This window comes from Rattus rattus, chromosome 4 (assembly GCF_011064425.1).
Source record: "Rattus rattus isolate New Zealand chromosome 4, Rrattus_CSIRO_v1, whole genome shotgun sequence".
NCBI classification, from domain to species: Eukaryota; Metazoa; Chordata; class Mammalia; order Rodentia; family Muridae; genus Rattus; species Rattus rattus.
In genome coordinates this window covers 76780444-76852532 of record NC_046157.1, presented here as the reverse complement: position 1 = coordinate 76852532, position 72089 = coordinate 76780444, and the positions used below count along the sequence as shown (strand labels likewise).

General features: G+C 39.7%; 2 protein-coding genes across 3 annotated transcripts; one reads left to right on the top strand and one right to left on the bottom strand.

Annotated features, from left to right (window-relative positions):
* The first annotated feature begins 22461 nt into the window (after nt 1-22461).
* Chmp2b (charged multivesicular body protein 2B) lies at nt 22462-47165 on the top strand. The gene is made up of 6 exons (XM_032900526.1): nt 22462-22860; nt 36477-36568; nt 39934-40128; nt 41535-41637; nt 46396-46502; nt 46679-47165. The coding sequence occupies exons 1-6, from the start codon at nt 22827-22829 to the stop codon at nt 46787-46789; spliced, it is 642 nt and encodes a 213-aa protein (XP_032756417.1). The 5' UTR covers nt 22462-22826; the 3' UTR covers nt 46790-47165.
* A 3783-nt stretch (nt 47166-50948) lies between these two features.
* Pou1f1 (POU class 1 homeobox 1) lies at nt 50949-68935 on the bottom strand. Of its 2 annotated transcripts, none has more exons than XM_032899408.1 (6): nt 68474-68935; nt 65793-65864; nt 56450-56674; nt 54331-54495; nt 53358-53418; nt 50949-52530 (listed from the first exon to the last, which is right to left on the bottom strand). In XM_032899408.1, the coding sequence occupies exons 1-6, from the start codon at nt 68613-68615 to the stop codon at nt 52320-52322; spliced, it is 876 nt and encodes a 291-aa protein (XP_032755299.1). In that variant the 5' UTR covers nt 68616-68935; the 3' UTR covers nt 50949-52319. The 2 variants fall into 2 exon arrangements, with proteins under 2 accessions (XP_032755299.1, XP_032755298.1); XM_032899407.1 differs by having other exon boundaries at nt 50952-52530; nt 65793-65942.
* Nucleotides 68936-72089: the final 3154 nt, after the last annotated feature.

Below are 72089 nucleotides of genomic sequence, written 5' to 3'. Positions count from 1 at the left end.
AACTTACTTTGCATAGGTCTGGAGACGGAAGTTCAAGATGGGGTGTCAGCCATGTCACCCCAGCCATGTCACGAAGGCTCTTTACAGCCTCACTTTCCCTCATGTGACCACTTCTCTGTTAGTAAACAGAGTGTGCTCTCTACTGTCTCCCCTAACAGTACTGATCCCATAATGAGGGTCATGCCCTGACCACCCTACCTATCTCCAAAAAGGTCCTGCAGATGGAGCCAGAACGTAGAGAGTAGAAGACAAAGGATAGCAAGGATGAACGAGAGAAGCCAGCGACAGTGATGGTGAGGCATTGTATAAGCTAAGGTTTTGGTGATTCATTAAGTAGTACACTAGAATTTGCACATTTAAAAGACATTATTATTTGTGTTGTTGTTTTATGTATATGAATGTGTGGTGGTTTGAATATGCTTGGTTCAGGGAATGGCACTATTAGGAGGTGTGGCCTTGTTGGAAGAAGTGTGTCACTATGGGAATGGGCAATGAGACCTTCTTCCTAACCACGTGGGAGCCAGTCTTCTAGCAGCCTTCATATGAAGCTGTAGAACTCTCAGCTTCTCCCACACCATGCCTGCCTGCTGCCATGTTCCTGCCTTGATAATAATGGACTGAACCTCTGAACCTGTAAACCTGTCCCAATTAAATAGTGACCTTATGGGAGATCCCTTGGTCTTGTTGACTGTTCTCATCAGTAAAACCCTAATGAAGGCAGGGTGTTTTGCCTGCACACATATCTGTGAATGTATGGTGCCTGCATATGTCAAAAGACTGTAGCAGATCCCCTGGAACATGATTTAAAGTTGATTGTTAGCAGCCATATGCATGCTAGAAATGGGATCTAGATCCTCTGGAAAAGCAGCCAATGCACTTAACTACTGAGCCATCTCTCCATTCTGGATGTGTACCTTTTTATGTATCATACAGTGTTATGGAAATGCACAGAAAGTTGTTTTGAATTACATAAAAGTCATACACACATACACTGCTCTTGTAATAAAAGTGTATAAGGCAGCCTCACCCCTCAAACAAGTCAAAGTCTAAAGAAAAGTCTGAGCAGTAAACAGATTGTGCAATGCAATGTGATAAAGTCATAGTATACATGAGCAGAGTCCTCTATGAACATAGACAAGGAAGTAATTAACTGTGTCTGAAGAAATAAGGATTGACTTATGACAAGCAGATTACGAACTACGTTAAAAAGAATGAAAAGGTATGTCCTCCTTAAAGATGGACTAGGTCCAGAAAGGACATACAATTTACAAAATTATTTTTTAAAAATAGCTCTATGTTTCTTTGTTTTGACCAAAAAAAAAAGAAAGAAAAAGAAAAAGAAAAAAAGAAAAAAAAGGTGATCTGGGATCCCACTAAATAAGAAAGTTCTTGCCATATTACCCAGAACTTTTGCTTCTATGGTTACAGACTTTTGTTTCTATGGTTAAGGAACACATAGATATATGTCCAGACTCCAATACTTGGTGCCTTTGTTACTGTTGGGTTTGTACTTTGTTTATAACCCATATGACAGCTAAAGATAAAGAAAAAGAAGACGTGAATAAGCTGCCATGTGACTCCAAGGTAGAGTAGATCTTCCTAAACTTTGTCCACTCTCAGTCCCATACAACTAGACCCAAGAATGTAGCTGTATAAAACAAGTATGAAAATGAAACTTTTACTGATGATAAATCATAAAATAATTTCATTAGAACGACACTTTGGTACCTTCTATTTAAAAACTTGTGTACCAAATATGGATGACCTTATTGCTTTTTGCTTTAATCTTGTCTCTTCCTTTTCTTACTTCACTCATGACCCAACTTCTTGAAAGAATACTTACTTCTGTTAATATCCTGAGTTTTACTTACTCCTTTTTGATAGTATATTCAGTATGGGAAACCTGCTATGCACACTTATGTACTATATAATATAGACGGCTATGTATTTGAACAGATATGTCACTTTTTGGTCTAAATTTCTTAGTCTTTAAAATGTGGGTATCATATAATAAATGCTGCAAAGTTACAAAATGCTTACCAATGCATTAGTGCTCCTAAATAATGCCTACCATGATTCTTATTCCAATGTATAATATTCTTACTGTTTTTATCATTGTTTTTCAATCCACTATAATCCTTTTCTGCTCAGAACTTCCTTCCAATACTCCTTCTCGTCACCCTTATTAAGATGGCCAGTACCCTAACTGTCAAATCCAGCAAGCTACATATAAAGATCAGACCTATTTTAATAGTAGTGTTTGATCATGCAAGATGCTTTTGCCACTGGTAAAACTTCTCTATTTTTCACCACATATCTCTCATATCTCCTTTCTGTTTCCTCTTGAATCTTTGTTCCTCTGTATCCTTTGTTGACTTCTTCCTAGGTTCCATCAAGGCTCCCACTTGATTCCAGGTTTTCAGAAAAATCTAGCATGTTTCTTAAAAAACCTTACTTCAACAAAGCTAATGACCCATGCTCCATGCCTTCCCTGAGCCCCAGACTATATTTCTATTGCATACCTGGAGGGATTCACAGGTGTCTCATATGCATATCAAAGATAAAACGTCTATAGAATGACTCATTTGTATTCTTCCCAAATAATCTTTTTCCTACCAATTTTACCCTAATCATCTCTATCTATAATAGTCTGAAATTCTAATTTTAACCTACCCTTACTTAACTCAAATATCCAATTCATCTCTTATTTATTAGCAGTTCATTTTCCAAAATGACTTTTAAAACAGTGAAGTTACCACAATGTGAGAGTACTTTATGTTGTTCGAATTGTACATTTGCCAAAAACTTGTATGTTTGTTTTTCCATAATTAAAAATGTGCTTCAAATGCTTGGAAAAACCCCGTAGTTATTGTTACTACAACAACTACCTTTTCGTTGCAAACAAGATTCTTGGGATCTGGCTGCACCTGATCACTCTGCTTTCCTCTGCTTCTCTCTCTTCTGGAACTCTGGGTTTCACTGTTTGCTGCCCGTGCCAGGTCATGTCATTGCCACATTGTATGCATTTTTCTCTATGACCAAACTCTGCTCTTTAACTGCTGAACTCATATCCATGGTTCAATCCCAAATCTCTCTCAGTTTCAAACATTATGAGATTTGTACAACATATTATTTTTCACACTCCTTGTGTTTGGAATCTATTTCATTCACTCAATATAAGGCCTGATATTGATCATCAATTTGACTTTTTCGAATTTTTAAGGGCAAATCTGTTGGCATATCAGTAAGGTGGTTTTCAGTTATATTAATAGAGGTGGCAAGATAACCCTAAAAATGAGCAATGCCAGACAATGGGCTGGTGTTTGGGACTGAGTGAAAAGAAGAAACCCAGCCAAGGGCAAGCATTTATCCTTTTCAGATTCCTGAAAGGAGATGTGGTCAGCTGCCTCATAGTCATCTTGCCATGAATTCCCTGCATGATGGTGCATGGTGCCTTGAAGTGTGAATCAAAATAAACCCTTCCTTCTTTAAATGCTCGTGTGCGCTATTCTCTTACAGCCACAAGAAAAGTAACTAATGTGCCCAAAAACACTCTTTCCTTACCCATCAGTTTTCTTTGTGCTACTGTGTCTTGTGTTTGGTGTCAAATTGTTTCTTCTGCACTCATTATTTTCTCCACATTCCTTAAATAGTTGAAATTGAATTTTGGAACAATTTTAGGCTTATAAAAAGTTTCAAAATTGTTATAAATAATTCCTTCCCACCCTCATTCAAATTTCTTCTAAACCCTGACTCCCATTCTGTAGGTTTTAATGTCTAACACTTCTTCTGTCTTATCAGATTGTTATTTGATCAAGTATTATATCAAGCGATGGTGTTCTTTTTAACAATGTCTCATCTCATGCTTGCCCTTCCTTGAGTGGTCTTAAAAAATGACTTGGTCAAAAGTTCTGTGGTTAATTGTGTCTGCTTACATAGGCAGCAACAACACCTGCACAGACTTTGAAAGCTATTTTTATAAATAACCCGTGGATAGTCACGACATGAAAGAAAAATTCCGAATATAGGGCATTTTACTAAGGAAAACAGCTTCAAGATCTAATTGAGGGAATATATAGTAACTGCATTGTCAGCTTAGCCATTATCTGTGTGTGTATGTGTATACACATGTTCTCATATGTTTGTGTGTATGCACATGCACTCATACAAGTAAAGAGTAATATTTTAGAGAGTTCATGTAAAATTTTCAGCCTAACAGCTGTGTTTATCCACAGTAGCCATGAACAAACTTACAGTTGCCATTCTTCATCAATGCTCATGGTCATCATCTTTTTATTGTGTAATTTTTGACAGAATAATTGGTAAGTAGTCAAATGATTTCATGATTTATAAGCATAATCTATTTGTTGAGCTGATAGGTCTTGTTTTTCTCAGTTGAATTGTACGAAATGTAAAAATGATGTGGGGAAACATATCAACAAGGCTTCCAATTGTTTTAAAGATAATCTTGTATTATAATTCATCTAATTATTGCAATTTATCATTGCTCTTAAATCTCACTAGTCTCTACTGAGCTAGATCATAATATCCATTTCCTATAGCATCTCTTAGTTTATGATACCCATGTTTTAACCGGCAGCTCAGTAGTAAACACATGACTATCTTATATGTGTATTGTTATCACTGGAGTTTTGTTTGTTGTTTGCATAAATTATGGACTCATTCTTGATTCCTCCTCTGATGAGTATTTTGTTTATTAATATCAAATTCATCCCCCACTGTTGTTTCTACGGCCTTTTGAGTACAAAATAACTTACTGTTTCAATGCTGAGCCCCAAGTAATCTTTGTGATGACATTTTCAGCAGTGCACATAACTCGTGACAATATGAATGCAAAGGCGGGAATAGCAATTACATCAAGATTTAGGAAGTGGTGTTTGTGCACTGCCATCAACTAATGAAATGTTAGAAAGAACTGCAGCACATAGATAGCAAAATGTTATTACTTCCTCAGGAATGCAACATCATGACCATTCTACACTGATGTTTCACCTCTTTACTTCCTTTCCTGTGGGTGACTCTATTCACAAAATTCACAGAATTAAAGAGGTACAACTAAGCAACACAACTGTTAGCCTATCTAGGATTTTTAAAATATAAAACTGGATGTTCAGTCATGAAAGCATGGTTTCCTTTGTTTGCCTCTCCAAGGCAAAGATAGTTCTTTTCCTTTCAAAGGATGTACTTAATTTTCTTGCTTTTTTAAAAAATTTGTATTGGTTATTTTGTTTATTTACATTTCAAATGTTATCCCCCTTCCCAGTTTCCCCTCCATAAACTGCCCATCCTACCTTTCTCCCCTTGCCTCCAGGAGTTGCTCCCCCACCAACACACCCACTCTCTCCCCACCACCCTAGTATTCTCCTACTCTGGGGCATCAAGCCTTCATAGGACCAAGGGCCTCTCCTCTCATTGATGTCCAACAAGGCCATCTCTGGTACATATGCAGCTAGAGTCATGGGTCCCTCCATATGTATTCTTTGGTTGGTGTTTCAGTCCCTGGGAGCTCTGGGGGGGTTCTATTTTGTTGATATTGTTGTTCTTCCTATGGGTTGCAAACCCCTTCAGCTCCTTCAGTCCTTTCTCTAACTCCTCCATTTGGGGTCCCCATGCTCAGTCTGGTGCCTGACTGCAAGCATTCTCATCTGTATCTGTAAGACTCTGTCAGAACCTCTCAGGAGACATCCATATCAGGCTCCTGTCAGCAAGCACTTCTGGGCATCCACAATAGTGTTTGGGTTTGGTGGCTGCATATGGGATGGATCTCCAGGTAGAGCAGTCTCTAGATGGCCTTTCCTTCGGTCTTTGCTCCACTCTTTGTCCCTATATGTCCTTTAGACAGGAAAAATTCTGAGTTAAAATTTTTGAGAAGGGTGGGTGGCCCCATCCTTCAACTGGGGTCCATGCCTAACCTCTGGATATGGTCTCTACAGGTTCTGTCTCCCCTTTGTTGGGTATTTCAGCTAATGTCTTCACCGTTGGGTCCTGGGAGCTGCTTGTTTTCTGTTGGCTGTTGGTTACCCCCAGTTCCCCTTGACTGACGTGTGTGTGTGTGTGTGTGTGTGTGTGTGTGTGTGTGTATACAATTGTATAGGGAAGCTTCAAATTAGTTTGATAAATGGTGTTGCTATTATCTCTCAGTGCTACATCACTACAGAGAGGTTTCATGTAGCTATAAATGTGTCTATTTTAATACAGTTCCTGCTTCTTTTTAATCAAGGGAGAAGGGTTGAATAGAATGAAAAGAAGAAGGGAGAAGTAGGAAAGGAAGGAAGAAGAAGAGAAACAAGGGAATTAGAAGAGAGAGAGAGAGAGAGAGAGAGAGAGAGAGAGAGAGAGAGAGAGAGAGAGAGAGAGAGAGAGAGAGAGAAGCACATTCAAAGCTAACAGGAATTGGACTAGATTGAACCCTAAATAAAGCCTCCTTTCCACTGTAAACTCTGAATGTTGGCATCCTCTAATTAAAGGAGTATCTCTGGGGCTACGCACCCTAAAGCTGTGAGATGTGATTAGAAAGGTCGGATTTCAAATGTCTCCTATTCTAGCTCCTTTCAGTTCCTTGTCAGTTTAGAGGTGTATTCTGCCTCTTGCTGCCTGCGGATCCTTCCGAGCCTCACCCACTTGCTCTTGAACTCAACATCATCTGACCTTTTGCCCCTACACGAATGAAACTGCGTTTCTGAATGTCACAAATGATAATCACAGAATAAAATGGCTTTCCCTGCTTTGTACTTTTCACCCACTGTGCATGGTTTTAACAGTTTTGACTACCCATCCTTGAAATTCTCTTTCCTCCTGACTTTCTTACCATTAAATGAATGCATTTAAACCAACAGCTTAGGTTGTTGGTTTTATCTTTCCTATAAGGAGATCAAACTTTATGAAAGGAAGAAGCTAAAGGGTATCATTTTATTTTTGAGTGGTCATTTCAGGAGCAAAAGCATTGTGGGGGTATGAAGAATAACTTCGATCTCTGCATTTTCAAACTCCAATTTTCTTCATGAAATGAAAAGGGTTAAGACAAAAAGATGTGTATAAGGCAGTAGCTGGTAAGAAATATTTATTCTAGCATAAAAGGAAGAAAGTGAGTGTGTATCTTTCTTTGCTTTTTTAAGTCAGGTGGTTACTAGTCTCTAGTAAAAACTATGTTGGAGTCACCAACTTCGTTGATTTTTTTTTTTTTTGGTTCACCATGATGTTTTTGTCATATCTATCAATAATCAAAAGTACCTATGGTCCATGTGTACTCTGAACTCTCTGCTCCAAATAAGCAATATCCATGAGTACACATTGGACAAATGAATTGGATTTCCTTGGAAACTGGATTTATAAGGACACAAGGCTTCTTGTGCTAGCTAACAAATGTAAATACCAAGAGATAGAAGAGATCCCCTGAGCTCTTTATTCTCCACTCTTCAGGTAAAGTGTGTGCTTCATTCAGTCCTTCAGTTAAAGGTGTCGGTCACCATTAAATATCACGTAAACATGAGGCGAAGATCTGCCATAGCCGAGCCCTCCAGAAGTCTAGCCAACCACAATGCAGAAGTCCTAACCAATCACGTTACAGCATCAGGGCTTTCTCCTTTGTTGCCCCTCAGAGATCCAGGAATATAGATACGTTAGTCACCCGAACATGTAGTAATGTAAATATTGTGAGAAAATATTTCCGTCTGCAGGTTTAAAGAATCCTCATCTTCTAAACACAGGTAGTATACAATTAATTGACATTTTATCTGAAATTCATTGGAATTTCAAACCATATGTGATGTGTCTTTTAACCCTTTGTTTTTCCTACTGTCTTGTGTCTGAGAGTATTTATACATTCTGAGTTACTTTTTTATTACATATTCTTTATAACCCACCTGTGAGTTAGCAAAATATGATTATTCATAATGTACAGATGGTGAGACTAAGGTATAATGCCATCTAAAAGCTAATGGCAGAGCTGAAAACAGATTTACGATTCCCCAAACCTTACATGGAGCAGTGTTTTCTGATATCTCTGCCCTCTCCTTAATGTGTGTAAGCAAAACTGCTTGAATATAATTTCAATCTCAACTCAAAATGCCAGGTACTTTTTCAGGGTAGTTCGAAGTCTTTGACATTAATGGAAATACATGGTGAGTTTTATAACATTAAATAATTACTATCAGTAGTAGTTCCCACCTTAGTATGATGTTTCAGGTTTTCAAGATTGGATGCAGACAAAATGTAAGTTAATTTTATACCATCTGTGTTTAGAAGTAATTGTTATTGCCTATGTCTACATTCATTTTATTCTTTCTTTGTTTGATCTTTTTCATTTTGGTCATGCTTATTAAAACAAACAGTTATCTGTGGAAGAATAAAGTACCATCGGAAATGGGTAGGCTGAAGCATCTCATTCTGTGTGCTGTGTTTGGAAACTTCCCAGCTTAGTCAACCAGAGTAAATGGCATTTTGTGCTAAGAAAGACGATAATTCAAATTAAACTTACAAATGGCATGGCAGATGCAAAAAATGTATTTGGATTGATACACTCTCATTGATGCTCACAGAACAGTGTGTACTTCCCTGTTCATAAGAAGGTGTTGTCTTTACAAACTGGCTACAGAAGGAACCATACTGACCTAATCAGGAATGCATATTCCTCATTATTCCTCATTCAGGGCCAACCCTGGGGTAGTTAGATAGTCAAACACAAAGGACAAATCGCAGGCAACTTTCCACAATGCAGAAATCATTATAAGTTATTGCTGTATATAATCTATAGAATATGCAAAGTTACGATTTCCCTAAAGAGTTTTCAAAGTTTAGTTTAAAATCCATGTCACTCTGGCATTTTGTTTTCCTGTTGGTTAATGAAGCGCAGGGACTAACAGAATTCATATGATTCCCATCTGTCATCGCCACAGCAGTGATGAAGCCCAAAATGAAATTCTACCCTTCATTCAATTCCTGTAGTTTCATATTAGTTAGGTGATCAAGCAAAACCAGGGGGACTCTTCTGGTTTCAGATGGGGAAACTAGGGTCAAGTGACTTGCCCTGAATCATACAGCGAAACACTAGGAGAACAGGCAATAGAAACAGAGCCCTGGACTGCCCAGGTACTATGAGGACCTCTGAGGCATTCACCTTCCAGGCAATTGCCTTCTCTCCTATCTTACTGCTTGACCCCCACCCTCCCTTTTAAATCACTCTTGCTTAGTTTTTTCTTTTCAGGCAGAATCCCCCTACACCTTTCTTCCTTCTTTTATTCCTATTAGACACTCATGCAGAGGTTCTATTCTCCACTCCACGGTCCTCATAATTATCTACAAGGAAACCAGAATACAGATTTAAAGCACTCATTAGCATGCTGATTGGAAATTACTCTCAAAGATTCAGAAGGCTGGCAGGGACCCCCCAGAGATCATCTGATGCTGCCCCTGACTTCAAGCATGTCTCACCTAGGCAGTTTTACACAGATGGAATACTGTGTTTATGACCCCCGATGAAACAGTTCCTGACACCCCTGGATAACACAACCCAGGGTTTAGTTACACAAGCTTTTCTACACAATGGATCAGGCACAAGACACAGAAAAAGAGCACCGCCCCTTTTAAAGTCAGATACAGCTACATGGCTAAAGTCAACCTCACTGTGTGTTTCAGTTGTACAGTTCGTTTGCTGCCAAGAGTTTAGAGCCTTAGAAAACACCTTTCTAGTTGTTAAGCATTCTTTTGAATAAAATAACACTTGCAATTTTTTATTTTGAAACCATGTATTAGACTATACAAAACCTTCTCAAACTTTTCATTGATAAATTTTGTTTACCTTTTATTTATCTATTTTCTCCTTCAACGAGGGATATGTCCAATAGAAATATAAGTACTTTCTGCCAATCTCTATCATACGATGTGAATAAGATTACCTCACACAGAGTTTTAGGAGGTATGACAATTAAGGCATGTGAGAATATGTGTTATATAGAAAATGAGAGTGACATCGCAGATAGAACTAAGTTTGTTGGTAGGTATGTGTTAAAATAAGGAGGTTAATCCTTAAGGATATTTCTCATGCCCAGCAATGCATGGTGAGGACAAAATGAACTCAGTGGCATTTCGGAGGGTTCATTATCTCATAGTGCTTTGTCTGGACACTACTTTCCTCCTTTCTTTCCCTTTTATTTTGTCCTGTAGACCTTTTGCATATATATATATATATGTATATATATGTATATATATATATGTATATATATATGTGTGTGTGTATGTGTGAATGTATATATACATATATAAGGTCTTCTGATGTTTTGTTTTTATAGGATTTCTATGTGTGTAAATGTATGTATCTCTACACCTATGTGTCTTGTGTCTTGTGGGTTTGTTGTTGTTATTTGTTTGGTTGGTTTTATTTACCCCCTTTTGGCTATTTTTTTCTGGTAGTTTGCTTTATCTTATTTTGGTACGTTTTTATTTTATATGATTAAATTATTATTTTGGTTTCTTGTTTGGATTGTAATGAGGAGGGGGAAGTAGTGTGGATTTGGATGGGTAGGGAGGGGAAAGGATCTGGGCGGAGTTGGGATGAGGAGAGCATAATCAGAATACACTGTATGAAATAAAAAATCTACTTCCAATTAAAACAAAATATCCAAACCATCTGAGTCTTCCTGGTGCCGTCTATACAGTGCTTACATATAGAAGCAGAGACGTGTCCTAGTCTGAGAGACATCGGAAGGTGCTTCCCTGCTGAATTTGAAGTTAGAGACCTGAGGAGCCAAAGAGCGCAGGTAACTTTGTAACTGGCCTGACAGAAGTGAAGGTGTTTTAAAGAAGCACTTGTTTCTCTGAATCTATCGATTTCTAATAAAACCATAGACCACAGAGAAATGGGTCACGTGGAGACAATCGCAGGGAGGGAAGAAAACACCTCAGCCAGAGGGACACCTTTCTCTAGGGGGATATATTTCAGAATTTCAATGACCTGTCAGACTTCCTTAAGAAGGAGACTGAAGTCCCGTGACTGGAACCACACACTGATGGACACTGCCTAGATCTGCATATCCTTGGCTCTCTATTCAAACTTTAGGGCCCCAAAGACCAACTTGGGTTCTCTATATCTTTTTCTCCCTCTCCCTCATAAATTTTACTTTGCAGTTCTAGCTTGTCTCTTTCTGATTGAGGAAGGATGGCCAGACTTGATTGTGGTCCCAGGTTATGGGCACCAAGTTTGATGACTGCTTCTCAATGTTGGACAATTTAAGTAATGATTTACACCAGAACTTGTACATGGAGCATCCCCTAATGGAACCTTGATTTTTAACTCAAGGTGCCCCATTTTATACATCTGACCTCTGCTCCTACAAAATAATTAGATCTGGATTCATTAAGTCACACGTTTTGTGGAAATTTTGGAGAGTGGTAATAGGAGATTATTGTGTTCGTGACAGAAAATCTGTCTCAAGCAGCTTTAAGTGATAGGAGTTCCCAGTTTCAGAGGCCACATGGCTCTGGGCCTATGATGTAATAAAACCATCAGGGTAGGCTAGCATGATGGGAACAGCCTCTTTTCTCACAGGATCAGTCAGTGCTGAGACAACGAAGGACCCAGGACATGATGTAAACTCCCGTTGTTGCCCCGTGTCATGGAGAATCCGCAGCTTTGGATCTGTAGTACTGGCCCCTTCATACACTCCAGCAGCTCATAGATGGGGTGGATGTTAGGATGGGCCAAGTCAAAGCCCTGAGTCTGGACTTGATGGTAGATGATCTGGTCAGCCTGCTACCTCTCCTGCATCCATACCACCAGGGCAGGTTCTGGGTTGTTCACTTAATGCCACAGAGGGCAAGGAGCAGAAACAGCTTTCCAGTTCTCATGTCCTTAGAGCTGGCTTACAGGTGCCCATGCCAGCAGCAAAGTCAGCTCTACTGTGCTGTCCAGGCCAAATGAAGGCCCCACTCTCCTGAGTGTTGTAGCTGGTGAGGGGCAGGGATGGTTCACTAGCTCTGTGGCCTCTGGGTCAGCACTCCTGCTTGCCATAAGTGGTAAGGGGCAGGGTGTGGGGAAGAAAGCTTGTCTACCATGAGGGGGCATAGAGGAATGAGAGAAGCCCTCTTCCCCGCACCGTGCCCCTCACCACTAGGGTCAGCTGTACTGTGTTGTCCAGGCGAGGAGGTGCAGGGCCAGCTCTCCTAATGCTACAGAAGATTATGTACACAGACAACTAACCTCTCTCTCTCTCTCTCTCTCTCTCTCTCTCTCTCTCTCTCTCTCTCTCTCTCTCTCTCTCTCTGTAGGTGGCCAGGGTCAGGGAAGGGGAGGGTTGTGTCTTTCCCTCACCCACGGCAACAGACAAAAGGCAGGACCAGCTCTCATACACTCACCCCCTTTGGGTCAGCTTCCTTGCAACTCCTGCTATGAGGGCTAACTCTACTGTGCTTCCTTAGGGAAGGAGAGGGATCCCCTCTCCCAAATGTTTCAGGTGGTGAGGGGCAGGGCCAGCACTGCTGCACAGATCTCAGACATCAACATGACTCCAGACTGCAGCCCAGACCAGGGATGTCTCTCTCTGTACTTTGATGGTTGACAGACCCCGTTGCTGCAGGGCCAGGGACACAGAGGTGGCAGCACAGGTCAGGACCTCACCATGACATTATGTGGCATCTCTAGCTACTCACATCAGGCTGTTTCCCACTACCCTCCCATCTCCAGTTCCACCTCTCTTCATCGTGCATGAATTCTGCTTTTCTTTCTCTTCCATATCTCCACCACGCACTTGCTCACCTTAGTCGCACCCTGGGTCCCTGAGTGTCTGAGGCTGCTCAAGAGAGCTATGACCCACTCCTGCCATATGGCTCTAGCCAAGTGTCATGGGCTTCCTCCCTGTGGCTACCAAGGATGACCTCAGGGTGCTCTGCCCAACCAAGCCCTGTGTCGCTGGACTGGGGGTCATCTCAGGCTTGATCCCTGAAATGGGATCACAGGATCACATCGCATAGGACCTCTAGGTGCCAGGCTGAGGAGCAGGGAGGACCCTTTTCAAAGGTCGACTCAGATAGAAAAAATTCAACATATTACCATAAAATTCCTAACAAATTGAATGATCAGGTCGTTATTAACAAGCAAAAAAACTTAACATTTGAATACAGAAATAATGCCCAGATGTTCATTTTTGTAGTGTGAAAATGGCAAATCTGCTTTCCAAAGTTACTTGAAATATTTACATTGAGCACCTTTGAACTTTCATTTTCTTGTACATAAAAGAAGGAAACTTAAGGGAAAACATTTTAGATATTGAGATATATTTAAATATACAATAAATTGATTATATTCTCAGTTTTGGAAAGATACCCAAATAAAACCTATATCGATAAATTCATTTATATGATTACTTTGTAATTAAATTCTGGATGTACCTCCCAATGATTTAATTGGCCTTTAACCTCTTTTTGAACAGAATTCTTGTCTACTTTATTTTCAGGTCCCTCTGAATGCATAACTAGTATAACACAGTTCATAATATAGGTCTTCCATATAGACCTATATGTTAAGATTTGTTACAGGACTCAATAAAACAATGGAGAGAGAAATCATTTATGTGTAGTTTTGGTAAAAAAATAAAAACATCATGTTATTTGTGTATGGAATGCAGTGCCTTTGGTTTAATAAACTATTCAGCGTGCTAAACACAGAGACTGTCTCTTAATTCCTACCCATTGAAAACAGAAAGTGAGCTGGCAATTACACTTTTATTTTATTGGAGAACCAGCCCCATTACCTCCACGTTTATGTGCATTTCTATTTCATGCAGTTGCCATTCTGAATTCTAGAGCCCTCGCTGAACTGAAGAGCAACCTATACATATGCTGTTGTGCCAGGGGGCACGAATTCTGTTTTGATTTACTCATGTGCAACTCCTATTAACACCAGGAAATTCGGGGCAAAGTTTAGTGTATTTTTCAGGAAGGATCATGTTGTTACACAGACCAAGTAACACATGAATTCTTTTAGACTATAAAACCAATGATGTGCAGCCACACACATTTAGGGCGTTCATTTAGCTTCTCATTGACTAAGCGTCTCAGTAGCCTGACTCATTTTTTATGGTATATACTCCTTTTAGAGCAAGGGTGCAATGAGAGAAAAGTGAGGTAGATTTCTGGAACTATTGAAAGCACGGATACAGAACGTATGAGATGCAATCATGTAAATTTAACAATGCTAAGCGGTAGGAAAAGACAGCACACGTCATTTCACTTGAAACATGTGAGAACAGTAGATTGTTTAAGATTACCTTATTTATGCATTGTTCTAACTTCTTGCTGTGTATTTGGAGAAGCAGAGAAGAAGCCATACTAAGAAGAGGTGGGTAAGTAAAATAAAGCACAGTGTAGTTTGGGGGTTTTTTTTCTTTCTTCTTCCCTTTCTCCTTTCCTCCCTCCCTCTGCCTGTCCCTCCTCCTCTCTTCTCTCTCTCTCTCTCTCTCTCTCTCTCTCTCTCTCTCTCTCTCTCTCTCTCTCTCCCCCCTTACTGAAAACAGGCTTTGTATTCCTCTGTAACAGGTTAACAAGGAACACAAGAAAGAGTCATTCTTTTCATCTTAAGAATTTGGGGTTGGGGATTTGGCTCAGGGGTAGAGCGTTTGCCTAGCAAGCGCAAGGCCCTGGGTTCGGTCCCCAGCTCCGAAAAAAAAGAGAAAAAAAAAAAAAGAATTAATAGGGCCTTGGGGATGTCTTATTAGGTAAAGGTGCTTGTTCTTGTTGCTAAGTCTGAGGATGTGAGTTCAATCTACGGGACCCATAGAGGGAGAGAAATGCATCCCCAAATTGTCCTTTGATTTCCACATGGTCTCTGTGGCAGGCATACACATGAGCACACACACACACACACACACACACACAAAATACGTAAGTGGATCAGTAAATAAATAAGTACATAAATAAATAAATGTAAAAATTAAAATTCATGACTTTCTGACCTAAAATAATTTTAAATGTTCTCTAAGTGGCAATATAATTATTACTTTTGCTTATGGATATTTTGTACTGTAACAATGCTAAATGTATAATGTGAGGTAGTTAGTAGAGTTTAAAAATAGATTTCATTATGTCAAAATTCAAATCTAAATGAAATTGAAAAAAAGATGGGATGTCCACACTAAATTGTTACATAAAATTAAGTAAAAATTATTTATTTAACTGAACCAATATTTCTAGGCTTGAGCCACTTATACAACTAGATAATACCAATTGCATCTCAGTTATAAGGAGACAGAGTTAAATATGTAATGTAGAAATTTGTAACATGTCATTCTGAAACTAAAATATTAAAACATTAGAAAATGTATAAATGCCATTGCATTGTGAAATGCTAACAGGTGTGTGTGTGTGTGTGTGTGTGTGTGTGTGTGTGTGTGTGTGTGTGTCACTTAGAAATTCCTGGGTCAGATAAGACTTTTCCCAAGAAAATTAAAATCCAGGACTAAAAAGAAAAGACAATTGTTACAAAAATAACAGAGTCAAGAACAATAGATTCTTTTATTATTTACAAAAAACTTTGGGGAGGAAGTAGCCGACAGCAGTCTGGTGGTTTGAATGAGAATTCTACCGTATTGGCTCACATATTTGAGCTCTTGTTTCCTGTTTGGGGTGTGGAGCCTTGTTAGAGGATATGTGTATGTCATGGAGAAAGACTTGGAGTTTAAAAACTCATCAATTCCAGTTTGCTGTCGTTGCTTCATTCTTGTGGTTTGAAAAAACCCACCTTGTGCAGAAAAAACAGGGTTGCAAATGATTTTGACCCATAATTGTTCCTGTCTGAAAGAACTGCAGGTACAAAAATGGAGAAGAGCCTGAGGGAAAGGAGGTCCAGCAACAGCCCCAAATTGGGATCCAGCTCAAGGGGAGGTCCCAAGTCCTGACGCTATTACGGAGGATATGGGGTGCTCACAAAAAGGGACCTATCATGTCTGCCCTCTCGAAAGACTCAACAAGCAGCTGAGAGAGTCAGATGCAGCAACGGACAGAAGCTGCTGACCCCCGTGGTTGAATTAGGGAAAAGCTGGAAGAAGCTGAGGAGAGAGACCCTGTAGGAGGACCAGCAGTCACAACCTGAACTCCCAAGATCTCTCAGACACCGAGCTACCAACCGGGCAGCACACACCAGCTGATATGAGGTCCCCAGCACAGATACAGCAGAGGACAGATGGGTCCAAACTCAGTCAGAGGAGATGCACCTAACCCTCGAGGGACTGGAGGACCCAGGGAGTAGGGAGGTCTGGTGGGGTGAGGTGGGGACATCCTCATAGAGATGGTGGGTGGAGGCAGGAGGAAGGAGGTATGGGATGTGGAACAATCAGAGGGTGGACTGGGAGGGGGACAAAATCTGGAATGTAAAAAAGGATTAAATACATCAATAACAAAAAGAAAAAAGAAAGTGTGACTTCTCAGCTTCCTGCTCTGCCATCACAGACTCTTATCCCTCCGAATCAAAGTGAAATTAAACTATTTCTTCTATAAGTTGTCTTTGTCATGATGTTTTATCAGAGCAATAGGAAACTACATCACAAGCCTTCAGTTACAGACCAGTGAATTTCAGAGAAAACAAATTACTCTTGAGGAGATGTGAAAAGTTAGGGACTAACATCACTCTTTACTCAGATGGAACCTGAGTATCTCATAAGCACAGTGTACCTTGTAGCCGTAGAACTGTATGTCTCATTAAAGACTATAGCAGATAAGTACACTTAAAAGCAAAAATTAGATTGAAATCACATTTAGCATGAGTGAACACATACATTTCTAAAATCATTTGCAAATGTTTATAAATTAATAAACAAAAAAATGAATGGGTGTCCCTTAAATGACGAACAAAACAAATACAAACAAAATGAAAATAATTCAGCAAAAGTTTTACCCAATAAAAATTTGATATGATTAAAAAGAAATCTATGAGATCACATTTACTGTAATCTCAGAGTGTGCAATAAGAAGTACAATGTAAAAAAAGAATAAGGTATGGAAGATATATGATGCATGGAACAAAAAAAATGGCAGATATCATCATACTGAAATCACATTCAAACAATCGTTTTCCACTCCAGTGATACATCATAAAGGAAAATAATCACAAGGGCAACTTGGCTTGTGAAACTTTAGACTTTTAGTGAATAATAACTGAATTTTAATCATTAGGAGTATAGTGTATGTGTATGTTTTATATATCTTATATCTTATATATTATATAGCATAGCCATATCTGTACATTATAAATTATATAATATATAACATATTATGTTTTAGATAATGTTATATTGTATTTTATTATATTTCATATAATAATATATTATATTGTCTAGTATATATTATGTTTTTGTTAGTCACAGTTCTCTAGAGGAACAGAAACCATAGAATTAGTATATATTACTAAAGAGATTTACTATGTGGGTATGCATTACATGTTATAGGTTGGTCCAACAATGGCTGTCTGCAGCTGGAAATACTGGACCTAGTAGCTATTCAGTGTGTGAGGGTGGATGCCTTAAGAATTCCAAGCTGGCATTGAAGTCCTTGAAGATTTAGGGGTAAGGGGGCTGAGGTTTTGCAGTCCAGGTTGGAGTGTCAGAAAATCTGGATTCTGACGTCTGTAAATGGTGGTGAAGTAACACTTGCAGCAGAGTAGATGCCAGCACTCGAGGCAGCAAAGGCAGCCAGGCAATGTAGGGCTGCTCTTCCTCTGAACATTTTCCTTTTTAACCTGGCTGCCAAAGGAGACTGCTGCCCCTAAGTATCTAGAGGCACATGTCTTAGTTGATCCTAATCTAATCAAGTTAATCACCAAGGTAAACTCATCTCTCCAGCTCTTTGTACTCTCTGCTTCCTCTTTTGCAGTGCGCATAAAAAAGCCTTGGAGGGAGGAGTGATACAGATGCGTTCTGAGTGGCTAGCATTCAGGAGGCTCTTATTTCAGAACTCTGAACAGTTCCGAGTCTCTGCGGTTAGTGCAAGATAAAGCATTTTCTCTAATCAACACTGGCAGCAGCACTGATCCAAGAAATATTCACATTTATTTCTGAATAGATTTCTGAATAGATGTAAATATTTGGCAGTTCATTAATTTAGAAAGGCAACAGAAGTAACTTCCCTGCTGGGATCTATGGCTTTGACCACAGGCTTTACACCATGTCCATAGGATAAGAACTGAAAGTGCTCATGGGTAATGGGCCCCAAATCCAACCTGAGAGCTGTTGGGAATCCCATTAACAGTGATGCTACTATAACATCAGTAGGCACATCTTTCCTGGCAGACAGGTTGTGCAAGCCTATGTCAGTAGGAAATGCTGACGAGACAGAGAATTATGACTCTGATGTTAGCTATATTTTAAATTTGCTTACATCGGTTTCTATGCCAGACCGCATGTTTAAATGCGTTCTGCAGTACATTTGATCTTTTCCACTACAGAACTAAGTGGACTAAGTAGTTGTGCTCCACAGCCCACAAGCTTTCCTGTTTTGAAATTTCATCTTCCAAACAATTATCTTTAAATTTAATCTTAAGTTTGCAGAATACTGCTGGAAAATTGCTCGAATGACCCAAGCAGATTCGGATATTCTTTGTTTCCCTCTGAAACCTCAAGACCTAGGGCTCCACTGTCTGTATCTGTCTCCGCAATATTGCTCTCCACGCTCCAATAAGAATGGCTCATTAACCTCTATTTATAGTATTGAAGAGCTTTTCTAGCCTTTGTTCCCATTCTTTCACATTCTTCCCTCAAACTGGTTACAAGGCTGAAACATTTTGTGATAAGGTTTATCACAGCCAGGGCCCCTTTTTTTGATACCAGTTTTCTGGGTTTTCCTACTCTCAGCATTGCTGTAGCAACAACAACAGAAACCAACTCAATAAAGATAGAATTTATTTTTGCTTAACAGTTCTAGGAGACTCCTATGATGTTTGAGAAGGCATGGCAGAAGGAAAGGGAAGCTGCTGGTCATATTGCATTTGCAGTGAGGCAGGAGAGGGTAATGATTGTTGTAGTCAGTTTTTCTTTCATTTCCATTAGCTCTGGGATCCCAGTCCCTGCAATAGTCCACCCACAAATAAGTTTTCCTATCAACAAGAACATCTAGCACCTAATCTAATCAGATTAACTTTCACAGGTGTCCCGGAAGCCTATTTACCAGGTCCTTAACAGGGGTGCCCAGAGGTTTGAGCCTAAGCAATTCTAAGTCTAGAGTACTTGCATGTCTCCCCGCCTCCATCTTTTCTGAAAGAACAGAATAGCATGATCTGATTCACATTGACATCAGCATCACTCTACTATTCTGAAACTAACAGAGGCAGTGAGGCTGGAAGAAAGCAAGTCAGAGAGGTGGTTACAAACAGCGGCGGAGGCATAACAGAAGGCTGGAGATAGCTCCCTCGGTAAAGCGGTTTCATAGTATGAATGAAGTCCTGGGGGAAATCTCCACACCACATAAAACCTGTCTGTGTCTAAAATGCAACCAATCAAAAAATGAAGCATGGGATAAGAGGTTGGAGACTACCTTGCCAAGGAAATTGAAGCAAACAGAACAAAAATGAAGGCTACCCAAACAAAAACATTCAAAATGGTGGACAGCTACACCTTATTGGCCTCACTATATTCAAAGTAAAGCAAACATGATATGGTATTACGGTAAAATATGGAAAAAGGTATTTACCTAAGCTAAATTTTACTACTCCACATTCTAAAGTTACTTTAGTAAATATTCTGATGAGGGATTTATTTAAAGGAAGTCAGTTTACACCTATGTTGCAGTAACCTCTCTAACACGAATAAGTCCGTGCTTGCAAAGAAAACACACCTCGATTAATATGAATACAAGCTCGTGCCTAGATTGGGCAGATCTACCACTACATTACCCTCTTCCCCAGCTGTGAAATCCCTTATCACTTGAGGTTTCTCCATGCCAAGTGCTTCAGCTCCCTCTTCTTCCTTCTCCTCCAACCCCCCCCCTCTCTCCTCCTCCTCTGCTCCACCTTCCTTTCCCCGGCCCAATCACCGGCTCTCACCACCAGAGTCCAGAGTACAGGACTAGGCAGCTCTCCTTTGGGCAGTGGAATTAGCATCAAAATACAGACAACTCCAGGGCAAACCTCAGCACACCTACATATTTCTTGAACACAGCAGTGGCAAGGAACTCAGTGTAGTACACAGCTTCACAACAGGTGTGGTTTTATGACCTCTATGATGAGTCAAAAACTGACTTCCTTCCCAAGTGAGTGAGAAGATAAAAACCAGCAAGGAAACAAGATACAGGGCACAGGCCACGAATCTCTTCTTCCTGGGAAATCCCCAACACATAGCAAGATATAAACTATAGAGTTTTCACTGAGCAATGGAAAGGAACAGTGTTGGGCCATAAGGAAAATACAATAGGATATTAAGTTACTGTTTCCTAAAGCGATTTAAACAGCACTATTAAAATTCTGCTACATACCATGCTTAAATATTTGTCTGGTTGATTTAACAGATTGTATATGACAATGGTGACTTTAAATAAAATCTTGTTTCAGTTTAAAACTTGTTAGTATCCCAAACCTCAGCTGTGTTTAAATAACCCTTGTTCTGTATATAAGGAGTCATAGGCACAGTATGTATGGGTTGAGTTTGAGTTCGGCCATCAACTAAATAGAATGGATGCCAGCCAGCCTGAGACCTATCAGCTGGATATCAGCCTGTTTCAAACGATGGGAGCAGCGAGCTATTAGAGTGCTGAGCTTTCCGTGGTACATATTTCTATTTTATCTTTATTGTAATGAGCAAGCCCTGCCTTTAACTCCCGCTGTGCACTTTTGGAGGGCCTTCCATATGGTTGCTGCTAAGTACTTGGCATTTTCCCAACTGTTACAATTGGGTCAGTGGGGGGGATCGCTTAGGAGTAATAAAACAAGGGTGACTGCAGCAGGGAGGTGGGAGAGGAGTCCTATCCACTAGAAGCTTATTGCCTCTCATGCATGCAAGCTCGACTCTCTGGCATTCATTACTTTGGTAAGCTAGGGCAAGGTTTTTGTTTGTTTGGTTTTTGCCATGATTTTTCCATGAGAAAAAGCCAAGCCGTGGGTACAATATCTGTCTCCCCCATTATAATTTCAGTCTCGTTTACTTCGCCTTCTAAAAATGACTAAGTAACTTGAGGGAAATAACTGTACCTTGCTTACTCTCGCTGTTCCTCAGAAGTTTTAACAAATTCTTGGCTAAATTTTACTAATAGTAGCTGTAGCAGCAGGATTATCAATGCTCACATGGGTTTTGATATCTTATGAGGTTTAAAAAAAAAAAAGCAGAAGGCAAAATCTGATGATCTTCAAAGTTTAAACATTCTTGAAATACATTTTTAGGTCCTAAGATGAATCACAGTAACGTTTTACGGTGACCCTGTGCATCTGAAGTCAAAACTATGAAAAAGAATGTTATCACTGCTTCTACTATTAGGTGCTAATAATTGAACCAGGGCCAGACTTGCAGTGATAAATTCTACCACTGAATAACACCTCCAGGTCCAGCAATTTGGATTTCTTTGTGTAGTGGTTGTTTTGAGACAGGGTTTGTCTTGACTATTCAGCCTTGACTATTCTGAAACTATGTAGATCAGTCTGGTCTGGAACTCAGAGATCCACCTGCCTTTGCCTCCAAAGTGCTGGAATTAAATGCCATCCCTGACTACACTAGTTTGCTTTTTAATCCCACAAAAAAGGCAGTGCTGCTAAAATGGGGTTTTGGAGGAATATGTGTTCAAAACAAAATTATAATTGTAAATAGAAACAATGCATTAATTAGGGTGATGTACACACAGTCACACACGATTATGATTTCCATTGTGCTCTTCTTTTTTTACATGGTATGGAGACTTGGTATCAATTATCAATCAAGTGCTGTGTGGCAATTTAATAGATTCACTGTGTAGCCAATTTTTAGTGTGTGACTATGTGTCTTTTCCTGAGCATCTAGAAAGAGTTGGCCACGTTTAAGCAAGAACTCAAATACCAGTAGCCTTTCTTGTTTCCGGTCAGGAGCATTAAACAATAGTGTGGCATTAGAAACTTGCTTGCCACTCCTTTCCTGGTCAAACAATCTCCAGACCTCAGATCCCCAGGAACAGAAGCAGGTTGGTGATGGCACCAGAAACCGGGTGGCAAGTGAAGCTGGGTCCTTCAGGATGTGGGCTGGAGTCAGGTAGCATCAGGGCAATCTGGGAAGATCTCCTCACTAGCCTAGCAAAGCATCCCCTAAGGCCCTGCATTGAGGGCAAGGGAAGTCCTATTGACTTCAGTCAATCAGTCACAGGTCCGCAGTCCCCTACAGGTCCCCAAGATCCCTAATTCCCACATCCAGGAACAGCAAGGAAAGCGTGGGTCAGGTTTCACTTGTGCCGGAGGTCAGCACAACCAAGCCAACCCAGCACCCTGCGGATTCACGCGCCGCCTACGCCGCCTACCCCGCCAACCTTGGTCCGGACACATTGCTACCAGAAGCCGGGAAGAGAGGGCAGCCTTTGAAGTGAGGGCAGCGCTGCGGCTTCAGACGCGCAATGCGCAGGCGTGCTCGCAGAATGCGCAGGCGCCGCCTAGAAGTGACTTCTCCAAAAAGTGTCTTAGTTCCCGGTCACCTGAGCACCCAGGACGCGTTCACGGGAGCCTCGCAGAGCCACGCCCGCCACAGGTCGTGCTTGGAGACCCGGTCTTTCTCCTCCCGCCGCTGCGTGCCTCCCCCGGGATCTGTCCTTCTACCCGTCCTATCCCCAGAACCGGGCCGGACCGAACCGGGCCGAGCTGGGCCGCCCGGACGCGGCCGCTGACCATGGCGTCCCTCTTCAAGAAGAAGACCGTGGACGGTGAGTTCAGGGCCCGGCTCACCCGCCTGGGGTCTCTGGGGAGCTCTGGCCTTGGCTCCGGTGCTGTCCCCCGAGGTGGGCCCGGGTCGGCGGCCCCACAGGTGACCATGGCTGAGTCACTGCGGCTCTACAGCCTCACCTGGCCGGTTCGCCCTCCTGATTGCTCTCACTCCACCCTCGTTTTCTTTTTCTCTTCCCCACCACCTTTCCCCGAGAGGGTTTCTCAGCTTTCTGGGGAGGCAGAGCAGTGCTGGCTCTTGGTTGTCGTTAGACTTGGCGAGTTGATGGATTTCATGTTGGTTTTTTCCTGCTCTTTGGTTCCTTCTTCCGTGAAGACGTCCCACTTCCTGACATCAGAAAGGGATGTGTGTTTACTAGGGGACAAGGCGGGAGGTCGCCGCAGGTCCACTTAGGAAATGAACTTGTGGCCAGGCTGGCAGTATCTTTACAAACACCTCAGCATTACACATAAGAAAGACTCCAGCAGACAAAAATAAGTCCAAGGCAAGGGTCTGGGTACCATTTTCATAGTTCAGATTTTTCCTCTGTGGTTATCTTTTGCCAACGAAAGTGAGGGTTGTGTAATTGTCATAGAAGTTCGCAATTTTAAAAACACATTGTTTCAGGTGGCTCAGTGCCATCTTATGAAGAGGGAAAAAGTGGATGTGTTGGAATGTACAAGTTTAGTGGCTTTCACAGGCTGTGGTGTAGTGTGTATGCTATACATTCCTGTCCCAGGTATTAAATTCATACCAAGTTATCCAAAAATTGCTTTCCATTGCATGTCGAGCCCAGGTTGCTGTTGCTTCAGCCAAATAATCACTCCTTTGTAAGGGTCTAACCCAGCCACAAAAGGAGCAGTGGTAGCTAGACTGTGATTGGTACAAACCCAGAGCTCAGCCCTGAGTTGGGGTAACTCCTTCATTTCTTTGTGTTCACTGTTCCAGTGCCAGATTTGGGGGGAGGATAACAAAGACACCATCTCTACCCTGCTACATGGCCTTTCATCTTAACACAGGGTGCCATTTTTATCTCCAACTTATAAAACAGTATAATGCAATTTTGCTTATTCTGAGTGACTGCTTTTTGTTTGATGTTTGTTTTTTCACTGTGTTGACTTTTTACTAATTGAGAAGCGCCATTTTCCACCTCTGGAATAGCTATTAACTTGCTATGTGCTATAACACAATTACATGAAGTGGGCGTTTTCTGTGATTTCCTGAGAATATTGTTTAATCATTAACACGACACTTTGTATTGTGTGTGTGTGTGTGTTTCTGTACTAGTATTGTGATGCTGTATTCTACTCCCTCTTGGGGTAGGAAACAATCATCTCCTTGTTGCTTAAGTTTTATATTGTAATAATCTTTAATAGATATTCACTATAATTTTTATAGTGATAATGAGATTGACTAAGGACAGCAAAAAGTGTGTTTCTTTCTCACCCTGTTGCCACAATTCAAAAGTATTTTTAACAGTAAAATGCAAATATTCTAGTTTTAATTGCTTAATGTCTGTTACATTTTCAAAGACAGATCTTGGCTTTGTGCTTTCTGGTATTTTTAGGCACCCAGTGACGTATCCTTGAAGTTTAGGGAACAGAGAAAAAGACAATGAGGATGTGCAGGGAAGTGTCTGACTTCATGTTCCTTTGCAGTTGGGTTAGTCCTAATGATAAGATTGTTTTGTTTTTTTTTTTTTCTGAACAGAATTGTTTATCGGGGGTGGGGGGGGGGGGGTGGGGGAGTCTTAAGGACTTTTGCTAAGCTACTATACCACTAAATTAAAAAATCTTGTTTCTGACATTTCTGAATGTAAATTTGGATCCCAGGTAAATTTACTTCATCTACCAATTTGCAGACTTGGCATTTTCTTAAATTATCATATTAATTCAGATCACTTCCTGATGCCTTAATTGTGGATTACGTTAGAGCTTTACTGATGTTTGTTCTCCTTGTTAAAGGAAAGGGCTCTTGTTTTATATAAAAGGTGACAGCACTCCTCTCAGTAATGAGCCAGTACATAATGAAATGTAATGTATTTTTATGCATTTCTCTCAGTTCCTAGAGCATGTTATTGATCACAAGATCTTTTACTGTCTGCTGACTTTTTAATCTGTTCTAGCAGTAATGAAATTCTGATATATAAGGGAAGTAGATAACTGCTTATGGATCTGGGGAGTCATTGAATCTTTTTGTCTCTGGATTGGCTGGAAAAATTATGTACTATATCATCAAAGACTACTGCACATGTAAATTAAAAAGGGAGGCACCATTACAACACATTACAATTCAGAATTATGTTTAATTCATTTTGACACAGAGATGAACAGGTCTCTTTCGTGTATACTTTGTTACAGAAATTAATGAGAAGTCTATCTCAAAGCCACTGAGAAGGGTTCCTTTCCATTCGAGTACAATTGATCACTGGACTTCCCCTTTCTGAGTTGTATTATATGCACATATACTTTTTATGATGTGTTTTTCTTCTATGTGGGCACACAGTGACCTATTTATTGAAGAGAGTTATGAACCTGTTCAGCCAGCATTCCATTAGGACTTATCATAGCTGGGTTTGAGCAAGTCAAGTGCTGGGACAGAGGTGGAACTAGGAATAGAGTTAATGGGTGAAGAAGGCAGTGGCTTTGACCCAGACTTGGAAAAAACAGTAGCATTCTGGTGTGGTTTGGCTTGGTTTGGTTTGGTTGCTTGAGACAGGATCTAACAGTGTAGCCCAGCTTGTCCTAATGACCCCAGTACCTCAGCTTTCCCAGTAAGGGAGTAGCAGGCATTTGTCTCCATGCTTGGTAAATAGGTAACTGCCTAAGTTGCTTCAACACTGTAATTCCTACCAGTCTTCAATAAAGACAAATTTTAGGAATTTCTGTAAACTGGTACTGAGCCAGCAATTGTGTGTGCTCTGCTTAGTCAGTTCTCACGAAGCCTGTGATAGGACACTGTCACACCTTTGGATTGACTGGGAAACTGAGTGCAGACGGTCTCAGTACATTTCGAGATCAGAAATGTACTGAGTAGCAGAAAGAAGAGCTCATTCTTTTTCTTAGCAGTCAGTCACAGGGGATACACAGTTTACTTTGGTAATCTTGTTAATTTGGTGAAATTGTCCATTTGTTTTTCACCTTTGCCTATAAACCTGATTGTTCTCTTTGATTTAGGAGTAAAAGTTTAGTTTCCATATTGAAAAGAATGACAAATATTCTGTCTGTCTGTCTGTCTTGTCTGTCTGTCTGTCTCTCTATATATATTATATACACATACATATATATGTATATGTATATATAATTTGTGTGTGTATGTATGTTTGTGTGTGTGTGTGTGTGTGTGTGTGTGTGTTTGCACGCGAATGTGTGCATGCTACATGTTTGCAGGTACCTGCAGAGACCTCTGGAGCTGTATGTACAACATGGGTGCTGGGAACTCAACATGGGTTCTCTACTATAGAGCCTTCTTTCCAGCTTCAGCACTCATAACTTTCCTCTGGGCTGGGGTTTTGTGTTTGGTGTTTTCTTTTTTAAAGCTATCCATCAATCGTTAGGGTATTCCAGGTCTGTCTTGGGCCACCATGTACATCTCTCTGTATCACCTACTTTTCACCGTAGTTATCATCATACCATCATATCATCATGTGCCATCATACCTAGAAGTTGTTTCTCTATTTTTTTGAAGACCAGTATCTCTACTAACTTGCTGACTGTCTGCGTGTAGTTTTCTATAGCAGCAAAATCAGAGATCCCGAAGGGAACTTAATTCTCAAAGTCCACTCCTTCCCCAGCTGCCCCTTCCGCTGCGATTGGTGCTTAGTTCACCTCCTCCCTTCACCTGATCACTGAGTCACTAATTGTCAGATCTTCCCCTGTTGCCCGGTAGTACTTGGTGCATTCCTGTGTGCCTGCAGCTCCCTGTCATAAATCTGACCCTGCTTGTCCTGCACTTCAGCAACCAACCTTCTGCCTTAGTTTCTTGCACCTTCTCAGCCCTTTACATCGTTCATCTGCAAAGCTGATTGTGTGATTGTTTTATGGCAGCTCAAGTCTGACTCCGCTGCTCCTTCAGAGTCTACTTTCCCACTGAATCTCTGGTACCCAACAGTGAGGTCTTTCAGCAATGGCTGCCTTTCTTCTTCTCACATGCCACATTTGCCACATTTCAGACTCCTCTTTAGTTCATCAGCATACTGAAAAGTCATTTGTCTCCCCCTAACATAGTTTTACTTAGAACTCCCCTGAACCCAGAATTCTCTCCTCCTTCCCCTTCAAGTTGGTCCTTCTTCAGGAAGTTTTCCCAGATGCCTCCCCAAATCGCAGAAGTACCACATCACTTCTGTTCCTATAGCTTGACATCTGCATCCCTACCACCCTTCACTGGAACTAAAATTCTTTTACGCTACCAAAGGAAGCTTCTTCTAAGTCTTCCCTGATTTCCACTTTGGTTTCGAGTCTTCAACCATATAGACCACGACATTAAAATGATAGCACTTACCAGTCAAAAGTCACATACCCTAGACCCTAGAGCCTGATGACGTGTACAGTTGCCTTGAGCCCTGCAGAGACTTTGAGAATGTTCTACAGGGCAGGAGTGCTGCTTCTTGGCTCTTGGCGGCAGCGGCTTCTTCTTCTTCTTCTTCTTCTTCTTCTTCTTCTTCTTCTTCTTCTTCTTCTTCTTCTTCTTCTTCTTCTTCTTCTTCTTCTTTCTTCTCCTTCTCCTTCTCCTTCTCCTTCTCCTTCTCCTTCTCCTTCTCCTTCTCCTTCCTCTTCCTCTTCCTCCTCTTCCTCTTCCTCCTCTTCTCCCTCTTCTCCCTCTTCTCCCTCTTCTCCCCCTTCTCCCCCTTCTCCCCCTTCTCCTCCTTCTTCTCTCCCTTCTCCCCCTTCTCCCTTCTTGCCTGTTATGCACAGCTGGTGGATTTTTGACTAAGTTGGAATAAATACATCAAGAAGGTTGTTGTGATCCCTCCCTCATTTATGAATCCTTAAGAAAGAAAGTGCCATCTATAGCAACTGAATCCCTTTCAGAAAATGTAGGTTGATGTCTATATGCAGGTGAAGGCTGACACCAGTTAGGTCAAAGCCATGTAAAAAAAATAAAGGGGGGACAAAGCTTTTGTAAGGCGGGAGAAAAGGAGAAGGAAGGAGAATCAAGATGGAGATGGAGAAAGATGACTCAGATCTGGGTGGTCTTGAATTGCCAAGGTAGTTGGGATGGATTTCTGTTGGCAAATGTATCTTATCTAGGCAGTTTATATCCTTATCAGTTGGTTGTAAGTTTATTTCATGCATATATTGTGGATTGGGAATTTAACATATAAATCCGATTGCTGGGTTGTAGTTTGTTGAGTCCTGAGTTTAACAGGTGGTTGGGAGTTTATACCATAACTATTAGGGGCGAATGTTGGGAATGTGAACAGAGCAGCAGCAGAGTTACGAGAGGGTAACCACCACTGGGACTCGGGGGTAGATGCTGGGAATGTGAGCGGAGTCCACAGTAAGAGAGCTGCAAGATAGGCAGTCTCTGTGTGAAACTAGCGTGGCGGCGACCCTCCTGGGTCAGAGAGTACTTTGGTGGCAGCGTGGAGCCACTGAGATAAATTAGCGCTAGTCCCAAAGGCTAGTCCCAATGACCCGCAAGGGTGTGCGCAGAAACGGTCTCGCCTATTTTATTTTTACCTAAGCAATAAAAAGCATCTTCTTCCCCAACCCCCCAGGATAAAAGACAACAGTATTGTGGTATTTACAGTATTTAAATCTTGTATAGAATGTTGAGTGTCCTCTTGGGGATTATTATCCTGAATATTGTAGATCTCACATTTTATACTGTTTACCCCAAATTCTTAATATACCAAAGAAAAACAACTAATTGAATGCGGCATTCAAGGGCACACTATGCTTGCCGTACTGTTTTTCTTGAATAGTTTTAGACCAGCATCATCAAGTCCAACCTTTGATGTTTCCTACTCTCCTTAACAGAAGTTCTCTGCATTCTCAGAGCAGATAACTCTAGGGGATTGTCTAGCTTGTTATTTTCTCTTCCTACCCACCTCATGACAAGAGCAAATGAGACTGCGTTTGCTGGAATATGCCCATTCAAGAAGCTTTCCTTAGCTTTTCAAGGGGTTGAGATTTTAAGATTTTGCTTGAGTGAACTTCTCAGATTTTGATGACTTTGACACCTCTTGGAAATGGAATAACAGTCTGCTTCCTATGCTGCCACGGAGGTCTCTCTTTCATTTTGTCTTCAGTGTCAACGACAGGGGCAGAGTGTACCTGGAAGAGAATGGGGGACAAGAGACATGAAGAAGGATGCCAAGACAAGAGTCTGATCAAGGCAACAATTTAATTTTTCCCAAGGCTGAATTTATACCATAACAGGGGTAACAGGGAGGGGACAAGTAAGAAATATTTACACAGGCCAAGGACACAATATTCATGTGATCAGGCAATTGACTGACATTAACAGGATGTCAGAAAGGTCACACGTTTGTCATATTATTAGTCAGCAGAATGTTGGTTTTTCAGAAAGGTTACAGGTCATCACATTGGGTGTCTTTATCATATCATTATTCATCTTGACCACCAGATTTGTATTAGTCTTCTGCAGCTGGCTGGGGATTTTCCCTGAACGCAGTCATACTTAGTTCTAACCATAATAATAACATCAACAATGGAGGGCTTCAAGGGCATCGCTCCCAACACTCCAGTATTCTGCTTCTCCCACCTGAGGTTTCACTTGAACCCAGCCCTTTTTTTTTGTAAATTAATTTATCTTATGAATAATAATAGGCTTTATTATGATATTTGTATGCATATCCATATATGTGTTTTTATCGTATTCATCCAATTTATCATCCCTGAAACTTTACCTGAGTTATTTATCTCCTGTGGCTAGAGTTAAGTTTTTGACATCATCTTCCGTCCCGAATTTTATTGTCAGTTTTGATTTTGCTATAATATGTATTAGAACGTAATTAAGTAGACATTGCTCCCCAAGCTGTTGTATTATTTTTTCTATAACCTGAGAAATCAGTTTGATTTGATTGAATATGAAATTCTGGTTTTTCCTCACTTTTATTCCCTTCTGCCTGATTCAGTGTGGTTTCTAGAACCTTCTGTGGAGTGACCTTTAATGTTTCTTTTTCTTTGCTTTCAATTTTATACCACTTTCCCAGGGTTTCTTCCTCTCATTGACTGGAAGGCTGTATATCTGTATAGCCAGGGCCCATTTTCACTGTTTTGCTTGATGAACTGCACATTCAGGGTTTTTCTTCTATTCACAGATATTCCTGGCGTTTGGATAGTTCTGGTACCACTGCTATGATGTCCACACTTATCACTGATGCTAGCTGCTGTACTTTACTGAGAAAGTCTAAAGTATCATCCAATAAAACACAATAGAGAGATATCTCATGTTTTTTTTAAAGATTTCTCTTACTACTTTATGTGTATGAGTGTTTTACCTCCCGTGTGTGTGTGTACCACGTATGTGCGTAGTGCCAATAGAGGTCAAAAGAGGGCGTTGGATTCCCTGGGACTAGAGTTCCAGACAGTCGTAGTGCTAGGAATAGAATCAACGTCTTCTACAAGAGCAACAAGGGTTCTTAACCACTGAGACAACTTTCCAGCCTACATAGTTTAAGTTTGATCTCAGTTCATGTGATAGCTAATTAGGATAACTAGTAAGCATCGAGGTTGCTAAAATAAAGTGATTTCCCCCAAAGAAGTGTATTTAAAAGTATAAGACTTTTTCAGACTGAAATCCCCATGCCGTGTGAATCCGCACAGCATGCCGAGTGATAGAGCAGCATGGCTGCAGGAGACCAGGTACACTCTGCTAGGCGTGATAGACTGCATCTCTTCTGATAGGAATCCTGAGCTGCCCGGAGGCCTGAAACAGACTTCAAACTCTCTTGGAAATGAATTAACATCATTCTATTTGTAGTTTATTATCACTTTTTGGCTTTATCCTCAAATGTCCAAATCATATGCATATGCTCAGCATACTGCAAATGAGCTATAAGTCAAGATAGCATTTGGCTTCAAATCTCAGTGGAAAAGTATAGTGTGAGACTCTTAGTTTAAGTTTATACCTTTTAGACTTATTTTTCTAGACATATAAAGTCAACTGGTTTGGGTCCTAAGAAGGCAAAAAGACCTTTTTAGCTTATGTCTTTCAAAGTCTCAAAACTTAAGGCTATGATCTTGCCACCCAGGTAGTAATACCAGGATTTCATGAGGAGAAGATCCTGACAAGCTTAAGATAGTCATTTAATACCCAACATGGAGCTGACCTGGGTAATTGTTAAGGTCGTGTCTGACATAGGCTGGAGAGAGGGTTAGTTGGCATGCTGAATCACGTACACAAATCTTGGAAATGTTCAGTTTGCAAATGCCACATTGTGAAGTCCATCACAACAGCCTTCCAAAGTGACTGAAGGGGTGGTTTTAAGTCCTCCAGGGCACACCCTGTTGCCTAAGAAGCAGAGGTATGTGGGAAGGAAACATCGTCTCTTCCATTCAGCAGTGACCTGCACTGGTTTCTACCACTGTCTTGGCAAAGGTTCACATTAGCATCTACTGGACTATATCTGGATGCTTACATTCAAAAGACAGCACTCAGAAGGTGAGAGTTGGAAGAATCAGATAGATGGAGGGGCTAATACTTATCAACTTTTAATCTGGTGGAATGGAAGTGTGTAAAAGAGGGCTTACTAGTGAGTGATAGTCAGGAGGAAGGCAATGTGCTGAGTGGTTTCTTCTTCAACCTGAGGGATGGTCTACCTTCTTGCTCTCTGACTCTTAGAATAAACAGGAATAGTACAAGCAACTTTGATTTCTAGCATTTTGTTTAAATAGGCATACTGCTTTTCTTGTATTTAAAACTTAGCTGATGCACATGACAGAGCATATGGAGCGGTTATAGTCCCATACTATCTGAAAGTTATTATATTCTGGGTTCTGCAGAACTCTGAAGAGCGGTAATTTTATATATCATGACCATGTAGGTGGTGTTCTTTAGAAATGAGAATGTCAGAAAAAGATTCAACTGTCTTTGCAAGAGGCGGAGAGAAGAGTAACTGAGCAAAGGGGGAGGGAGGGCAATGAGACTGCTCCAAGGAGCAGCCACTGTTACATGTCCCAAACTAAGTGATGGCTTATTTCAAAGATCCAGGTATGCACTGTGCAAAGATACCTGTCATAGCTTAGATTTTACTAAGGTTAAGTTGTATCCTTCCTCATAACCAATAGGTTTTATTTAAGGTAATAAGTTAAATATGCTTCATAGTCTTATCCCTTCATATCTCATGATATTTGTATGCCATAAGATCACTCCTAGATATAATATATTGAGATGGTATTGTGGCAGTGCATACAAATAAGCATACAACTATATTGCTTTAACTTCTTAAGCCTGAGCAATCTCTGAAATAAAAGGGATATTGAGCTTAATTTATAGGTACTGGCCTTTTGCAAAGGACTACATCCTGACACAGGATTCTGCAACTTCCTCTTGCAGAGCTGGATAGCGGTTGGAAAGTGTTCACAGGCTAAACTGAAAAATCTAAGGAAGGAAAGTGTGGCTTTTTACATGGGCCTTGCATTGGGCAGTGTTGAGTTAGGAAGTTTAGGGATAGTAAGTACATTTTGTGAGAAGTAATTGTTACCTTTGAAGAGGTTGGGGCCACAAGCAGGACACATGCTACCTAGAGGTTAATGATAGGGTTTCATGTTTTAACACAAAGAACAGGGGAGTAAAGTGCATGTCTAAAACCATGGTGATCCTCCGTGACCCACCTAAAAGTTGGACATGGTGGCAGCACTTGTAATGACAGTGCTGGAAAGGATCATGTCAGGCAGGGAGACTCCTAGACATTTAGTTCTTTCAGGGAGAAGCCTGATCAAAAAGGCAAGGTGTATGTTTCCACACACACACACACACACACACACACACACACACACACAACACAACACCACACAGAGCACACACACACACCACACACACACACACACACACACCACACACACACACCACACACATACACACACACAGAGCACACACACACACACCCCACCCCCCCCACACACACACCCCACACCCCACACACACATAACCCTACCCCATCTTTCCCTCCCTGATCTTCTACCCCTGAAATTAAGCTTGACAGTTCTCAGGGTGTTTATCTCATTGTATGTACTCTCTGCTCTTAAAAAGCTCTGATCTTAGAATGGAATCAGGTCTACTAAGAAGTAAATCAAGTGAAAAATCAAATTGACCTTTAAAACATTAAAAGTATCTCAGCCTTTCATGTTATTTGTTCTGAATTATCCAAAAGACCAAGCCATTAAATGAGTTTCCTATAGGATTGCTTAAGGACAATGGCGGGGTAATTTGTTTTATAGACTGCTCCTGTTGCCTCATATGAAAAGACATTTTACTGTCTTTTCCTACTTACCATAATATGTTTTAAAGTGTTATGGTTATGTTTTAGTATGTAACATTAGATGCTCGGAGTTTATAGCTTAGAACTGTTTAAATATTAATAGATCTATTAACAACTGTGGGGCTGTGGAATATGCAGTAGTTAATTTTCTTTATTTTTTCCTTTTATGATATACAGTGTCAGCTAATGTTTGCATAGTTACATTAAATTAAAGTAAAATTGAATTATCTTTTATTAAACTGTTTGGTCTCATTATAATATGTTTTTTCTTACCTAAGATAACCTCATCTAGCCTGGGCTCTCATTGTAGACAGAAACTGAGTGTCTAACTCAGTATTTTAGTGTGGGTACTAATTATCCAGCCTCAGAAACACACTTGACAAGGCTCTCCCAGAGACTGTTCCACTCGAGCTGCATTCATGTCGCAGGCCACCTTTCTGATCAGTACTCTACAGCTGGTCCTTCAGCACTGAGCGTTTACTACCACAGCTCTCAGAGCGCAGGAAAGGGCCTTCCTTGTTCACCGGCTGCTCTGCGTACTCTGCCGTCCTGACAGCACAGCACAGCACAGCACAGCAGTGTTCCCAGCCAATAGGTTCTACCACCATCGCTTCTAGGGATGGGGTAGGAAACAAAGCTTCTGGGAAGGGACTGGGGTCCACACCCCATCTAGCTGTCAGCAGATGAACTTCTTGATTTAAATTCTTTTTGATTCTTAACTGATACTAAACAAAAAGTATACATCTGGAATGGGTTGTCATTTTAATATGCACTTACATTATATCAAGTTTAAATATGGTTAAATATATCTGTCTGCTCAGATAAGAAAATCCCTCATACTTCTCTTAGCTTTGTGAAACTAAGTAACTACTGAGCTTTTTTATGCCCTCATCAATTCCCAAATAATGACACAGAAGCTTATTTATTAATAAATGAATGCATAGGCCTTACGGTAGGCTCCTTCCCAGCTAGCTGGTGACTTGTTATACCATTTATACTAATCTAAGGTCTCCGACATGGCTACCTCTCCTAAGTTTCATATGCCAGACTTGCTCTGAGACTGGGTGGTGAATCTGCCTGCACTGACTCTTCCTCAGAGTTCCTGTTTCTCCCGGATGTCCCACCTTCTAGTCTGCCCTTTGCTAATAGGCCTTGGGCTTTGTATTTTACCCAATCAGTGGTGTATAAGGCAGGCAAGGAAGGACACATCTTCACATAGTGCATACAGACTCTGTCCCCTACAGTCGTTGTTATTGGCAGTACAGTGGCCCACTGGAACGTAGACCTGTATCATTAAAGTACCAAATATCCAGGCTGGAGAGATGGCTCAGCAGTTAAGAGCACTGACTGTTCTTCCAGAGGTCCTGAGTTCAATTCCCAGCAACCACATGGTGGCTCACAACCATCTGTAATGGGATCCGATGCCCTCTTCTTCTGGTGTCTGAAGATATAGCTACAGTGTATTCATATACATAATAAAGAAATTAAAAAAAAAACAAAAAAAGTGCCAAATACCCAAAAGAAGCAGATTAGAAAGGATTTTCTTTGCACATTTGAAGCAGGAAAGGGATGGTGGAAGGAAAGCTTGGTGCTGCAGTAGCAGGGCTGTGAAGTGTCACATCCCTTTGACAGGAAGCGAGCTCATACCAGAACTGGCCTAAACTGTAACCTAGAAGACCCCCGCACATTCCTCTAGCCAGTGACTCTCGGCTTTCCTAATGCTATGATCCTTTAATACAGTTGCTTAAGTCATAATACAACCATAATATTATTTTGTTGCTGCTTCATAACTGTAATTCTGCTCCTGCAATGACTCATAATGTAAATATCTGATATGCAGGATATCAGATATGCATCCCCCAAAAGTTGAAAACCACTGTTCTAGCCAGACTTCACCTCATAAAGATTACACAGCCTCCTGAAATAGTGCCAATAGCTGGAAATAACTCTTCAAACACATGAGCCTTTGGGGGAATTTTCCACTCAGACCACAGAGGAAAACATTCTTCACTTCTTCCAACCGTTCTAGACTCCACAGCCTTTGGAAAGCACCATAGTAGACTGCGCCTCTGTGGACACTTCTCTTAGCTTCTACTTGCCAGTGCCGTCCTGCAGTACTTTTCTCTCTGTATCCATCCTATTTTACCTAAGGGTCTTCAGTCCACAGGACTCCAGCTCTATCCAGGCTGTCACAGATGACAGAACTTTATTTACGTGAATAATATTCCATTAGAATTACAAACCCATCTTCTTTCTACATCATTTCTATTCTTTTAGTAATGCATACTAAAGTTACTTCCATTTCTTGGCTTTATGAATAGCATTGCATTAAAATTGTGAGTGTGAATGTCTCTATAATGCTGATTTCACTTTGGATACATAACTAGAAATTAACTGTTAGGTCAGGGAACTTCAACTCTGTTTTTGGTAATGTCTGTTAGGTTTGCATTTCCTGGGCCGCGTGTGAGGGCTCCTATCCTTACATCCTTGCTGGCTGCTAGCCTCCTCCTCTGGAATAGTCCTCCTCACCCGACAGTCTGCTTCTGCCTATATTATGTCTCTCTCAGGATGAGTGTGTTAAGAATTATCTTCAATTACTAATTGATCACTTGAGTATATTGTTTCAAGAAATATCTAGTTTAGTCTCTTGTTCAGTTTTATTGTTTATTTGCTACTGAGTTTTTAGAGTTTCTTATGTATTCTGGATATCAGTCCTCTGTCATGTATATAGCTTGAGAGTATTCTTTCTAAGAATTTTTAAGTTTCCCATTTTGTAAGTTGTAGTTAAAATCTGCATCTGCATCATTGGAGAATCTGTTGTTTCAGACTGGTGGTGCTGGCAGGAAGAGGTGAAGGGGTGCTTGTGTGTGCCGGGGTTGGGGATGCGGTTACCTTACCACATGTAGCTGTGTAAAATGCTCTAACATAAATTTATAGTGGGTCAATTTCAAAAGCTCTGCATATTTCTACAAATCTTTCTATTCTTTCTATCATTATAATAGATGCTTTAATATTTGATTAGTTCATAGGATATTAAATTGAAAGAAAAATTAACATCTAGTAAATCATAGTTTCCCTTTTGTGTTACATGCTTAGTCCAGTATTTGAAGTGGTATTGAGGAAAGTCTTACAACCACGATTTCAGGTTCCTTTTGTGATTCTCCTAGATGTCATAAAGGAGCAGAATCGAGAGCTGCGGGGCACACAGAGGGCCATAATCAGGGACCGAGCAGCCTTAGAGAAACAGGAGAAACAGCTGGTGAGTAGAACTGAGCTTCAGCAAAAACTTCAGGATCCGTTAGTAATTAGTGCTGAATGATTAGCTAACTCAAGAAGCAGTTTACCAGAGGTAAGTGATTTCCTTTAGGAAGAAACAGCATTCAATGCCTTGCTGAATTTTCTCTTGTGTTATTGTGTTCTTTGTTGGTTTTTATCAGAATTCTGTTTCTGTTGGTACAGAAACAAATTATTCTGTTTTGAAAGTCTTATGAATGGTCTAGGAATAAATATTTCTTAAAACAGATCCACCTTTTGACATTAAAATTAAAAATATATAAAACAAAAGAGTAATAAATCATATCATAGCTCCTGGGTGGTCTTTAAAGATGGTTGTTCCATGACAGTTTACTTTTAATTAGATGAATATGGCTCACCTTAAAGTTTTCTCTATGCTGCACTTTTGAATGCATGTTATCCCTAATCTCAGATCAGCTTTACTGAGCAATAGGAGAGAAGCAATAAATTCCACATATTTAGAGTATACTGTTCATACTATGATGTAAGCTTAGTCCCTGAAACTGTTACTCTAGGTAAGTAAGAAACACAGCTGTCATTCCACAGTGAAATACCTTCAGTCCATCCACCGTCTCTTTTTTCAGTGAGAATAATACTGATGTCCCCTAGGTTAGTGTATGTTTCTAAATTGTATGCAGGTGAAATCACAGACTCCTTTCTGATTCCTTTCAGTACAGTTATTTTGAGGTTAATCATTCCTGCTGCATATGTGATGGGTACACGTTTCCTAATTTATCTGTTTACCACCCAAGTACACAAAATGGGTGTTTCCAGAGTTTCCAGTAAGTAAAGTTACTATGTATATTCAAATCAAGTTTTGAACATTTTCATTTCTTCTGGTTAATTACGAGAAGTGAGATACATATTTAACCTTATATAAGAAAGTGTGAAACAGTGCAAAGTGTCTGTAATCTTTTCTTTGCACTGGCAGTGGATGAGAATTGCAGCTGTTGCCCATAAGGGTGGGATTACTTTATGGGTAGTGCTTCTCCTTGCACTTGTGGGTTCTGGGAGCATAGAGGGTGCTAGGAACTGCTAGCAAGCAACTAGCAACTGCTCATAGCCGCTGAACCATCTCCTTCCTCACCAGTGTTTTGATTATTTTATCTTAATAGCTATGTGTGCTTGGGTACGAATTGCTCATGAAGCGCATGCTTTGCAGATGTGCCGTGTAGGTTCTTGACCTTGTCTTCCATTTTTTAAATGTCTTTTGATACAGAAAAGTGATTTAGTATGATGAAAATAATTACAATTTTCTTCTGTGGCTAACACTCTTTATACATTAAGAAATCTTTTACTAGAAAATTTCAATATCATTTTTTCTTATGTTTCTTTTAGAACACTTAAAAAAGTAACAACTGTATTTTTTTTCTTATGTTCAGTGCTGGGAGAGCCTGGTTTCTCTGTGGTGCTAGATAGAAGGGTGCACTTCATGGGAGTGGAGATCTGTAACCTGTATAGCACCTTTTCTTGCCTTATCTGTACCAAGTCATATTTGAAGAGAGGGCTCTTCCTGGACTCTGTGCAGCACTGATAGGACCGCCCTCAAGCCCAGTGCAGAACTGCTGGAGTTCCTGTGGTTACGCAGCTAGACTTAAAGTCAGAGAAACTTCCTCATTCGCCTTGACACGTTCTTTTGCTCAGAATCCTACAGGGCAGTAGTTCTCACCCTTCCTGATGCTGCAGCCCTTTAACACAGTCCCTCGTTTGTAGTGACCCCCACCATAACATTATTTTGTTGCTACCTCATAACTGTTATTTAGATATTGTTAGGAATGGCAATGTAAATATTTTTGGAGCTAGAGATTTGCCAAAGGAATCTCAGGTTGAGAGGTTCTCAACTCAGGTTGAGAACCCCTGCTTTAGGATATTTCAGGTGCCTCATATTTCCATCACAAACATTAATAATCCTGTCACTTCTACAGAAATGACTAGATTTTGATTGGAGTATCATTAACTAGGTGAATTATTTGGAAGAATTAACATTAACCATAAGTTTTACTGTCCATGAGTGTTTTTATACATCTCTACTTTTTTAAATCTCTGAAATTTTTTATTATTTTATTTCATTTTTTGGGGGAATACTATCATCTTAAGAAAAGAATAAATGTATGATTATTTTTGACGGGTATATATGTAGATGTGCCAAGCTTTTTTATATGTATCTTGAATCCTTAGCTCATTTATTCTTGTAAATTTTGTACGTGCCATGAGACTTTTACATCAGTGAATCATAGCATCATCAATAAGGAAGGCTGTTGTCTTCGTTTCCTGTCTTAGAACCTTTGTATAATATACTTTTATGAATTGTTTAAGATTTCACACTGTGTGGTTTGATTGTGTTCATCCCACACTCCTCCCACTAACTCAGTTTAGATTGACATGAGTCTTCCCCCAATAACCTACACGTTACACCCTGTTCAGTTATTAATGAAAGTCATGTTCCCAACCTCTATCCCACCCGTGAGTGACTCTGCTCTTTCTTTGTCCAGCGTCTGCACTATAGACACTGTCCACCCACTGGTACCGGTTCTCAGATCAGTTGCTGCAGCACTTGCACAGTTAAACCATGCTTTACTTTAACGATGGGACTTCCCCAAGATGCTGCTGACAATGTTGACGTAGCCGAGGAAGCTGTACATTCCTTAAAGGGAGGCAGAAGTTTGTCTTAGTTATGTCTATATAGAAAAGAATCAAACCGAGAACAGTGAAGGTGTAGCTTTGCGGTTTCAGGCATCATGGGATCTTGACACATTGCTATGAATAAGAGAAAACAACTGTGCCTGAAACAATTCTGGCAACCTGTTTAAGAGAAGGGTTGATGTCTCTCAGGGCACATTGTGTTATTTGACTGTCTTTCCTTTCTGTCTTGTCAGCTGTGATTAACATATTTTGAAACACACTTAATCCCATATGCACAAACTTAGGAATTACCTGATAGCTTAGTTTTAGTCCCAGAATTATGAGATAATCCTCTTTACTTCAGGCAATAACTCTTGTTCTTGAATTTATTTGCTCTGGTATTAGTGTAGCCATTCCAGTAGCTATCTGTATTGTTAACTTTACTACCTCAGTCTTTCTATTCTTTGTCATACTGACTGCTTTTCTTACCCATTTTTTAATTTTCATTTCCTATTTTCTTTTGGGCTATATGCATGTGCTGTTTATTTTCAAGGCTGAGGGTAGCATGCACTCCTATGTGAACATGTGACTGAACCTCTGGAGATAACCTTCTTCTCAGGGTCGCTATGCCTGCTACATACATTTTTCTGCATACTCTCTGATGACCGCCCCTTGATTTTACTTCCTTATCCTTTTTCCTCTTCTTAGGAGTTAGAAATTAAGAAGATGGCCAAGATTGGGAATAAAGAAGCTTGCAGGGTTTTAGCTAAGCAGCTTGTCCATCTACGGAAACAGAAGACAAGAACATTTGCTGTGAGCTCAAAAGTCACATCTATGTCCACACAAACGAAAGTGATGAATTCCCAGATGAAGATGGCCGGTGCCATGTCTACCACTGCAAAGGTGACTGGGAGAGTCGTGTCTGTGTTTCAAGGCCATGTGAATATTAATAGTTTAATCAGATTGTAAGATACTTTCTGGTGCATTTGTGGTGTAAAAATCTTAGCTATTAATAAAGTGAGTTATAATACTACACAACCCAAGTAATTGTATCTAGCGTAGTGATTGGGGTATTAAAGTAAGGACATTCCCAATTTTCCAAGATCACATGTAGCTTCAAAGTTTATATGGAATTGACACAGAATAGTGTTCTCAGTTTTTCATTTTTTTTTTAATAAATTGTCAGAAAAGTTGGTAGCTTCTTTTTTGCTATTATTTCTGACTACTTTTGAGTAATAATTTACTCTTGATTCACTTGTAAATAATGTTCAGAACCACATATAAATACTTTAAATTGTAACTTTTGCATTTCAGGAACTGAAGAACTTATATTTAATTATGTTATATGTGACACACACACACACACACACACACACACATGCACACACCGTGAGTGTGTGCTCATGTTCATGTACACAGTCAGTGCTTTAACTGTTAGTGTTTCAAGGACTCTGAGCATTTCAGTTATTGATGAAAGTCCACAAAAGCAAGTATTTTGGTCTCCTCTGTAGTCTTACAAACGAGCAGAACTAAATGTCTGACTAATTTGGGAACAAGGTCATATGAAGATCACATATCTAGATTATTAACTTTACCCAAGTGTTGAGGCAAACAGTTACCTCTCTGCTTTCTGTAAATGTTAGACTCAGAAATGAAATCTAATGTGCTCTCTGTGTACGTGTATATGAATTGGAATTTTTAATTACGTGTCTTAGGAATGTACTATTAGCAAGTTTTTCTTCGTGAACTCCAGTGGTCAGCTGAAAGGGCTGTGCCAGGACTTCCCTGCAGGGAGCTCTAAGAGTCTCCTTGAGAGGCAGCTCACGGGAGTCGTAGTGTGTACAGGACTCTAACCCTTGACTTACACCCAGATCACACTCACGGAACAGAGTAGCCTTGTGTAAGTTGTCGAGCTGTCTGTGCCTCTTTTTCATGTGTAGTAGGAGGGAAAAAGAAGGAACCAGCATATGAAACTCTTGTACTTTAAATGTCATTTAACTTTATTTTCAGTATACGCAAGTTGCTTAGACTAGAGAGGAACACACGTAAGGGACTAGTGTCTGTATCAGTTCTGTGCCAGGGTCAGTACACACATTTACAGATATAAAAGGTCAGTGTGCCAACAGAGCTGTAGTGGGGAATGAGTCTGTCTTGTCAAACAGATTCGATTGTTAGGTCCCAGAGACAAGTTTTGAATTAGACCTGACACTAGGTCAGTGGAGGCTGCATTTGATGTGCTGCCGCCTTAGACTTACTCTGTGTAGCTTTCATAACCAGGTTGCTAACGTAGCTCCTCTCATTCCTTAAAGACGATGCAAGCAGTGAACAAGAAAATGGATCCACAGAAGACACTACAAACAATGCAGAATTTCCAGAAGGAAAACATGAAAATGGAAATGACTGAAGAAATGAGTAAGTTTTAAGAAATGTGTAGGCTTCTAAGTTCCAAGTTCATGTCCCAGTAGTCTCATGTTCTGGTCACAGATGGACAGACCATGAAGACAGAAATGACACCATGATGAAATACATTCATATCATGACTCAAAATTCTGTCAGGATGTTAACTGAAGGGAACAGATAAAATATGTCCTGCCAATAATGCACAGAGCCGACGGCAGCGTGCGCAGGGCTCCCACAGGTCCCAGTACTCAGAGGGGAAAGTGAACATGCTCCCTGTGGCATCCAAGAAGATGTCTCCACTGACATCCACCCACAGAGGAGAAGGTGGTTCTCTCCAATGGCGTCTCTGCCTGTACAGCTACACTTGAGGACAGGCCACAAACCTGACTCGGAAGGAGTTCAAACAAACTCAGAGGGCTTTGTCTCATAATGCTTTGTCTGGCTTTGTTTATTTTGTTTGTTTTTTTTTTTTTTTTTTTTTTACTATTTTTGCTTATTTATAATTAATATTTATAATTATATATTATGTAATAATATATAATATTTATAATAATTTATGATAGCTTCCAATTTTGATTTTATGTGGTGTGTGTGTGTGTGTGTGTGTGTGTGAGATTCTCTGGTTCTCTGATTCTCAACCGTTTTTCTTATTCTCCCCACCTTCCTCTGTTTATTAGTTTGTTGTGTTCTATTTTCTTTTTTTATTGGCCTGTCTCCTTTTGTTTTTGTTTCTTTTTTCTTTTTTTTCAAAGACAGAGAAAGATGAAGTGGAGTGGGATGGACCAGGGGAGATCTGGCAGGGATGAAGGAGGGGAAACCATGTACCATAATTTTGCTACCTAATGGCCACAACAGCTTTAATTTGACTGGATAGTATAAACAATGGTTTTCAGGTCTCTGTGTAGTGTCCCACTGAACCCTGTTCCTGTCAGGGGAGAAGCAATGGGGCTCCTGCTTATGCTTTTATGTCACAAAATACCACTGGGCTTCAGTTTCTAAACGTACTATGGAAGGAAATGTGACTGAAGGGCAGTGGCCTCCACCGCCATACTGATGCTCTTGTACATGAGTGCCCCGCCTCTTCCTGGCTGTGTGAAAGTGAGAGCACAGGCAGTCAGGAAGTCCTTCTTCACTTTCAACATAGCATCACATAGACATGCACTTTCCCTTAAAAATAGCTTTAGTGTCATGCGAGGATGTGTCTCAATTGCAGTGTTTGCCTAGCAACTTAAGGCCCTGGTTTGCTTCCCAGCAACAAAAGAAAACAAATAGTTTTAGGTATTGCCTATTATTAATATACCTTTATGAAACATTTATTTTCATCAAGAGGGTTGGTTTCAGATTTTCAATTTATTTGACAGTCTTCCTTTAAAATTGAATGTGTTTGCTGGGCAGTCGTGGGGTATACCTGTAATTCCAGTACTCAGGAGGCATAGGCAGGTGGATCTCTGAGTTTAAGGACAACTTGGTCTACAGAGCAAGTTCCAGGACAGCCAGGGCTACACCGAGAACCCCTGTTTTGGAAAAATAAAAACCGAGTCTGTTTTACTTTGTTGATTCTTAAATAAACTGAGAGTATAGCTTAGATTTATCTATGAGGCCCCAAACATCTTCCCAGCAAAATGACCTCAATATTTATTTTACCAGTAACGAATGAGTGGCCCTTCAGAACATGCTGGTCAATACTGAAACATTTGTGTGTCAGCATTCTGCTCCATGGTATTATTTTCTGGCTGTTTGCCAGTTGTGCAGTTCAGCCAGTTTAACTCAGCTCACCCGTTCCCATTTCAGTTTAGCATCTAGTCTAGCAAATAGCACCTTTTAAACTCACTAGATTACCACATGCGCTCACAGTCATTTATTCCATATGAGAGAGGGTGTTGTCTTCTCTTCTTGGTCGTATACCATGAGTGTTCTCATAGATAGGTAGAACAGTTGTTTACTTCTATTTCTTACCATAGAAAAACATGAAAGGTTCTTTTGAAACATTATCAGGAAAATTTTCCAGTGACAGGAGAATTGTTATTTGTATAATGGTCCTTATCTAATATGCTGAGATAATTTTCAGTTATAGTACAGTTAATAGCAGGCTAGAAAAATTTAACTTAAATGTCTGTTAATCTGTAAACAGTAAGTCCTCACTTAGTCGGGCAGCTATCATGTCTGCTATAGTTGCTGCCATTTGTCCTTGGCTACTTTTTCAATCTAAAACGACACTCATTAAAATAACCTTACAGAGTGTACATTAACAATATTGCCAGTACATATAAAGTCAGTGTCAATAAACATACTTTTTCTTTTACTGAAAGTAAATTTAGTTTTGTTTCCTATAATATATCTTGCTTATGGTTTCTTCTCTGTCTACTCCTTATAGTTTCTCCCCACTTCCTCTCCCATGCAGATCCATCCCTTTCTGTCTCTCAATAGAAAACAACAGGACTTTTTTTTTTTTTTGGTTCTTTTTTTCGGAGCTGGGGACCGAACCCAGGGCCTTGCGGTTCCTAGGTAAGCGCTCTACCACTGAGCTAAATCCCCAGCCCCACAACAGGACTTCTAACAGATAATATAATATAATAATACAATATATAATATGAAACAAAAGCTAACACATTGGAGTAGGACAAAAGAAACAGAAAGAAAAGAACTGAAGAGAAAACAAATGAAACAGACTCACTTGTTTGCACACTCAGGAATCACAAAAACCCACAAAACTGGAAGACATATATATTATTTATACAAAGGACCTGTAGGGTAAAACAAAAAAGATAATATTCTGTGTGTGTGTGTGTGTGTGTGTGTGTGTGTGTGTGTAACACAAGTCCTGACATGACCTTATAAGACAGGAGCCTCCAAAGATGCCTCTGTGTTCCTTTCCTGTGACCACACTGCTGGGCACACAGTGCACTTATGAGTAGTTTGTGTCCCCAGTGAGACTCCATTGGAGAAGACTTAACTTTTCATTTGCCAGTGGCTTTCAATTGGAGTTTGCTTCTGGGTTAGGTACAGATGCCTATGTCGCCTTCTCCTCTTACCTCTGTCTGGGGCCTTGTCGACTACCAACCTATGCAGTCCCTGTGTGTGCTGCTCTTGTCTCTTTGATCTCACACATGTGCCCGTCCTGCTGATTTGGAGGGCCTTGCTTTCCCTGTCGTCTATCCCCTCTCGCTTATACGCTCTTCCCACCTCCTTTTCTGCAAGGTTTCCTGAGCCCCGAGGGCGGGGATTTGATAGCGAGATCTCAGGCCACAGTGCTCCAAGTTCCCTCATTCTCCACTTCTTATCTGCCTGTGGGTCTGTTTGTCCCCGTCTGTCTCTGATGATGCCTGAGCCAAGCTCTCAGGAGTATAGCAGAATGTTACTCCATTTGTTTACTAAAACAGTAGTCTTTGGTTTTATTCTTGGTTCTTGGTTTCTCAGGTTCTTGTTTACCCAAGCAGTGTTGAATACAGATTCTCTCGGTTAGTATTCCCAAAAATTTCATGTGCTATGTTACTCAGACTTGTCCACAGTCAAAGCTTTGGGACACAGCCTGTCAGAAGTGCTTATGTCCTAGTCGTGTTTCCTGATTGGGCTTCTGGGGTGCTCATCTTCTCTCCCCCCTCCACCTCCTCTGCAGTACTTCTTCCTTTAGAGCCTCTCAGATCTGCCTGGCTGCAGTACCACTCCGGTTACTCGCCGCTGAATGAATGCTCTAGAAGCACTTCTAGAGCACTGCATCACATTCTTGCTCTAGAAGCTTACTTCTAGAGCACTGCATCACATTCTTGCTCTAGAAGCTTACTTCTAGAGCACTGTATCACATTCTTGCTCTAGAAGCTTACTTCTAGAGCACTGCATCACATTCTTGCTCTAGAAGCTTACTTCTAGAGCACTGTATCACATTCTTGCTCTAGAAGCTTACTTCTAGAGCACTGCATCTCATTTTTGCTCTAGAAGCACTTCTAGAGCACTGCATCACATTCTTGCTCTAGAAGCTTACTTCTAGAGCACTGCATCACATTCTTGCTCTAGAAGCTTACTTCTAGAGCACTGCATCACATTCTTGCTCTAGAAGCTTACTTCTAAGAGCACTGCATCTCATTCTTACTCTAAAAGCTTACTTCTAGAGCACTGCATCACATTCTTGCAGCGGGTCCTTGCTGACTACAGAGTAACAACAACAAAGTAACCCAAACCAATAAAAAAGTAAAAGAAGTTTTTAGTAAAGATTTGCCAGGCCAGGAAGAATCCAAAGCCACATACAGACAAAATGGTTTGCTCTCAAAGCTGCTCAATACTAGATGCAAGTATTGAGATCTTAATTTGGATCTTAGTTATGCCTTAGTGCCTATTTTTATGTTTTTTGATATTTTACATTATCACAACCTTTTAACCTTTTATAAACTTATTTCTTAATACGTAACAAGGCAAATTTTCAATCTTCTACAAATCTCCAGCTGCATTATCAGTGGCAGCACTACAGAAGCAGTGTGTGTGAGCAAAATTTTGGTGCTGAAGCCTGAACTCAGGGCACAGTGCACAGTAATCAGTTTCACCGAGGTTTGTTGTATTATAGGAGTGTGTGTTTAAAATGGCATTTTCCAAATGTGTGGTTATCAGTATAAATCATTGACAGGTGAAAGTTGAATTTTGTAGTTTGTTGTTTCCCCTAAATTTGCTTCTTAAACATTAAAGATATGTAGGTATAGTTTGCTTTTATTCCAGAAATATAAACCTAACTTGTCCCTCATTTGAAAATAATTGCTTTGCTCACGTTCTTTTCCCTCCAAGTCAACGACACCCTGGATGACATCTTTGATGGCTCTGATGATGAAGAGGAAAGCCAGGACATCGTGAATCAAGTTCTTGATGAAATCGGAATTGAAATCTCTGGAAAGGTAAGAATGGCTTCTTCTCGTGAAAATAGCATGGGCCGCTGTTGTTGGTTGTTTTGCGTGCTTCCTTCTGCTATCTCTCTGCATGGTTTTCTGTATGTGTCGGAACACAGTGCGTCCGCGGTCCTCATCCAAATGCTTACTACTGTGTTTTTCTCCCATTTCTGTCTTTAATGTAGATGGCCAAAGCCCCATCGGCTGCGAGAAGTTTGCCATCTGCTTCTACTTCAAAGGCTACAATTTCTGATGAAGAGATTGAACGGCAGCTCAAAGCTTTGGGGGTAGATTAGAACAAAAAGCCATACGTACTGTTCTCGCTTTGGCCTAAAGTGAGTCCGGTGTAGATTCTTTTTACAAAATGCATTCATTTTACAAAAATGAAGACCATGAGTGAACAGCTATTTTCTGACCCATGGCTATTCTGAATCCTTTGCCAAAGAATGCCAGTGATGCAAAACACAGGGACAGTTTGGGCTTTAACCAGAGTCACTGCAGCCTGAGACCTGTGCAAGCTGAGTTCTTTTCTGCATGGCATAGGGAGATGGTGTCACTACTTAGTGTCGGGTTGTGTTCTAAATTGTTTTACACTGAAATCAGAATTCATGTTAAATGCCATTAGGCATCAACTTAAAGAGACTTGTAAAAATATTAAAGGTATACCGTTAATTCTGTATCTGTCGCTTGTCCTTTGTAGACACTTATGTTAGGGCCACAGGCAGTGCAGCTGCCAAATTATTTTTAAACCATCTAAAAGAAGAGTGCTATTTAAACATCTGTCTTAAAGACTGTCATGAGCTTTTACTTTTCTTCCATTTTTCCGCCTTTGGGAGAACATTCTAGTTGGTAAGTTTATTACCTTTCAAAATGTGCTTGGCACCTGCCTTAAACATATTGTGCACATCTTTAAATTAATTTACCTGGCAAAAACAATTACATTTTAAAATAAAATTGAGAGTTAGAACAGTTACCCAATCTGTCTTACAAAGCTTATAAAAGTGAATTGGATATAATTTGCAAAATGAAGAAAGAAGACCCTGAATTAATAACACTTTACAGTGATGAAACTATACTTGGTCTTTCTTCCAAGAACTGAGATTTTCTCTGTATGAATTATAAGTCTGTGCTGGAATTTTGGATTGCATTAATATACACATTAAACTCTGTAAATGAAGCCATTCTTCTAAAGGAAACACTGCTACCATGACAGTACTGGATCTAGATTTCTAAAGAAAATGTTTCTGTTTTGTCGTGGTTTGGGTAATAAACTGCAACTTTGTCAGAAGTTACCGCCTCACGTGCAGCACTGTGTGAGCAGCATTTGAAGGTGAGAGAGCTGTGCCCTGGAGAGGGGAGGAAGGGAGGAGGCCACAGAGTGAGAAGTGGAAAGTGAGGTAGGTTCATTCTGAAGGACCGTGTCCCAGCAGAAGCTATAGAAATCCTGATCAGTGGAACCTGGCTAACCTGGAGTTGGACCTCTGGACTCCGTTAGCAAACGCAGATGTGCACTACGACGTTAAAGGAGACACCAATAGGTGCGAGGAGCAGAGGCTCGGCCGTAGACTCCATAACGGTTCTGTGTTCAGTGCTGACATCTAAAGTATACAGTTCACATTGCTCCTGAGTGGGAATGGGTCCAAACATTGTACTGTATCATGGGGTATTACACCCAAACATGTTTTGGGCGTACATTATAACATTGTCTAACCTGAGTCACTTTTTTGTTTACTTGTGAGAGTTGAGTTTTAATATTATTTTGTCTTTTTTTAAAAAAAAACTCAATAAAGATTATTGCTCTTATCCTTTTTTCCTTAAATCCTTTATGTTGTTTTGTCTGTTGTTAAGATTAGAAATTTTGCATATATCTAATAGTTTAAACAGTCATTTTTGTTATTTTTTCTGTATGGAAATTTAGATAGCTGTGCTACTTAAAAATTTAAAAACAACAGAAAATGTCTCCTTTAATAACTGAAAGTTGGAGGACGAGGGCAGCCCCATAGGAAGACCAACAGTCAACTAATGTGGACCCCAGAGATCTCTCAGACACTGGGCCACCAACCAGGCAGCATACACCAGCTGAGATGACAGTGGAGGACTGGCTGGGCTGGCCTCAGTGAGAGAAGTTGCACCTAACCCTTGAGAGACTTGAGGTCCCAGGGAGTGGGGAGGTCTGGTGGGGTGGTGGTGGTGGGGACATCCTCTTGGAGACAAAGGAGGAGGAATGAGCTAAAGAGCTGTCGGAAGGGACTAGACTGGGGAAAAAAAAAGATTAAAGAGTAAATAAATAAGTGAGCATTGCTACAGGATCAATGTTTGCCAGTGGTGCAAACCCAACGGGCAATAGTTGTCAGTGAAATGGACCTCATCGTTCTTTTCCTGCAGTTTCCAAGAACTCAACATTTCAGGGTGATGGTTTCAGGGACACAAATATTAAGTAATTGCTTATATTTTAGTCAAATACAGGACTTCAGACACACATCTAGTAAAATTTTTCTGACTGCATTTATAAATGTTTTGGGAGCCACATTACACTCAATAGTAAATCTATTAGTACCTTCATTCTCTTTTACTAAGAGTTCACTTTAGACCCTTAAAGTATAGGAAATTAGTAATTTTTGTTGGTTGAGCATAACAGAAATGATCATTTTAGAAAGTAAACCTTTATTTGATAATTGGATTTCTGTAGTGTTTATAACCAAACAGCTTGCCATTGGACAGGAAGCAAACTAACACAGCAGTGTCCCTGTGAAAAGAGACCCATTCTGGGTTAGGGATGGAGCTCTCATTCACAGTTCCAGAGTAATGTCTCCTAGTGTGGGCATACTAGTACACATGACAATGACACTTGGTATTAGACAGCATAAAATGACTACATGGGGGGTTGTTACAGAGTGTATTTGATGCTTGAAAGGAATACCAGGTAGGTAGGGGCTGGGCTAATGCAGCCCAAGACTGAATTATAGGAGAAAAGGGAAGAGACTATGATAGCCTGTGGCTTTCTGTTATTTGACTTTCACAGTAACTTGTAATATTTTATGACTCCCCTTAAAATGTCCTTAGCAACAGCCTTCCTTCAGTCACATGCATGTCTCCCTCAAGCACAATGTCTGCCTTAAGATACCCCTTTGTTTAGCAGGGCTTGTCCGGGTCTGGAAAGAGACCTATGATTTTCTTCTTATTACAAAAGGGTTTTTCAACAGCAATGGTTTAATTTCCCAATTTTTTCTTAGTAGGAGCTGATTCCAAAAGGTGCCTTAGAACGGTTCTTGCAACCCTAATTCCTTTAAAAGAAGTAAAGGAGGCCTATAGATTATGAAGCACTGACACATTCCCTCTCTGAAAATATATCACCAATAAGCCCTTTCCGCCATTACTGATAAAAGGTACATTGTATGATTATGTTTTTCAGCCACTTCTTCCAGGTGATGTTGAGTGTCAGTATAAGCACCAAACATCTTTCCACTTTAATGCTTCCCCACTGAACTCCTGGAGGCATACACTGTATAGCCCGCAAGGACATGAAATAGAAAGTCTGTGTAGCTTATGTCAGCTTTGGTATGTATTCCCCAGAGTGTGAGCAGTAACAGTAAACTACATTAATCATTTCCTTCACTGCAGTTTAGGACACTTTATATGACATAGAGCCTCTCTGTTTTAAAGGCTAAAATCTAATTAAATATTAAATATAGCTAGAAAATAGTCTCAGTATGCATTGATGCAAATGAGTCTACCAATGGTGCCTACACTTGAAAAGATTGTAGACACATAGTTATGTTTGTCTGCGTTTATATTGCATTGAATTTATTTTGCTACCATTTACAGGTTTCAAAATGCAACGTGAATTTTTCTGTATAAGTGCATATATATATATATATATATATATATATATATATGATACAGTTAGTTTGCAAACTAATGTGTGTTTTAAGCAGTTTAAACATAGTTATCCAGAGATGTTTGCATAGGAAAGACAGCCATGTGAAATTCTTGAATTGTATCCAACGCGTTAGATACTGCACCTGTGCCTCCGTTTGCATTGCCTGGAAAGTATCTCTGTTACTAAACTGAGTGGGCCCCCCGGCCTAGTTTTATTTTGAGATAGAGTCTCACTGAGTTGAGTTCACTTTGTAACTAAGCAAACTTTGAGTTTGTGATCCAGGATGATCCTGAGAACCACGGGGATTACAAGTTTGCTGTTACCAGGCCCAGCTTCAGTGCTGTTTGACAGTGTAAAAAATAAGACACTGAATAGAATAATTTATTTAGTAAGCATTCCCAGCTGATAAGTTCTCATCTAAGCTCAATTCGTGTTATACAGAATGCGTTAGATGAATATTGCAGGTGAATTGACATTGAAAAATGCCAAAGTTGCTATTTCGTTTGCATCATTTTATATGTTGTTCCTCTTTACAAGTTTCGAAGGAGTTCATTTTTAGAGATTCAATAAACATCTTCCATATTTCCAATTTTTATTAATAAATCAAAATGTGACTAGTGAGACCAAAATTGACACATTGTTAAGGAACCTCAGGTGAGTTTCTACAATGAGACTTCAAAAACAAGTTAGATTTTTCAGGTTGCCTGGTACCCTTCATATTTGTAGCGGTTGTCCACCATTGGGCCCATTCCTTTAGCATGGTCTATACATACCTACTAGGAGCGAGTGCTTTTTCAATCACTGGAAACACAACAGCAAGTAGGCCATGTAGCCTCGCCCTAGTGCAGCTTCCACACAGATTTATGATATAGGTTGGGGATCCCGAAACCATATTTTTCATTTTTAAATTTCACTTGTGCTCAGGATTGAACTCACTACCAAACAAAACAAAACAAAGCCAAAACGGAAGGATTGTTGTGTCAGCAAGTTTAGCTTGCAGCTCACATGTTTTCTGTAGCAGAGCCTCAGAAAGCTAATGTGTATAAAAGAATATGCCCAGATGTCATGCCTAAATGCTCCTACAAATTGTTCAAAAAACACGTCCTAAGTGTTAATGTCAAAGATATCAATAGATTCTGACTGAAGATTATTTCTGAAGGCAATTAATTAAATTCTTAGTTGTCTCTAGTCACCTCTGGATCGTCAAACCTTACTCCAAAACAAAACAAAACAAAACAAAACATAGTGCTAGGGGCATACTGAGTATAAACCAATATACTTTCTTTTTGTTTATAGATTTATTATTTTTATTGTATGTGTATGAGTATTTTGTCTACATGTATGCCTGTGCTCCATTTTCAGGCCGAGTGTCAATGGAACCCAGGAGACTCCTTGGATTTCCTCTGGAAATAGTGTGACAGACAGTTGTGAGCTGTGTAGGTGATGGAGCCCACATCCTCTGGAAGAGCAACAGATGCTCTTAACCACTGAGACATCTCTCTGGCCAAGTCAATAGATTATCAACTTGAGCCATCCCTGGTTAATAGTCGGGTTAAATATTTGTCCTTACTGATTAAAATTTAAAGAACAATAAATCGACTTACAAAAGGTAAATTTAAACTCAAAATATTCACATATATGATGGCTTCTCTCCCAGTTATCCCCACCTCTCTGTGTATTAGGTATAAAGACAGAATTGGGAGAAGTATTGTGAGCATTCCTGGTGATGATTTAGGAGTAAAGGGAATGCTATGAATTCTGAGAACAACTAAATAAAACGTCTTGTTTTAAATCATTGGATCTAAAAAGGAAAGAAAGAAGAAAGTGAAACAAAAATTGCAGGAGTTGCTGATTTCATCTAGTTTATGAAGCTAAGTAACTTCTGATTTTTCTTGAAATCAGAAAGGAATGGAAAGGCTACCACACATGGCTACCACAGGCAAGTCTTATCTGCACTCAAGATGCTCCTTTGAAATAGAGAACAGACTTTGATTGAGACTCGTTTTCACCCGTTTTTCTCTCTGCCTTCGGTTGCAAAACCACACTCTTACTACTTCTTTCTCGAGATTCAATTCTTCAGCCATCCGCATGATCTCCTGCGAAGAAGGTTTGCTGTGCTCTCCAAAGTGTCTCTCCAAAGCATCCTTAGCGGCGATACTGGGGGAGGGGTGTGGAGGGTGAGGGGAGGAGTTGGGATAAAATTATGTATGTTTCTTTCAAGGAAGCTCTTGGAAGAATAAGATGAAGTTTAACTCTCTAAATATTACCACGAAGAAGTAATTTAAAGATTCTAAAAGCACACGTGAAAGCCAAATATATGCCTATGAATAAGACAGAGGCACCCTTACTCTAGATAGCCTTACCAAAATCACAGGCACAAACTTGGGAACCCAATTTCTCGCTGTTTCACCTTATGCCACAAGGGGGCACCAAGTTCTTGACAAAGAAAAGACATTGTGAGCCTTTCAAAACGCAACTCCCCGTGCCTGCTCCTCTCCTGCCTCAGTCATCCCCATTATTTATAATACAGGAAATGGATAATTGACAACTACCCTAGACGATCCTTTTACTGTTTCCTACTAGGACCTTCCAGAACCAAAACATCACGAAAAATTATGCTTCATGTTGAGATGAAAGAAGTCACGTGACACCTTGAGCTCGAGACACTCTGATGTCTCCTTTTGGTTTTTTTAGTTCAGATACTGCACTGGCAGAGCAAGGACTTGTATCTCCAAGGACAGCAGTGAATTCCTTGGTTTCCAGTTTTAACCAAAATGTCTCTCTAAACAATGAATCACACAATACATATTCGCCCTTCAAATGTTTAAAAAATACCATCTTCGTTTCTCATAAATTTAATCTTTAAAAACATTTTTCAATCATATATATTCACCCCATAATTACTGCTCTTATACTTAAACACTGGCTCTGTGTGAACACATTTTTTATTGTTCTCTAGTAGATGTAGGATATCAGAGAAATACCTGATAGTTGTCCTCCGTTTCCTCTTCCTTTCGTTTGCTCCCACTTTTTCATTGTACAAAGCTGAAATGTGGAAAGGACAGAATAATACAGTAAGTTTAAACTATCATTCTTTGGTTTCAATTTTTTCCAAATAATGCCATGCAAACTATAGTTACTCTGCCTTTCTGTCTTAAATATTTGCAATGTAGGTCGTTTTCTATTACATTGCACAGGGGAAAAAGGATTAAAGCAAAATAAATGTAGATGTCACAAAGATAATTCTTCTATAAACCCTCCCTTCACTGCCTGTTAGAATACTCATTGTAAGTTTGTAAATGTATCCAGTCTTTGTGTGTGTGTGTGTGTGTGTGTGTGTGTGTGTGTGTGTGTGTGTGTGTGTGTGTGTGTGGGCATAGGAGTCAGGTTCTGTGAAGCCAGAAGAGGGCATCAGGAGCTGGGTTTTAGGTAGTATGAGTTGCAGGATGTAGGTGCTAGGAATTGACCTCAAATCCTCTGCAGGAGCCCTTATGCTCTGGGTACCCAATCTATCTATCCAGGCCCCAAGTCCCATTCTTTCCCAAGCCTTGCCACTAGGACAAGTAAAATTGTGTGTGTGTGTGTGTGTGTGTGTGTGTGTGTGTGTGTGTGTGTAGCTTTTTTGATGATCTTTATTCAGCAGACTGGTGTGATCACTAATAACAGGTTGTAAAAGCAGTCCCTTTAAGTTACTCCAAGATAACAAACATGTAAACGTTAAATAATATTTAGCACTTGGTGCTGGGGCCTCATTAATTAGGAAGCTTCCCATGCAGGATCCATGCATTTATTTCTATACTTATACTACATTGTTTTCTCCCTATTCACCAAGACATTTAGTTTTCATTTGAAAGGGTTAAGAAGTCTTTGAACTCCCTGCGTGAGCATGCATTCTGTCACCCTAGTGGGTTGTTAGTGGCCACACCACAGCACAGGCTGAGGAAGTTGCTTCAGTACCTCCAACCTGCTCAGCTTCCTCCAGCCACTTGGATAAAATTGCTTTCAGTTTGCAAGCATTTTTGAAACTGAGCTGCAAGTTTTCAAATCGACAGATGGTTGTTTGACTGAATTCGGAGCCGTGGACGGCAGCCAGAGCTTCGCCCACGTTTGTCTGGGTGTATCCTGTGAGAGGGGAAGAGACATTAGCTCCAACTTCAACAGGAAGATCAGCGGGGGTCCATTATCACACACGTTGGATCTTTGTGAATTGCTCTCTAAAACTTCTTTTGTTTGACAATTTAGACTCATCTAGATTTAGAATGGATTTGCAAAGTCCATAAATCTGTGCCTTCCGGTTAGTGCATCACTGTTCAGGTGAAAGGGACTCATGTGTGCACATGACAGTAACACTGAACAGTCATGAGTATGACCTAACACTTTATAATGATCCTAGAAATTCCAGATGTTTTTATGATTATCAAATATGACACCTGCTCAAAATATTTGACCTATCGATTTGGCAAAATGCACAGTGATAGACCAAATATGGTTTTATATAAGAATAAAAATCTCAACAATATATTGTTACCCAAAATAAAACTAAGACTGAGGCTTACTTCACCTTCAAACATGTCATTCATGAAGGCTGTCTATGGTCTCACATTTTTATGCATAACTCCATGCATTTACTATAATACTTGGTAATACATCTGTCCCCCAACAAAAGGTCCTTATCGATTGCCACAAAGAGTTCTAGACTATAAAGTTTAATAAGCCATCAACACACAAGTTTAAGCATCCATAAGGATATAAGCAGGACTGGAAATAAGTGTGATAATGGCACCTCCTGCTGTTTTTCCCCATGTCATCATTACATCTTATGTCGGGCCTATGGCTATATACCTCTATGTATAATATGATGGCTTACAATATGCATCAGTGGATGTCACTATAAATTACCACAAGTTCAGAGGATTGACCTATCATTCCAACCTATTAAAAAATACATTTTTTCATGAATTTGAACCACAAGTAATTGTCGTGATTATTGTATTTTAAAAATACTTTTCAGTAGAAATAAAAAGCGACTTTGAATAGGCAGTTCAGAGAAAAAGAACTACAAATGGTTACCGAACGGGAACAAATAACAATTTAATTTAAAGTGAAATTTAACATTTTGAGTGAAACCACACTACAGCGTCACTGCCTTTTAGGATTCAAAAGATCCCACTGATCCTTCAGTGTTTTTTACTTAGTTCTGTCTTGTCATTTGCCCTGGGCTGAAAACAGAGGAGGTGTTTGTAGTGGTGAAATCCAGTAAAGAGGAGTGTGACAGTGTCTATTAAACATGTCACTGTTTAATCAATGATTTGGCACTAACATGTTCTATTCTCACAGTTCATATAGTGCACAAATGCATTTATAGAGTCACCAAGTGTGAGATTGTTTTTATTACTAAGAGATTAAAAGGATGTAAAAGGCCAAGTTAAATAAACTAGTGTATTTATATTTATAAGCTGGCAGTTAATAGATACACCCCAAGTGAGCTCTTAAAATGTGCTCCAAAATATGCATGCACAAAAGAATATAGGCAGTTACTTATAGAGGTTTAAGATATCTCTAGAAAGGTACCTGAGAACCTAGCCCAAGTGAAAAGGAAAGAGGAAGAGGAGGAGGAGGAGGAGGAGGGAGGGGGGGGAGGAGGGGGGGGGGAGGAGGGGGAGGGGGAGGAGGGGAAGGGGGAGGAGAAGGAGGAGAAGAAGAAGAAGAAGAAGAAGAAGAAGAAGAAGACGACGACGACGACAGTGTAACGTCATTTAGAGTATTTCATCATTTCAGATCCTATGAACTAAGTATCTCCTTGTTCAAGGAGATATTAAATAAAAGGAGCACTTTAAAGCTAATCATGAGGTATGCTAAATTTTAGGAAGTAAGATTAACTTAAAAATCAGTGCTTTTATCTTGTTAAGAATTTGTTTGTTTTAGTTGTCCCAGTTGGACTAGATTAAGTGCACAGGAGAGATAGGGAATGAGAAATGGCTCGAGCTTTGAAGCAAAGTAGAACATAATTCACAGTAACTAGAGTAAGGATTTGCAGATGAAATTGTTTGATCTGTCACAGTCAACAAAGGCGTACCTAACTTAATTCTTCTCACTTTAAATTCGTTGGCAAACTGCTCCAGTTCTCGGATTTCCGGGGAGTCCATGTCTATTGGCTCTTCCACCAATTTACTTTTCCGCCTGAGTTCCTGCTTAAATTCAGAGGCTGTTGGGTCCTCTGCCAGCAGAGGCTGGTGCAGGGGAGGAAACCCGTGACTCAGGGTGTGGTCTGGAAACTTGTAAAGACAAGGGGTTAAAGTGCCTGTGGATAAAGAGAGAGGAAAGGATGGTTAGAAATTATGTCTGTTTATACAAACAACACTGTGTTCGATCCCAGTGCTCTTGACAACAATTCTGAGTTTGCGTCTGAAGGTAGGGCCCAGGCTGCCCATGAGCTTGGTAACTCTGATCCCTCATTCTCCCAGATACTCCGATCACTTGTGTTGCCACACTGATTCGGTCTTAGCTTTTACAAGTTACCTTAAGCTCAGTCTCCTAAAGTAGAAGCCAGAGTAGGTGGAATGAAATTACCTTCCGCCTTTCCCTGAAGAACAAAGCCAAAGTTAATGTCAAAGGAGGAGAAAGATCTTAAATAGCTGAGTGTATAAGATTCCATTTTCTTGTAAAACAATATGCAGTCCTGAGATTCTGACACGTGGCTAACCAGATAGCGTGCACTGATCTCTGTCCTCTTAAGTTAGTAAGTGGCTACAGTCAAGAAAAGACATAGTTGGACTGCATACTACACAGATAAATTCTTATAACTGGGAAACTAACCTTAAAGTACTACAAATATTACTGGTTTGATCGTAAATGCTTAACTTCAGAGTGAAAATGAGCATGATTTTTAAACACAACAAAGACAGATAAACTTATTTTTTAAGCTGATTTCATGAGTCAGAGAAACAAAAGGTAAGCTTAGAAGCTCTATAAAATTTTGTGAAAAGCTTTTTTAAAAAGTAGATACTACGATGGAATCAGTTTCTTTTTTCGTAATTATGTAAAGAAAAGCAAACATAAAATCCAAAGGAGGGGATAATTCTAGACCCAAAAGGGAATTATCTGTAGTTTGCAGTGTTGGCTTGACTTTGTTGCAGTATGTCCTAGTAAAGAGGAATACTCTGGACATTTTACAGGTTTCAGTGTTCATTTGAAAATTAGATTAGACCTCAGTTCAGGATCTTAATGTCAGGATGGCACACAAAAAAAACTTTCATCATATTTTGTTTCACCTTTTCTTCATTGACCAATTACTATTTTTATTATTGAGGATTTCACTTCTGTTCATTTTAAATGTCATGTATCACAAAAATCTGAGTAATTGATTAGTCTCCTGAGTATAAATAATACTTAATAGCAACTTTCATTGATTACATACAATATTTATTCTCAGAAACATATTAAAAAATTAATAGCCCTCAACTTCACCCATAAATTAAAGCAATTAGTAATAATATAATACATAAAGCTTCCAACAATATATAAATATTTAATAATAAATAGTAGTGTAAGTCAGCAAGTTATTAGCTTGTTTATATAAGAAATAGTAAAATTCATCTCTATCCAATAGAATACATTATTTTTTCTAATGAAAATTAAACATGTCAATTTTAAGAGTTTAAATGAAATAGCATGAAGTAAACTCAGATACTCCACAGGTGTGATAAAAGGTTAAGAGAAACTATCCTTTTCTCTTTAGATTTGTGTGTGTGTGTGTGTGTGTGTGTGTGTGTGTGTGCTTATTCACATGTACTACATGTATCCACACCTGTGGATGCCAGCAGAGAGCGTTGGCTCCTCTGGAACTGGGGTCAGAGATGGTTGTGAACCACCATGCGAGTTCTGGAAACCATTCTTTGGTCCTTTACAAGAACAGCAAATGCTATTAACCACTGAGCCATCTCTCCACCCCAAGAGAGAAACTATTTTTCTTGCTAAAAATGTACTCTGCCTCTGCTTTTATAAATGCAAATTATCCAGTAAAGTAGATTTCTGGTTATCTTTCAATAAGAATGATGCTCCACGATCTGATTGTAAAGAATCCTGGCCATTATTTTCAATTCTTTGAGCCCACGCAGTCCTGAGGTACCATAGGTCCATTTAAAAGTGTCAATTTCATGCTAGTCAGCCTCCTTTTCTATATAAAACTAAATGAGTTAGGAAGGACGGGATATATATCTTCCCCACTGATTCCAATTTAGGAGGTCTCTTATAAAGTAATCAGTAACTTCCCTTCAGATTAGGAGCTGTCTTAAGTACACAGTAGTCACACGAACTGAATTCCACTAACTTAGAACAGATGCTACGTTATTCTCCAAACTTCTGTACTCAGGTAAATCATGCAACTTTCTTTCAAAGATTTCCGGAATGTTTGGCTGCCTCTATACAAACTCTTCAGATCTATAATGATTCAGAAAGCACCTGAGAGCATGGCACTCCCGGATAATTCAAGAGCAGTTTACTTATTACAGATATTCTCAGAAATCCAACATGAAACCACATTAGAGTGGAGTCAGTGAAAAACGAGCAGAAAATACCAAGTTCCTAGGTGTAGTAAGCATAATAAGAGGAAAGACAATATGTGAAACATAGTTTTTTTTTTTTTCATTACATAAAGTATCCCTCAATATACCCTTAGGGCCACCGCTTTCATAGAACCAGCCTTTCTTAGCGATTCATCATGGCAATTATCAATACAGTTCAGACAGAGTTTGATTCCTACTGTCTGTGAACATGCGGAGTGATGGGACCGTATAAGTAACACAGTCTTTTTCAAATCCCTTCAAGCCCAGATTACTGAAGAAGGCAGTAAGCCCACACAGCAGAAATCTCAAAAATGTTCCTCAAAACATTGCTAAAGCAACACTGTAATTAGCCTGGACAAGGACCCATGTGCAAGCTTGGAAATGCCAGAGCCCTCGCCATACTCCCTTAGGTTTTCATGACGTATACGGATCCACCTTGGCCTCTCTGAGCTGTTCTGTATGTCTTTATGTGTGGTGCACATGTCAGAAGATAGATGAATCTTTCAAAGCAGGCATAGGGGACACAGGTAGAGGTTGCCCTGTAACATACTGACTCAGCCCTTCACACCATTGAGCAAGTTGCTCACCTGCATGTGGCTAGTTGACAGCACCTCAGGTTAAGGACCTGCAGCCTTAAAAGAACAAACAAGAGAAGGTGAGAGATGCTCAGGACTCAAAGAAAGGGACCTTAGATGAAGCATCCTATAGTGGGGAGAAGGAACTTGTAGAGTCCACCTCAAGTATAAAGACAGGGCATCAAGTGAAGACATGGGTTTGCCATCCCATAGTCTGACCCAGAATTGTTCCTGTCTAAAAGAAATGCAGCCAGCTATACCTCTCTTGGGCATATACCCAAAAGATGCCCCAACATATAACAAAGACACATGCTCCACTATGTTCATAGCAGCCTTATTTATAATAGCCAGAAGCAGGAAAGAACCCAGATGCCCTTCAACAGAGGGATGGACACAGAAAATGTGGTATATCTACACAATGGAATACTACTCAGCTATCAAAAACAATGACTTTATGAAATTCATAGGCAAATGGATGGAACTGGAAAATATCATCCTGAGTGAGGTTACCCAATCACAGAAAAACACACATGGTATGCACTCATTGATAAGTGGATATTAGCCCAAATGCTCAAATTACCCTAGATGCACAGAACACATGAAACTCAAGAAGGATGACCAAAATGTGAATGCTTCACTCCTTCTTTAAAAGGGGAACAAGAATACCCTTGGGAGGGGATAGGGGGACAAAGTTTAGAACAGAGGCTGAAGGAACACCCATTCAGAGCCTGCCCCACATGTGGCCCATACATATACAGCCACCAAACTAGATAAGATGGATGAAGCAAAGAAGTGCAGGCTGACAGGAACCAGATGTAGCTCTCTCCTGTGAGACACAGCCTGAATACAGTAAATACATAGGCGAATGCCATCATTAAACCACTGAACTGAGAATGGGACCCCCGCTGAAGGAATTAGAGAAAGGACTGGAAGAGCTTGAAGGGGCTTGAGGCCCCATATGAACAACAATGCCAACCAACCAGAGCTTCCAGGGACTAAGCCACTACCCAAAGACTATACATGGACTGACCCTGGACTCTGACCTCATAGGTAGCAATGAATATCGTAGTAAGAGCACCAGTGGAAGGGGAAGCCTTTGGTCCTGCCAAGACTGAAGCCCCGGTGAACGTGATTGTTGTGGGGAGGGCGGTAATGGGGGGAGGATAGGGAGGGGAACACCCATATAGAAGGGGAGGGGAAGGGGTTAGGGGGATGTTGGCCTGGAAACTGGGAAAGGTAATAACAATTGAAATGTAAATAAGAAATCCCAATTTAATAAAGATGGAGAAAAAAAATGCAGGGACAAAAATGGAGAAGAAACTGAAAGAAAAGAGGTCCAGGGATCAGCCCAAATTGGGATCCAGCTCAAGGGGAGGCTAAAAGACCTGACACTATTACTGATGCTATGGTGTGCTTTCAGACAGGAGCTTAGCATGGTGGTGGTAAGAGGTCCAACAAGCAGCTAAAAGAGTCAGATGCAGATACTTACTTCCAACCAATGGACAGATGCTGGTGACCTCTGTGGTTAAATTTAGAAAGAAGTTGGAAGAAGCTGAGGAGGAGGGTGACCCTGTAGGAGGACCAGCAGTCTCAATTAATCTGAACCCCAGAGATCTCTCAGACACTGGATCACAAACGAGGTAGCATACACCCACCCCCATATACAGCAGAGGACTCCCTGGTCTGGCCTCAGTGAGAGAAGATGCACCTAACCCTCAAGAGACTCGAGGCCCCAGGGAGTGGGGAGGTCTAGTGGGGTGGTGGGGGGTAGGGAGGGACATCCTCTTGGAGACAGGGAAGGAGGTATGGGATGTGGAACTGTTGGTGGGTGGACCTGGAGGAGGCTAATGACTGGACTGTAAAAAAAGATTGAAGATAATTAAAAAAAAAAAAAAGGATGCAACAATGCATGCCTGCACTGTAACTGTGCACCGGAACAAATATTTAAACATTTCCCCTCATTCTGCCCTTTTTACACACATGTTACAAGCAAATCATATGTTCGAATTTGATCCTCCTTTCTTTGAAGACTGCACATATTGTATGTAAGAGACTACTCACCTATTGTTTCACAAAGTAAGTTTAACTGGCACACCACCATGCCCACGTGCCCAGAACCACGGTCTCGCCACAGTACAGTGGGGTACTGGAGCAGAGAGACTTAGGGTGTTTATAATCTTGCTCATTGTAGAAGGGGCTGTGAATCATCTAGAAGGCAAAGGCACCACAGTGCCTCTAGAAAGCCTTTCCAGAGGAATGGCCAGCAATCTTCAGAATGACTCTTCCCTGGGCAACCCTATCATCTTGGGATAACAGAAAAGAAAAACAGGAAGAATAACAGAGAAGAGAGAAGGAGAGGGAGAAAGGGGAGATTAAAAAAAAGAAATTAAAGAGAAAAATACGAAGAATGAATGAGAAGATTTCTATGATTTCGTTTCACTCTCGGAATTTTTTTTTCTTTTTCTTTCCTCTCAAAATGTACTTTTAAAACAAGGGCTTGCCTTCCATTTCTAAGGAGGCTTAGCTGCCGTGCCACACGACCACATTGGTTTCTTGCTCTTGTTCTTTGCCATGGAGCTGGCATGCTTAGTTTCTCTGAGATGGTGGAAGCTCTTATGCATGTTCCCTACCCTACAGTCTGCTTTAGACACCAAGAACAAATGGAAGCAAACGCAGAGACCCAGGAATCCGAATGTTGAGGTGTGTTTGTTTGTTTGTTTGTTTTTGTTGTTGTTTTGTTTGGTAGTTTTGTTTGTTTCTTTTGTTTGTTTGGTGTTTTTTTGTTTGTTTTGTTTTGTATTTTTGCTGGTGGTTTGCTTCATTTTTGTATTTTTAAGCAGAGATTTCGAGGAACATTTGTAATTCCCTCATGTGATTTGTACTGAAGACTAATGACGTTATATCTAAATACTCAGGAGTAGAGAGGAAGAAGTAAATGGCCACAAACCTATCTGAGGAGAGCAAAAGAATAATGCTGAGTTGATGCAAATCTACTGCACCTGGGCAGCCTCATTAGTTAGCAGTGCAGCCTTTCGCTGTTTTCTTTTCCAGCCAATAATTCCCTAGTTCACCGGTGCCTAGATTGGGGGCTACAGGAAATTCATCTCAAGATTTAAATCTTCCACATCAACCTGGAAAAAAAAATCTCTGTAGCTTGTCCCTTCCAGTGAGTTAACTTAACAAAACCCTAAAATGAATGCATCAGAGTAATATAATAGCCATATTAAAACAACTCTACGCCCTTTGAAACAGTAATTTGGGTAGCTTCCCCTCACAGACTGTAAGATACCCAGCCTGCCCATAAGATGCTTCTGTAGATTTTGAGGGAGTGACTGACATTTCAGAAAATCCAAATGACACAGCTACATTTCTATTGTCTTTTTATATACCTTTTGTGCCTCATTTTTTGAATGGCTGTATTTTATGACTCACTTTGTGCAGCTTCCCTGGGAATGAAAGCAGAAGAAATTCAGATTGGCTAAGATTTAATCTGCCACGAAGTGCATGCTAATGTGGAATATATGTCAAGAACCAGACCGGCTGACAAATTATAAAGCATATAATATTTTAATGACATCTCTCCTAGAAATATTCAAATATAGTCTCTCTGTACCATGGTGAGGTTTCATTTTAGTGACAAAATATAATTTAATTTGAAGGCTACAATGATGCCTCTAAATCTTGGTATTACAATTGTGTTTATGATGTCACTAACCAGACTTTGGTAGAGTCTTTCTCAGGTCCTTTCTATTTGACTATATTAAGATCAGGATGTCGGGAAATGGAAAAGGTATGTGGAGTGCTGTCAGCTGTGTCTTAATGGGACCCTGGCCCCATTACTAATTTGGAATACATTATAGGACTCTGAAGGTAACTATAAACTCTCTAGACAACCGTGGACCACATTGATTCAGTACAAGGGAGATGTTACCCAAAGGAATTAGGGCAAGACATCATTAGCCCCTACTCTTTGACTGGTGTGTATGTGTATAACCGTGAGTGTGTGTGCACGCGCGTGTGTGTGTATGTGTGTGTGTGTGTGTGTGTGTGTGTGTGTGTGTGTGTGTATAAGTGTGGGGGGTGGGCAGTTGGTTGGTTTGATTTTCATGCTAACTCAAGTCAAAGGGCAAATGCCACCTCTCTTGAGGAAATATAGAAACTAAAGGTATGCAGGGATTCCTGGTAATCACTGTGACAGAACTTCCCTCCAGCAGAGCGCGGCCTCTGACCATGTGCCTGTTACCTCTTATTTAGATCCTCAAGATTCTGTGAAGGCTAAAGATTGCATTCAACTCCCATCTCCGACAGCTATTTGAACATATTTTACTAATTCATAGCAAATATTGATAATCAACGTGGAAGTTGTTCTTTTTTTTTTAGGAATACTGATTAATTAAATTGCATGTAAGTGATGAATTTTAAAAGGAAAAAGTCTTGGCTTTAGATATTCCCTAAACGTTAAAAAGAAAAACCAGGTTGGAGAGACAGCTCAGGGGTTCAGAGCACTGGCTGCTGCTTGAGAGCTAGAGAACTTCTTCCTTATTCCCAGCCCCTCACCCATACTTACAACCGTCTAACTCCAGATCCAGGGCAGATGAGAGCCTTCCCAGGCCTCTGTGAGCAATGTGTGCAAATGATGCACCTACAGACATGCAAACAAAGCACTATGCAGGTAAAATAAGAAAGAATGCATTTTTTGAAAGAAAAAAGTATTGATAGGCAATAACTAAGAACACAGTCTTTAATGTTGATGGGTAGGACAGAGAGTTGAAAAAGAGGAAAAGAATAGGAACAGAATTTATTATGTAAAACATTTTTCATTAATTAATCAATTTACTTTACATAGCAGTATCAACTCCCCTCCCTTCTCAGAACCCCCCTCACCTCTCCTCTCCACATCCTCCCATCCCCTTCTCCTCTGAAAAGGGTTAATAGAAAAAGATTTTAAATAAAACATTTTTTTAAAAGAATGAATACCAGCCTCCATTTTACAATAACAGTTTAAATGCCAATGTACTTAGAATGGTGTTTAACAAAATGTAAAGAATGTTTTATTTTAAAAATCTTAATGTTTTATGGAGGAAATCTTGATTAATGAATTAAATTATTTGTTCCGTTTTTATTTCAAAATTCTAAGCACACCTCTATGTTTCTCTGTGTGTAATTGTTTACTTGGAGGACAAACATAAGTCAGCTCCAAAGATTGCTTGCATATTTGACCTTTTTCTCCAAAATCTCCACTGTCTGTCTGTCTCCGCTTCACTTTCCACACTATCTTCTGTCTTGGTCTTGATTTCTCTCTGATGAGAGTTATTTTGCTGCCGTAACAACAAATACAGACCACTAAAGTATCTCCTTGAGCACAAGCTAACGAGTAAAACTCTGTGAACAGCAATCCATGTTCATTTAACCCAGTAAAATGCTGTCTTTGGCCATGCCCTGAGATTAAGTATTGATTTGTGCATGAGTGGAACTCGCAGGGCAGGTGGTCCCAATTGTAGACAGCCGTTCTGCGAATGTGTGTACACAGACGATACCGGTGTGCCAGAATTATGCTTGAAAGAGGTATGGCTCACTTCTCCTGAAATGTGTGTCACATCGCCTACCTCAGTAAAGACTCAGAAGCAGGCCAGGACCGCCAAATCCTGAAATACCCATTGCTAATGTCTCTGAATGTCAGGCTAAGCCTTCAATTTCTATTTTATATTTATCTTTATCAATTACACAAAAAAGCAGTACACTGACAAAGCCAGTGTTCTGTAAACTGGTGACTGATGGAATAGCCACTAGACTCACAAGACTATTGGTGACTGGCATCAAAACCAATTTAGCCAAGAAACTGAAGTTTAAATTCTAATGTCAATTAACTTTCATTTAAATGTAAGTGATCACAGGAGTCTACTAGCCAGTATAGAATTGCTGCAGGGAATCCCATAAGGGCAGTAACAAGTGGTAACTAGCAGTTTAACATAATTAAAATTTAAAAAAAGAAAGAGGAAGAACAAAAAATAACAGCAAAACCATATAAAGCTCGTGCAAAGTTCAGGAACAGGAGTGGAGAACTGTGGAGAACAGGGCCATCGGGGTCATGGTATTTCTTAGAGCCTCATGCTTTATTGAACACCAGGTGGAGACACTCCAGACAGTGACAGATCTACCACCAACGTTCACGCTGTAAGATCAGAATTTCACATCACAGTCTTCCCTCCAGTCTCTCTGGCCCGGGAAACTCAACACCGTTTCCCCCAATGATACTACACGTAAAGGTAATGTTTCTTACCTGCCATCACTCCGTAGGTGGATGGCTGGTTTCCATAATGACAGGAAGGCACAGAATAATGAAGTCCTGTCGCTGTATTTCCCATCGTGGTCATCGAGAAATATGTGTGCAAACATTTAGGAGTTTGGATCAAAGACAAAATAGACGGGACTGGTAAGAAAATGTATGAGGGTTCAAGACACATTCTACTCATTTCAAGATTACACATCTACATGATTTTAAAATTGTATTTTCTTCACTGAGAGTTTTTGAATAAGCAAATAAAATCAACCAAGGGTTGTCTTAAGTGATGAAATCCTAAGTCATCAAACTAGATTGCAGTGTGACCTATGTTGTGGCTATAAGTATCTCATGAGGAGAAATGAGAGGATGGTGGACTGTAATATTCCTGCAGATTCCATATAGGGTAGATATTATACCACAGTCATTGGAAAGTCCTCTGGACATCGTATGTATTACAGTATAGTCAGGAGCTTGTCTCTGAAAAAGTGACTACGTAATTCGCTCTTGAATTGTCATAGCAGATAAATCTGCTCATTTTCTTTACAACTTCGTCTACTAAAGAGATAATAAGTAAATATCTTCTTGTTTAAATACAATCCTAAAAGGACTGCGGTTTTCAGGGTTTCACGAAGACCCTGTGAAAGTGTCTACTGCAATAATGTTGGTATTGAAACCGTGGCTTGTAGGTGTTCTGTATGCTCACAATTGATAGCCAGTCCAAAAAATTTTCTTTATTGCTGAACCTCATAATCTCATTAATAATTCCTAAAATTAATGTGCATTTAATAAGATATGAATTATAAAATGTGTAGGAAGCTTTAAACACATTTCAACAAGGTTTTTCACCAAAACATCTACCAGAAAAAGTTTCACTGTGGACTTGCTTACTCACTTTTCTCTCTAACCCTAAATATAATAATATAATGTAGTATAGTACATTAATATTATAGGTAGGTTATTATAATAAGCATAACAAATGTTTTTGGATAAATAGCATAAGAGTACATGACTAGGAGTATTTGAGAATAGTAACAAGTGGTGTAGAGGTTAATGACATGCCTTTTCATGGAACAAATGTATTTTGTCTAAATATACATAATATTATTTGTAAATATCTGCATAAATTTCCAGCTTGTAACCGATATTGAACAACACGAAATAATTTTACCATGTAATGGTAACACAGAACAATTTCACCATTCATTTCCAAAATTCAATGAATCTTAAACACATTTAATACCCAAGGCTTTCATTAAAATAACTATAATTCCTTACTTAATTAGATATGTTAATAGCTATGATTTTATAGGAAATTATAAATTATTTAAAAATCATTTAAAGGAAGTTTTGTAGACTGTTTTGTATTTATTGAATTCGTGAAAGTTACTTGATGTTTGTTTTGTTTTATTTTAGAAAGTTCAATAAAATGTAGGCTAATTTATTAAGTGCATTGTTGAACATTTTTAAATAAATAAAAAAAACTTCAAGTTAGATCATTTTGTTATATCATTATTTCAATCTTAAATTTTACATTGCTGCCAATCAATTATTTTCCTATATTTAAAGAAACAAAATATCATTGTCCTAATTCTCAGTTTATAAAATATATTATTAAATATAATCATTTAAATTATTACCTTTTTCATCTTACATGATTCAGTATACTCCCCCAATCACCTTTTAAACTAAACTATGGTAATCTTTAATAGATAAGTGATGTTGCCTGAGTCCAAATATTTAACCTCTTCATTATTTCAAATCCAGTCAATGATGGGTGATTAATGTTCTAGTTATCTTAAAAGGTTGCTTAATTGTTTTACACAATAATATTAACACAAACGTACAAATATATTTTCTACAAATAAAAAACTTCATTACTTCATGTGATGTAAAACACTTTAACAAATGAAAGTTGAATTCAGATTGTTTCATGGAAGAAGTTTAGTCCAAGGCTCTGGCCATCTGTAAAGCAACTCGAGACCAATTGTCATTGCATAAAATACAAATGTATTCGCAACACACATATACTTGCTTATGCCTGAATAATGTGTTTTGATCCCCAGTTTAATTTTTATTTTGGATTGTTAAGTAAAGACAAATTTAAAAAGTTATCCCTAGAACTCAATCTTGAGAAAGTTTAACTCTCTCAGCTCTAAATATTCTCTTGCTTTGTTTGCTATGATTACTAATAAGAATTTATTAAAATGTAATTTTAATAAAGCATTTAATTATTTTATTCATTAAAGTTCACTTCAATTGGAGTTGGAAAATTTGTAGTTATTTTTATAAGGTTTATGGTTGTTTAAAGAAGGGAACAAATATAATTTTAAAAAGAAATACATTTTTATATAAAGTAGTTGTACCGAGTTAACATTAAACTATCTTAGAATATTTGATTTTGTTCTCCATCCATAAACATTTCTATTAATATCATTTTCGGAGTGGAAAATACACTCACTATTTGCTTATGCAGGAAATAGTTCTTCTGGGTTTTAAAGTAAAATCAGTAAGTGATTTCCATAATTAATATTTTTAATTCTTAGGTAACTGGACTTTTACAACATCCTTAATATTTAACCAAAGCAAACTGAAAGGGAGAAATGGAAGAGAGATTATTCACTAACAAGATTCATCGCATCCATTCTGAAAGCTGTAGGCCCAGCCATGGAGGTCAGTACCTGTGGACATCACGTTGGTGGCGTGGTTGGAGGCTGGGAGACCCTCAGCGGCACTGTGGTGCATTCTCAGAGGCAGAGCAGCAGAAGCGTCAGAATTCAGAGGTATAAAGGTATCAGCCGAGGTGAAAGGTTGGCAACTCATTCCCACAAGAGAGTAGAGAACTAAGACGCACCGCTTGCCAGTCCGCTTTTATTATATTACTGTATCAAAGGGCCGATTCACGGCTCCCTATTGCATATATACATCAGGGCGGCTCTGAGGCACCAGGAGGTGCAGGCTAGTATTTATACTCTGAGGAAATCCATTTATACATGTTAATAGTTTTTTCCCAGGAGTGTTGCTTTGTTAACCCGAACTGTCTTTCTTACCCAAATACTATCTGTGCCCAAGGAGAAACCTGGTTGTGACGTACGAAGTGAGGAGAAGGCAAAAAACAGAAGCTTTATTTGACGTCAATAAGTGGGAACTTTAAGAGAGAGTCAAGAACTTTGAAAAGGTGTTTCTCAAACTAATGGTGTGGCAATGAAAAATAGGTGTCTTTTGGTTTCTAAGACAAGAAAACTTTTAGATATGAGATGTTTACCATTTTGCTAACTCTTAAATGATATTGAAAGTAGGATAAAATGAGGGAAATGCATACTAGATAATTTAAAGAAATGGTGCACTTAAAAGCCTGTGAGGTGGCCCAGTGGTCAAGGAGCTGTTCACACAGCTGGACGGATGTGAGTTCTGTACCTGGAGCCCATGTAAAGGTCGAAGGAGAGAACTAACTCCATACAGTTGTCCTCTGCCCTCAACATGCATGAAATGGCATGTGAGCTCATGCCCACATCAGGTGCTTGTGACACACACACACACACACACACACACACACACACACACACACACACTAATGGAATCACTTTTTAAAGCAATACAACGTTTAGGTTGACGCTTAGGAAAGCGTGGGAGGTGAAATACAACAACACATGTGCTGTCGGTTATGAGTTTAAATTCCATGATGTGTGTTTTTTGAAATAAACAGTATGAGAACTAATTTACATTTTCTTGACATATACAGTGGGAAGGCTTTTAATAATGCCGAGTAATATGCAGAGAAGACAAGCAGAAGCGACATCATCTATCCCTTTATTTCCATTTACTCATCAAGAACTAACAGTTATTCCCAACTGCTGACAGAAGTCAGTGATGTTTTCTATAGGTATATGTAGACCTCCCATCTCTATAAGGGACATAATATGCACCCTCAGTAAGCTGGTCTGAGGCACAGGCCCGGCTCTGGGAAACTCTACTAAAGATGTTGAACTAGTGTGGGATATAAGCGTCATACACAGGAACATCAACATTTTGAGACTGAAAGCATAAACATATACAGTTAATTCCCAGATAATCATCAGCCAAAAGATGTTTTAGTTCAGGTGATTTCATATATGAATGGTATGTTGGATTTTAGTCACTGTGACATACACACAAAGGGTACAATTCTTATAAAGAATGTCTACTCTGAGGTTTCAGTCCATGGTCCTATGGCTCTGTTGCTTGGACTAAGGTTGGTTCTGTTGCTTGGAGTTTAAATTTAGACAGAATGTCACTGGGGCCAGAGCATGTGACAGAGCAGGGTACACTCTCACCAAAACAGGAAGCAGAGGGACAGACATGAAATGCCAGGCTACAAGAAGTCATTCAAGAGCACACCTCACGAGGCCTGCTTCCTAGAGTGTCCATCAATTCCAAAAGCAATACCCTGCTAAAGATGCAGTCTATGCAGATATTTCATCCCCAAGCCACAGCAGTGAGTGTTTTGGTATTATATAAAGAGTGTATAATATGCTAATATAGAAAATAAAGTAATAGCAAGTACTGACAGCACTGAAATGAGAGCTACATTAGTATCTGATCATTTTGAGGTAACTCAAATTGATAAATTCACAGTTAATTTATGCTTATTATTGACAAGATACATCTTCAAGAATCTCGAACACATTGATTAGTAACAAATAGATATCTTGAAGGAAATTTTATTGAAGTGCCTAAATATGAAATTTTGTCTGAAAAATACTGCCTTTAAAGATGATAGATTTTTCATTTTGGATTTGAAGCACAATTAGTCTTCGCTAATAGGAGAAAGCTTTTGGTAATCAAAATAATTTATTTCATCCTTTCAGAATTTAGGTAATAATTTTTTTCAGATGTGAAAAGGGCAAGTACAGTTGGATGTGCTTATAGAGAGACTACAGTAAAGAAATTAGAAATGATTTTTGAGGGTAAATGATGCATTTAAAAGATTATACTAAATGGTATTACAGCGAGCAGGATTTAAAAATCAACCTTAGTCATTTTAATGTCATTTTATACAGTCACGAAAATGTATCTGTTAAAGCCAGCCAGCTTAATAAAGAAGAACCATAAACTCTGCCTATCAAGCAATACAAACTTTCTTAATAATTATGAGATATAAAATGACAAAATTGCAATATTAGTCATAATTCATTGGTAAAGTAGTTTTAAACATAACATATCTTTTCAAAAACATAATTTAGAATGATACTATTAAATTTTAGCAAAGCTAGGAAACATGTGTCCCCATTACAGCTTCTCGTTTACCTCAGTAACCTCTTCTAGACTCTGATCCCACCCCAGCATTCCCTTGTTGTCTTCGGTTCTCAGTGTAAGGTGACACTTTTTCAGCTTCCCCCTTCCGGTTTAACATGTACATTGATGACGTCATTGTTAAGGTGAGGCTTAGGGAGCCATGCTGGAGAGATTTCATGGATGTAACTACTCTAACAGTTCTAGGACCCAAAACCTCACAGCAAACTGACTGTTTCTGTGATTGACAATTTTAATGTCTCCACCATATGGACGTGTGTGTTTGTCTGTCTGTTTTTGAACACGGATATGGGGGGCAGGGCACAAGTCCATCTTTGTAGTGGGTAGAGGTCATATTAGGGATCTTCCTCAGTTTCTCTTCACATTACATTTCAAGGCCGGTCTTTCGGTGAACCCAGAGCTCACAGATTGGCCAGAATGCCTTGTCAGCAAGCTGCTGAGGTCTTCCCGTGTCTGCCCCGACTCCTTACTTCTGGAGATACAAGGGCACGGTGCCATCCCTGACTGTTATCACTGAGTCATCTCAGACTCCCGCTGACTTTTATCGAGCTGTTAAAATGTCACCATTGTTTCCCTTAGGCTTTTCTCTCTGCATTGCTCTCTGCCTTTCATTTTAGTAAACAATCAACATGTTTGCGGGAAATGTTTTCCCCGGTGCACTTTTATTATACCTAGACAAGATTATTGAGCATGTCCACAGATGTGGCAAACTCCCGAGAAGTGGGGTGATTGAATTTAAGTTTTGTGACAGTTATTTAAAACAACTAAAACAGCTAAAATTTCTAATAATAACATAATTCTAATTTCAGACCTCATGAAGAGGTTAGTTTAAAAAGGGAATCAGGGCATGTGGAAAGCTTTAACAAGAGAGAGCAAGCCATAAGCACCTCCCAGAATCCCATATTTACCCTTTTCTAGCTTTCACTGCTGTCATAGTCAACAGAACATCCTAGGTTGATTAGCCATCCTTGTGCTTTTAACTAGGCCAAGAGAACCACCTACAAG

Bases quoted from the DNA above. Each gene is read 5' to 3' on its own strand.
- Chmp2b (XM_032900526.1), top strand. From the start codon at position 22,827: ATGGCGTCCCTCTTCAAGAAGAAGACCGTGGACG. The intron at 36,569-39,933 runs GTGAGTAGAACT...TCCTCTTCTTAG, and splicing joins AGAAACAGGAGAAACAGCTG to GAGTTAGAAATTAAGAAGAT. The intron at 41,638-46,395 runs GTAAGTTTTAAG...TTTCCCTCCAAG, and splicing joins GGAAATGACTGAAGAAATGA to TCAACGACACCCTGGATGAC.
- Pou1f1 (XM_032899407.1), bottom strand. From the start codon at position 68,615: ATGAGTTGCCAACCTTTCACCTCGGCTGATACCTTTATACCTCTGAAT. The intron at 54,496-56,449 runs GTACGCCTTTGT...CCCCTCTCACAG, and splicing joins AGTGAGAAGAATTAAGTTAG to GATACACCCAGACAAACGTG. The intron at 52,531-53,357 runs GTATTTCTCTGA...CCCCTCCCCCAG, and splicing joins AAACGGAGGACAACTATCAG to TATCGCCGCTAAGGATGCTT.